General features: G+C 39.2%; 2 protein-coding genes and 4 non-coding genes across 7 annotated transcripts; 5 read left to right on the top strand and 1 right to left on the bottom strand.

Annotated features, from left to right (window-relative positions):
• Positions 1–1,995: 1,995 nt before the first annotated feature.
• ZNF391 (zinc finger protein 391) lies at positions 1,996–10,524 on the top strand. Its single transcript, XM_089918478.1, has one exon. It carries the CDS (start codon positions 4,053–4,055, stop codon positions 5,127–5,129), a length of 1,077 nt encoding a protein of 358 aa, XP_089774604.1. The 5' UTR covers positions 1,996–4,052; the 3' UTR covers positions 5,130–10,524.
• Positions 10,525–13,438: 2,914 nt separating this feature from the next.
• Positions 13,439–31,618, bottom strand: ZNF184 (zinc finger protein 184). 2 transcript variants are annotated; one of them, XM_022562123.2, is made up of 6 exons: positions 31,323–31,618; positions 30,637–30,780; positions 23,549–23,616; positions 20,011–20,137; positions 19,557–19,652; positions 13,439–15,884 (listed from the first exon to the last, which is right to left on the bottom strand). In XM_022562123.2, exons 2-6 carry the CDS (start codon positions 30,641–30,643, stop codon positions 13,924–13,926), a joined length of 2,259 nt encoding a protein of 752 aa, XP_022417831.1. In that variant the 5' UTR covers positions 30,644–30,780; positions 31,323–31,618; the 3' UTR covers positions 13,439–13,923. The 2 variants fall into 2 exon arrangements, with proteins under 2 accessions (XP_022417831.1, XP_030616076.1); XM_030760216.2 differs by having other exon boundaries at positions 31,075–31,618.
• Positions 31,619–36,547: 4,929 nt separating this feature from the next.
• Positions 36,548–36,629, top strand: TRNAS-AGA (transfer RNA serine (anticodon AGA)). Its single transcript has one exon. It is a non-coding gene; the product is annotated as a tRNA-Ser (tRNA).
• A 10,111-nt stretch (positions 36,630–46,740) lies between these two features.
• TRNAS-AGA (transfer RNA serine (anticodon AGA)) lies at positions 46,741–46,822 on the top strand. The gene has a single exon. It is a non-coding gene; the product is annotated as a tRNA-Ser (tRNA).
• Positions 46,823–50,592: 3,770 nt separating this feature from the next.
• Positions 50,593–50,674, top strand: TRNAS-AGA (transfer RNA serine (anticodon AGA)). Its single transcript has one exon. It is a non-coding gene; the product is annotated as a tRNA-Ser (tRNA).
• A 712-nt stretch (positions 50,675–51,386) lies between these two features.
• Positions 51,387–51,458, top strand: TRNAD-GUC (transfer RNA aspartic acid (anticodon GUC)). The gene has a single exon. It is a non-coding gene; the product is annotated as a tRNA-Asp (tRNA).
• Positions 51,459–53,139: the final 1,681 nt, after the last annotated feature.

The raw sequence follows: 53,139 nt of genomic DNA on the forward strand, positions 1-53,139 counted from the left end.
GTGTTTTTTCCCTGCTTGTTGAGAAGAAGTAAGTATGATGTAGTGTAGTGAGTTTGAGTCCAGGATTTATCACTTGGCCTTGGGCCAAATTACTTATCCTTTCTGTATCTCAAATTCTTCATTTGTATTGTGGAAATAATAATAGTAACCCTCTCATTGTTGTGAGACAAAAATGAGTCCGTATTCATAAAATGCTTAGAATAGGCAGACCCAAGAGAAAAGACCAAAAACGGGCCTTTCCAGAGGCTGCACCTCCAACTCACGTTCCTTTCACAGTTGGGTTCTTTTTTTTTTAATGTAGAAACTTTCCCCAATGTGGTTTCTGTGTGTCTGTCATAGGTGTCACATATACAAACACATAATGCATAATACAGTTACACATGTCATGAGCTTATTTGAAATGCAAAAACAACTACATCTTGGGACTCTTGTACTGCACACTATATACACATTAAATTATAATTATCTTATATCAAATTGGCATATTTTACCAATCATCAAGGTATTAATAAGTATGAGAGTAAACTCTCAACTTCAAATTGGCCCTCTCCTTTGAACTCTGTCCTAGTTCTCTCTCTGTTCAGGAGATCCTGCCTACTTTTAGATGTCCTATGTTTTAATGGTTCTAGTGAGTCAGTTTATAAAGATCTTCACATTTCAGATCTTCCTGGTTTCCCTTTGTCTCCAAAAACCTGAACAAAATCTCTTCTCAACAATATCTCTTCTCCAAGATGGAATGTAATATGTAATAATGTAATAATATTCCACTATGTACAAAATTCCCACTGCTCCTATGTCACCTTTATGGCAGTCTGGGTGTTCTCAGATCTTCAAGGACTTCTGTTGGGGACAAGGACTTTTGCTTTAAGGCTTTAGAGGCTTTGCAATTTACCGCCTGGGACAGTCATTATTTATCTATTGTGTAACTGTTAATACTTTAGTTCTATTGCACTAGAGAAGTAATTTTCTACCTTTCAAACCTACCATCCCCTTTACTATCTTGAAATAAAATTTATAGATAATATTAACTACCTATAGATATAATTTCCAGAATATCATTACGTTACCTTAACTGTAATATAAAGGAGAAAGAAAAGGAAAGTAATTTATAATAGAATAATAGTTTTTCAGCATGTAAATGATTGGATGAAATAGACACTTGTACCTATTCATAGAATCATGTGAATACAACAGCTACAAATGCAGACGGATATGTGAATGTCGTATTTGTGAATCTAATATCATGAGTGGCTTGATTTTCCTAAAATGGCGAACAATTCCGAATATCATTCAAAGAAAAAGAAGTATATTTCCTTGATTTTCCAATACATAGCAAAGTTGTGCAAAATACTTTGTATTTATTTGTAAAGTAGTTCCAGTCTCAGGTAACCATTAACAACTCTTTTGAAAGTCTGGCAGGATAAGGGACATTCTTTGTTTTACAGGAATCCCTGGCCCTCACTAAATTCTAATAGCCCCATCCAATCAACATGACAACCAAAACCAAAACCAAAACCAAAACCAAACCAAAACAAAACAAAACAAAAAAACCACACACACAAACCCTCACAAATTCCCAAAACTCTCCCTAGGAGGTGATATTGCTGCCTTGAGGATTACTGTAATAGAGGAGAGAAGTAACAGTGAACTGCCAACAGAATAATGATGGAGTAGCTTAAGGATCTGGGCTGCAAGAATGTAGGCCAGCCAACCTAAGCAGTAAGACAAATGCCTACTAAGGAATGTTAGCGCCAAAAAGTATGCAACTTGATTTTATTGCAAGGTTCTAAATAAATTAGAAATTCTGACTTCTCAGTCAACCTAGTGGTAGAGTTTTGCATTCCCTGCTTTCAGTTGAAAGGCATGTTCTTGGCAAAGCTGGACACAGACAGCATCGTCATGTTGCTCTTGAGGTTCTCCATGGATGGCTTCTTCGGGAACATCCTCCAGGATTCATTTCCACATGTGGGAGGTTCCCAGTCTCTGAGAAAGGCAAGACTTGTGAAACCAGATCAACTCTTAACCTAGTGGATCTTAAATTGTGCTGTGAGCAGAAACATTAGGGGAACTATTATACAATTTGTTGCCTACTGTCATGCCCAAGGGCTCTTGAGTGAATTTACAAGAAAATGGGTTAAAGAAAAAACTTCAGTGGGGAAACATAGAGTCCAGAGAAGGGCTGGAAGAGTAGGCACAGATTCCCATATCCTCCCCATTTTACCAACAGAAAGGTTGCCAGAGCCAGGATGCTCTGCTATGCACGAGTTTAGGTCAGTATTCTAGGAGAGGGCCTTGCTGCTCTTCCTTATTATAAGGCAAATGTTAGAACAACCTTGTGAGTGGGGAGATAAACAGACTGCTTGGTACAGTCTGAATGTGGGGTGCCAGCTTTTTAAAGGAATCGTCTGGGAAAGCTAGCTGCCTAATACCTGGAAACCTTGAGATCCTTGGGAAGTGTTGGCCCTTCCAGCAGAAGGAAGAAGTCACCTGTCCTAAGGGAAGCTGAGTTTATGTTTTAGACCCTCTGGCTCTGAGAAGAATGTTTGGTAGAAAGGCTGGTCCCAGTGAACACATTTTTCAGGCAACCTATAGAGTGTTTCTAAGGTTCATTTTGGACAATTCAACTTGTCGAGTCATACGAACTTAATAAATGCAAATGCCTGGGCCTCATAGTACTTAACTAGGTCTGAAGTCATGCCCAGTATCTACAGTAACAAGTTCCATAAGTGATTCTGATGGGTATGTGTATAACCTTTCTTTTGGAACCAGTTTTAGCCCAGAACTTTCAGATACCCATTTTCTCCAGCCCCTCCTGCCACAGCCTCTAAAAATGCACACTATGGTTTTTGTTTGTTTGTTTGGGGTTTTTTTTTTGGCTGCACCGTGTGGCTTGTGGCATCTTAGTTCCCCGACCAGGGATTTAACCTAGGCCCTCGGCAGTGAAATCGTGGAGTCCTAACCACTGGACCGCCAGGGAATTCCCACACACTATCTTTTCTATAGATCAAAGCATTAATGTTGAGCTCTCAATAGCCCTGTGTCTCCAGCACCAATAGCCTTGTGTTAAATCATTTACAACCAGCAGGGATCCCAGCATGTGAATTGGACATGATCACCCAGTTGGAGAAAGAACAACTGTAGACACTGGATCTTCAGGGAGCTGAAGAGGGGAGTGACCAAAAATATCTGTCTAGGTGAGTAGTATCATGAAAAGGCCACTAATTTGAAATTTCGGAGACGTGAGTTCTAGTCTAAGCTCTTGCAATTTGCTGGGTGACTTAAGTTACTCTGTTTTCTATCTGTCAAATAAGCAAGGTGGCCTTGATGAACTCTAAGTTAAGATCTGTTATGATGAGCTCTGTTAATCCTCTGAAGTCTGTGGTTGTAGACTTGTTTAGAAGAGTACCTAAACTAGCTGGAAGAAGGGTTGGGGGATCAAAGGGAGATCAAATGGGGATAGCAGGGTAATAGTTAGCATTTCTGAAATTCTGTTTTCTCTCTTTGCCAAGAAAGTGGTTGCATCCAAGCTTGATAGAGTCTTCCTCACTTTTTGCATTTTGGCAGGGTGGTGGTGGTTATGTTTTCTACATTTGAGAGTCTTTACTTTTCTCATCCCTTTCCTGTCTCTCATTTACCATAACTAATTGGCTACAATAGCTAATAGCTCATTTTACTTTCTAATCCCCTGTTCTCTGCTCATCAATTGGTATATCTGCTTATGTCCATTTTGGGGGCTCAGCATTTAACCAAGCCCCTACCTGTATTTCTTGATGTCTCTGTGCATCCACTGTGAAAACTCTGTTATCACTTCTGGCCTTGTTCACTTCTCTTTCATTGTCCCTTTTAAGTTTCTGCCCATATAAAGTTGCTAGTGTGCATGAATTGCAAATTAGTTGTCTTTTTTCCCTGTTGGTTTATTTTCCTTGCTCTCCACACTAGACACAGGTGATATTTGCACTTTAAATGTCTTTCAGATAGGGATATTTGAACTGAACCAAAGCATCAACACCAATCAGGCTATTTCTGAAGAACTAGAGTTTCCAGGGTCAGCAATGGAAAGTCTCCGAAGGAATACTGCCCAACGTCCTATGAATGAGGAAGCCTGTAAAAATGAGGGCCAGTTATCAAGGCAGACAAAATGTCCTCCACAGAAGAAATCTTCTTTTGAGAAAACAGCAATCAGAAAAGTGTCAATGACCCTCAAGGAAATTTTCACTAGGGAGAGAGGCCCTGAATCCAGTGAATTTAGTCTAAGCTCAAAGCTTAATACACGGCAGAAAATTCCAAAGGGAGCTATGTCCCCCATATCTAGGAAAAACTCCAAAGATAATTCAGGCTTAATTAAACACCAAAAACTCTTTCTGCAAAGAAAACCTTGTAAATGCAATGAATGTGGTAAAGCCTTTAATTACCAATCAGACCTTATTGTCCACAGTAGAATTCATGGTGGAGAAAAGCCTTTTGTATGCAATGAATGTGGTAAAACTTTTAGCCGAAGTACACACCTTATTGAACATCAAAGAACTCACACCGGAGAGAAACCTTATGAATGCAGTGAATGTGGAAAAGCTTTTAGCCGGAGTACACACCTTAGTCTACATCAGAGGATCCATACTGGAGAAAAACCATATGAATGTAATGAATGTGGAAAAGCCTTTAGCCGAAGCACTAACCTTAGTCAGCATCAGCGAACTCATACTCAAGAGAAACCTTACAAATGTAATGAATGTGGGAAAGCCTTCAGCGACCATTCAACCATAATTCAGCATCAACGAATACACACTGGAGAGAATCCCTATGAATGCAGTGAATGTGGAAAAGCTTTCAGTTGGATCTCATCTCTTATTGAACATCAGAGAACACACACTGGGGAGAACCCCTATGAGTGCAGTGATTGTGGGAAGGTATTCAGTCGGAGCTCATCCCTTGTTGAACATCAGAGAATACACACTGGAGAAAAGCCCCACGAGTGTAGAGAGTGTGGAAAGGGTTTCAGTCGGAGCTCCTCCCTTATTATTCACCAGAGAACTCATACCGGAGAGAAGCCTTACAAGTGTAATAACTGTGGAAAAGCCTTCAGTCAGAGTTCATCTCTCATCAGACATCAGCAACTTCACACTAAAGAGTAATATCTGTGCTTTCCTTAATGTTAGCACAAGAGCACACAGCATAACCTCCCACAGCTGAAAAGAAACATATATACTTGTTTGAATTTTCCTTCCTACTAGCTAGGGCTAAGCCAGTTTCAAGCTAGCCTTCCTTCCTTTTTGTAAACTAAATGCTCAAATGAGTGATCAATCCAACAAGGGGATGAATTTTAAAACCTAACATATTCACTCTAATATTCTGGAGGGCTCCAATCTTAGAATATACAGCTACCTAACACCTTGAAGTTCCTCACCTTATCTATTCCATGGAGCTTGGATCCCTGAACAACCAGTGAACCCTCTCTTTCCCAACCACATCAGCTCCTTCACTTAAAAGAGGAAATCCCATGTGTGTGTATTTTCATGCTTGCTGGCTCCAGTGGCAGAAGAGAAGGAGCTGGCTTCAGATTAGGATAAAAAATTCCCACCAGTTTGGGGATAAAAAATTCAGTCTCGAATTATATGGACAAATTTTTCTCTTCCTTCCTCCCTTACCTTTTTTGCTATAGCATAGTTTCCTCAAAGTATAGCCCGTAGTTCTAATGTGCCTAACTAATCCCAGTGTTATTTTATCTTATCCTTACCAAGAAGGTCCTAAAAATCTTAGTTCCTCCATTATCTTTTAAAAAATTGCTGTCCTATTTTAAAAACTTTTCTTTTGTTTACAGACTTCATGAAACATATACCATCTGGTTCTGACTCTCACCACCCTTGTTAAGTTGATCTGTCAAAGACAAACTTAGTGCCTTTTTCTCAGTCCTCTTCCTACTTGACATTTGCAGAATTGGTACTTTTGGCCACTCCTATGCCTTAAAACGTGAGCTTCTGGGATCCATTATTCTGTGCTGATCCACACTTTTCCTACCTCCCAGCACTTCTCTGATTAACAATGATCAGCTCTGTGACTTGGGCAAGAGTTGGACCAGAATAATTTCATTTTATTGGCTTACAGTACTTCATGTTATTCAATTAGATTGTAAGCTTCTTGAAAACAGAAATCTTGTTTTAGATCCCTATAAAACATCACACAGTGCTGAGCAGTCACTAAATGCCCCAAAATTATTGCTTGCTGATTCCTCTTTATCTATCCTGGGTAATCAGTCTGCTAGGATTTATTTGAAATGTCTTGATAGTTGATTTCTTTCTCTCTACTCCTACTGCTGCTGCCAAGTCCTCAGTAGTTTGGGCCTAGATTACCAGAGTAAACACATTGTTGCTGCTCTTGTCTCCCTGTCTTTATATAGCTGCCTGACTAAACTACCACTTGGTTCAGAAAGAATCCACAGTTTCCCATTGTCCCAAGGAAAAAGTTCAAAGTACTTTAACTTGAAGACCTTGCACAGTTGGATCTATTTACTTATTTTCCTTTACTCCCCAGTACAACTGGGCAGCCCTGTCCTTTGTCTCTACGACACCCTTTCTCTTCACACTTGGCTCCGCTTCACACTATTCCGTGGCACCCTTTTACATACCCTGCTTTCCTCCCTGTATCTCCAGAAATCTATCCATACTTTATAAAAGGCCCTGGTCAGGTCCTGCCTCCTCTGTGATAATTTCAGCACCCCCCCCCTTAGAAGTCCTTTACAGTGATGGTTTACCTTATTCTCCCGTATTACATACTTTCTTATTCTGTTTTCTGGTTCTGTCAGGTGCTTTTTTCCATGAACTTTTTCGAAGTTAGAAATTGTCTTAAATCTCTTAGTAGCCCCATCTAATACATAGTACAATGCAGGCCTGGATTGTAGTTTTAATCTAAATCAGGAGGGTTTAATTTAATAATGCAGTCACTTTACTCTTTTGAATGGTGAGATTACCTCATAAATATTTTTGTCCTTTTTGTCCTACCTTGAATTATATACATTAAGCCTTGGGACTGACTCCTTCAGAGCTCCTGGGATGCTGGCCTCTTGGCTTTCCACTTCATGAGACTGTTTTAAGGAGTATGTGGGCTTATTCATATAAAGTGATGAAAACAGTGCCTGACATATAGTAAGTGTTCAATAAATGCTAATTGTTATGATTCTATTCCTTCATATCTGCCTGTAGTCTTTCATTTCATCCCTAAAGTGTCTGTAACTCCACAGAATGGAAAACTAGGATCACAGTCAAATAAGTAAGAAGATATTTCTTCTGCCATCACAGACAATTGTCATCTATTTATTATAACTCTATTGTGTGTCAAAAATGACTCAAGGCGGCTTACAAGATATGATAAAATACAAAACTGAAAAAATACAAATCGGTATTAAAGAAGAAAATGCCTAGAAGATCAAGATCATGACAAATTATGGTATGCCAGATAGTTATTCAGGTATGAAAGTGAGATGGTCATTTGCTTACATTGTATTTGGAAGGGGAGAAAATGTCCATTCTTCAAGGAAAGCCTAATAGAGTTAAGATGAATTTCTCCACTGGCCTTCATGTAATTATACAATGTGCTTGATAACAAAAAATTAAAATTAAATTATGTGTTCTCTACCACACCTAGCATATAGTATGTTTTCCAGTGAATAAATATTTAGTTCATAGTAGAAGTCTCAGAAAGGCAAATATAGAGATTCTTCTTGGGGTGGAGTGGGGTTAGAAGGAGCAGAGGGTAGAGATAATCAAGTAATTACTGGGTGCCAGAAGAAAAGCTCTTTTTGAGTCTCTTAACTTACCACATTATGGGATGAAGAAACTGAAATTTACACATGTTAAATAGCTTACCCAAGGATCAGGATTTGACCCCACTACTGGATCTCTTAAGCTGGGCCCTGGCAAGATCTGGGAAAGAAAGAACTGTGTAAGTAAAGGTATAGAGGTAGGAAAATGCTCTGTTTGTTCCAATAGATGAACTGGACTGTCTGTGGCAGGGAGTTCAGTGAAATAAAAATAAGAAAGTTTATTTGGAATTGGATAACTAGACAGTGGCTGCCCTGAGTACTAGCTTGTGTGTGGATTTAATCATTTAGGCAATGAGGGAATTACAGGAGGTTTTTGATCATGGTAATACAAATTTCGTTTCGGGGAGAAGATTAATTTGGTAGAGGAGACAAGGTGGTTTGGAAATGAGAGAGACAGCATGCAGAAACTAGGTGAGAAGCTGAAGTATTAGAATAGTGGTATTATGGAACAGAGCAGTGGTCAGATGAGGAGACAGTATAAAGTAAGGATCCTATGAAACTGGTGACTAGATACGGGCAAGGAAGAAGAGAGACCAGCACTTCCTTAATTGCTGTTGTTAACTTTCCTGTAAGCTACCTAGGGTATGGAGGGAGGAATTTCTGATACACACTCAGCAGTTAGCCATGAATACAAAACATTAAAAAGCTGAACGCCTGATATGATTAACTTGCATCTTTAAAGTCGATTTGGAACCAAACACTTTTGGGATTTCTGGTGGGGAAATTGGGTCAGAAGATAAGAGCGATCTGGAGTGGGGAGCTTTATTCTAAGGAGAAACAGAGGGTTTTCCAATGCAGCCAAAAGCACTGTGACTCGGCTCACACTGAACAATGTCTTCAAAATAATCTCCGTCCTTGCACGGAGCCCACATCTAGGCGCTCAGCGTGGGCCCTCTTCTGCGAGCCCTGCAGGTGGCTCCAGCGGAGGCCAGCTGCCGTCCCTGTCCTTGCACGTCCGGACGCCTAGGCCATTCCTCGGGAACCCGGGTAGGGAAGGAGGCGCGTGAGTGCGAAGACCACCGCGGGGGTAAGAGCCTCAGAGCTCTGCGCTTTGGCTGTGCTCCCGGAATTTTATGGTAACCATTGTGTGCTCCAGTTCCCCTCATCAAGGCTGCGATGGCCACTCCTAGAACCACCGGATGGGGTCCCGCGACCACCCCAGACGCCATCTTCCCGCTTCCCCGGGGGCGCTCTGAAGCAAGATCGGCCAAAGAGCTGATCCTACATCTGAGAACTACAATTCCCAGAAACCTCGGAGACTCGCAGTCGTCACAGCGCCCAGACTCCATTTCCCAGAAGTCTTACGACCAATTCCCATCCTCACTGAAAACCTTATGTGACGTCATCGACTTTCTGCTGAAGATTCTAAAGGCTGTCGGGGTGGGCGGTGCCACGCAACGTGATGTGGCGATACCACTGGGCCTCGTTTCTGGATGGTCTCCTAGCCTGAATCTCTGTCACTTCTTTTTCTAAAAAATTGATAAACCAGAGTGAAGCTTCCACCCTTTTCCGTTAGATTTTATTCATTTAACATGTGTTTTCCGTGCCTACTATGTATTAATCCGCTTTTCTGATTTGTGGGCTGTGAGATTGAAGATGAGTCACTTTCTTCGCTAAATATTAATTCAGCTCCGTTAAAGAGGCTACGATCCTTCCTCAACATTCTCCCTGCCGCCCAACCCCTCACCCTGACACACACACACACAGGCACACACGCTGAAAAGCATAAAGGGATGAAAAGCAAAAAATAAACACTGGTCCCATCACTCAGATAATCCCTGGACATATTAGTAAATGTTCTTTCAGACTTTTTTTCTTCTTCTTAGATCTGTGTATCTGCATATGCTAGATATGGAGATGGATTGTGTGTACACGTTTATACATAACAAAAAGTTATAGTTTATACGTAACAAAGGATTTACTATATACATTCATCTTGAAATTTCCCCATGTTAATATTTTCCAAAATAATTTTTAGTGGTACTGTCAAAGAACTAATCCTGTCCCTGTATAAGCATTTCTTTTCAGGCTTCCTAAACACCAGTGATTTTATTTAGAACCCCTAACAAATGCTTCAGTCTGCTGTTGTCAAAACAACTTTAAAAATTACTGTTAATTTTATTAGTTGTGATAATGATATTATGGTTATGTTTAAAAGGAAGAAAAAGTCCTACTGGCTAAAAGATACATACTGACGAGACAAATGATGTCTGGGTCTAACTTTAAAGTATTCCAGGAATAAATAAAAGGGGAGTCAGGGAGGGATTGCTAAACAAGACTGGCAAATGTTGATTATTGTTTAATCTTGGTGAAGAATACACTGAAGTTCACTTTTCTATTTTGTGTCTATTTGAAATTTTCTGTAATAAGTTTTTTTTTTTTTTAATGTATACCAGCATTCCTCTTGGAGCAGTGTGGCCAGCTAATTCCTTCCAACCTCATGTTCAAGTCATCCTTTGACCACTGCCCAAATGAAGAATTTTCACTTCCATTGTCATCTCTGTGATGCTGACTGATTCCTTTTCCTGGGACCCATCTTCTGACTAGTTTTTTCACAGTACCTCTGAAACTAAAGTAAGTCTCAACTCTTTACAGAGCACTCCTTTTACCGTCATGCTCTCCTGCATCTTAGTCTCCTCCTGATCTCCTATGTACATGACTTTGGCATCTGGCTTATAGTTTTCTGCTGTATTTCACGTCTCATTTCATTCTGAGTGACATCATGACAGAGTAACTGCTCAGTAAACATTTGTTGAATCAATTAATGTCCACGTGGATGAATCATCCAGCAAACATTCTGCCTTTTATCTGGAACCCTGGGGTCTTGGCAGGCAGGAATCCCCGCGCTTGTGGGTAATGCAGCATCTGCTGCCCGTGCTTTTCCTCTCCCACCGGTGAATCTTATCCTTCCCTTTTTAATTCCTGTTCCAGAAGTCCTCCTCCGCCTCTGCTTTTACAAGGTGCCTGCCATCTGCTCCCCACGCACAACCTTCTGTCCTTCACACTTTCCACGCCCACCACTTAGCTTCTATCCATCCCAACATTGTCAGAGACACCATTTCTTTCTCCTTTAGGACTTTGCTCTCACACTCTTTCCACTTTTCAATCTCTCCTTTTCTAGTGACTCATTTCCTTATCACTTTAAACAAGTCTAGTATGTCTCTCCTATTTAAAAACATCCTCATTAAATTCACATACTGCTTTAGCCACCAAGCTAATTCTCCCCTAGAACTTCCAGAAGGAGTGTGAACCAGCCAACACCTTGAGTTTGGCCTAGTGAAACTGATTTCAGACTTCTGGACTCCAGAACTGTGAAAAGAAATCTGTTGTTTTAAGGCACCAAGTTTGTGGTAATTCATTATAGCAGCCATAGGAAATGAATACATTCTTCTTTTGCTCTTGCTCTTTCAGGCTCAGGGGTGGTAATGTTTTCCTGCAATTGTTAGATGCTAGTGTTCCACTGTCCTTTGCTGGTTCCCTCTCTTGGCTAAATTTTCTTCAATTAAACTGCTTGAGTATGGCCTTTAGTTTCTGCCTGGGACTCTGCCTAGAGGTGGAGTGAAGAAAAATATGGACCAAATAAGAAGTGGCCCCTGAAAATACTGTCCTTCACCAATAGACCCACTCCTTGTTTCCTGGTCTTCTTGGGCAATGCTGGGCCATTAGCCTCCCAGAACTGTGGTTCCAGATTTCTCCTGGCCCCAAAGTAATCTGCTCAGAACTACATTGCTCAGAGGCCTCAGTAATGATACATATTTTGGACCTGGACCTTGAGCCTTCATGCTTTCTCAGTAGTCCAAGATCGAGATGAATGACCCTGTGCAAGGGTGAGTTCATCCATGGCCCAGGCACCTGTCTGAGCCCAACTGAGGCAGAGGTGTGTCCAAGACAGGGTCTAGAATACAGGTTCCATCACACTGTGAGGTCATTCATATCAGTCCCCCTTTCCCTCCCCTCTCCACACCATCCTCTTGAGATGTAAACAAATCCAGAGAGAGGTAAACTTCTTTGACTTTCCTCTTGTCATATTGTTAGGGGAACCACTGACCGAAACCGCTCGTGCTGGCCAGGCCCTATAGTAACCACTTGCATGAGTTATCTTAAAACAGGAGGTCCTGGTAAGGAACTCGGAACTAATAAGCAACCTCCAGATAGTGATCACACATTCTCGGTGCTCTGCATTTGATCTGACGGTATCTATGAATAGATCGAATTAATGGAACAAAGCAGGATCTTCCATGGTTAATGACAAATTCCCAAATAAATTCTGTTCCCTCATATAGGAATCATAGTGGCAAAAGGACAAGAGTCTTTTTGTCTATTTCAGGCTGACTCTGGTGTTCTCTATTTTGGGATCTCCTTTGAAACAGGAGGACCCTTCACCTGGATACAGAAACTTCTTTTCCTTATACTGTAGGAGTGGCTCAGATTCCAACCAAAGCATATCCTATAACCTGAGATCCATTCCTCTCTGCTAGTGTCCACCTCTCTGCTATGGGATAAATAAAATTCCTACATAATGGAAGCCTTGAGAAATTAAAAAATACCAAGATGACATTTCTTCATAGATATTTCAAAACTACGACAGAAAAAAGTCCTGAGATTTAAATGGCTACTTTATCTCCTGAACTCTGTTCTTCACTGTCTGGCATCTTCTTTAAGGAGGTGACAAAATTCTGATGCAGGTCACTGGCATTTATATAAGCAAAAATGACTGAATTTTTTTTTTCACTTGAAGAAACCTGCAGCACGCACTCCCCCACACCTCCTTTGTGGGAAGAGTCTTGAACTCCTTTTATATAAATAATGATCAACTTCTGTGCTACCTCCTGTTCTCAGAGCTCCTACTCTCAAGGCCAGGCTAGGAAATTGTCAGTTACTCTTAAAAGAGCAGACCTGATAATTAGACTGTATCTAGAGAAAATATAAGGGCCCATCTCTTTATGGCTAGACCCATATTTATTTCTGGCTCAAATGTTATCTTGACCAGGGTTGCCACAAATGGCCATGCAGGCTGTGGGCTGCCCATCTTCAGAAGTGTCACTCACACTGTCATCTGCTTGTGATATCAGGTGGCCAAGGAAAAGCAAGTAAAATGACCATTATTTTATACAGCCGTTTAATTTCTGTACTTTGGTAAGGAAACAAATTTGGCCTTACCTCTCAAAGTTCATGAGAAACCAATTTATAAAACAAGGTAACAGTCCAAATTACATTATGTGTACATCCCCTTCAGTACATTATGTGTACTGAAGAGCTAATCTGTGAGCTTCTAGGAGGAGTCACAAGAAGCTACGAAGTAAATGAGTACTGAAATCTAATCCAGTTGTTCTTTCCAGGGTACACATTAGGAGTTTAAAAAAAGACACTGAAGCCAGGATCCCACTCCCTAGGCCAATCAGTCACTGGGGGTGGGGTCTTGGCAACAGAATTTTATAAAGTTCCTTAAGTGATTCCACTATGTAACTGGGGTTAAATAACACAGGTTTAAGCTGTAGTAGAGGATCTATGTAGTTGTGATAAACTTCTAGAATGTTAAAACATACTAGGAGAGAAAATAGTAGGAAGGTTTAATACTTTTACTGACTTAAGCCATTATATATTACTGAATTATTAATTTGAGGGTACTTTACAATTCTTTTTATTAGGAATTGGTTACTTAAAGAACTTAAATGTGTTAGAACAGGAGCATGATAGATCTCCAGTCTAGTTACTGAAACATAAATGCTTTCTATTGGCAAAACATGCATAAATACATACATTCTAGATGCAACATAGCAAAATGTTGATGTACAATAATCCTATTCAAGAATATATTGTGAATATACAAAACCGAATATAAAACTCCAAACGACCTTTGAAATGACCTACTCCAAATCCCTCATTTCACAGAGGAAACGGAAGCTTAAAATGGCTGAATTTGCCAATGTCACAAAGTTGCTTAACAACGTAATTGGCTTACTTCAGCCCAATGTACTTTCCATTCCACAGCATGACGGTGAAAAATAAAAATATTTTTGGCAGTTTCTCAATCCACCCTGATTCTTCTGTACTTAAAAGGACAAACTAGAGTAAATGCATCCCCTATGTTTATGATGTTCCTAGAAGAGTCATATGCCAGGGTGCAGTCTCTGATGTTTGTTGAGAGCAGAACGATATCTGAAGGCTTTTCCACAATCATTACATCCAAAGGGCTTCTCTCCTGAATGAATTCTCTGATGCTGAATGAGGTAAGTGCTCTGGCTGAAAGTCTTCCTGCATTCATTACAGTTGTAAGGCTTCTCTCCAGTATGAGTATTCTGATGTTCAGTCAGATGAGTGCTCCGGCTAAAGGATTTGTCACATTCATTACATTTATAGGGTTTCTCTCCAGTGTGAATTCGTTGATGCTGAGCCAGATGGGAGCTCTGGCTAAAGGCCTTTTCACACTTATTACACTGGTAGGGTTTTTCTTCTGTGTGAGTTTTTTGATGTTGAGCCAGAGATGAACAATGTCGAAAGGCTTTGCCACACTTGGCACACTCATACGGCTTTGCTCCTGTGTGAATTCTCTTATGTTGTGTAAGGTGTATGTTCTGGTTGAAGGCTCGCCCACATTCATTACACTTGTAAGGTCTTTCTCCAGTATGTATTTTCCTATGCTGAATAAGGGATGAGCCATAACTGAAGGTTTTCCCACATTCGTGACACTGATAGGGTTTCTCACCAGTATGAATTCTTTCATGTTTAGCAAGAGATGAACTCCGAATAAAGGCTTTCCCACATTCCTTACATTCATAAGCTTTCTCTTGGGTATGAGTCTTCTGATGTTGATTAAGGTTTGAGAGATAACTGAAAGCCTTTCCACACTCATTGCATTCAAAGGGCTTTTCTCTGGTGTGAATTCTCCGATGCTGAGTAAGGGATGAGCAATAACTGAAGGCCTTTCCACATTCATTGCATTTGTAAGGTTTTTCTCCAGTATGAATTTTTAGATGTTGAGCAAGGGATGACCAGTAACTAAAGGATTTCCCACATTCAGCACAATCATAAGGTTTCTCCCCAGTATGTGTTTTCTGATGTTGAGTGAGGTTTGAGTGCTGACTGAAGGCTTTCCCACATTCATTGCATTCATATGGTTTTTCACCAGTATGAATCATATGATGACGTATAAATGTTGAGGGTCCATTGAAAGCCTTCCCACATTCATTACATTTATATGTTTTCTCTCCAGTATGAATTTTTTGATGTTGAGTAAGGTGTGTGCTCCTGGTAAAGGTTTTATCACATTCGTCACATTTAAAAGGTTTTTCTCCTGTATGAATTTTCTGATGTTCCATAAAGTGGCCTCTCTGGCTAAAGGCTTTTCCACACTCATTACAAGTATATGGTTTCTCACCAGTGTGAATCCTCTGATGCTGAACAAGATGGGTCCTCTGACTAAAGGCTTTCCCACATTCATCACACTTATAGGGTTTCTCTCCAGTGTGAATTCTTTGATGTTGAGTAAGAGAAGGACCCTCAATGAAGCCTTTTCCACACTGATCACATTTATATGGTTTATCTCCAGTATGAATTCTTTGATGGTTTATAAGGTTTTCACTCCGGCTGAAGGCTTTTTCACATTCATTACATTTGTAGGGTTTCTCTCCAGTATGTGTTCTCTGATGGCGAATAAGAGCTGAACAATAACTAAAAGCTTTCCCACATTCATTGCACTTACAAGATTTCTCTTTTTTAACCGGCTTTAAATTCTGTTTGACGCTTGTTTTGGTAGAGGTCTCTTCTGGAGATACTTCTTTTTGTGTTAAAAGGTCTGAATTCACATTGATGCTTTTTTCAAAGTCATTATTTACATGGTCTCTCTTCAAAGTAGGTACTGTCTTGTCAGTTATTTTTATTTCCCTTGGCAGGGCCTGTTCATTTGCCTGTTGCCTCTCTGGACTGCCTTCAGATTTCCCAGTTTCTAAGACATTGGAACCCCAAGGATCATCCCTTTTGTGCTTTTCTACTATTGCCTCTGGAGATGGCTCTTCTTCAGAAATGTCCAGCTCTGAGACTGATATGCTATTTTCTGGTCTTGTCTCCCAGTCTGAAAGAGAAAATGTCAGTATTCTCTGAATTGAGGGAAAAAAAACAAACACAACAACAAAAGTGTTATTGTGGGAATGACCTAATGAAACTAAAAATAAAGCCCTCAGCAAATTCTGAGGATTTTCAAACACAGCCCTATTATTTGGGGAGAAATTTGGAAAGAGCTAAGGAGAACGAGAAATAAAATATGAGAGTAGCAAGAAAATGTCTAATTCAACTTCATAGATAATCTCTAAGAACCAGTAAGGGAACTCCATTTAAGTTGATAGTAAATTTAGAAAGTGACCACAGAGATAGATAAGAGGAGACAGAGATGGACTGAATCTAAAGGAGGCAGTCTGAACTGGGATTCCTTGCCAGTGAACAGCAACAAAAAGTCTAAGAACCATGATTTCAAGACAGGATAAACACAAGACATGACTATGGCTCCATGATTTTTAGCCTAGAAAACGGACAAAATAGTCATATCACTGCTAGAAATGAGAAAGTTGTAAACAGTAGAGGAAGTAATTTAGGTGGAGGAAGATACCGAGTTCAACACTAGGCATTTTGAGAATTAGGAAGAGAAATGGAAGACTAGACTATAATGGTGTTTGTGGGGGTGGAAGATGCCAAAAGTAGCAGGATAACTAAAATGTTCAAATATAGGACAGAAAATATCAGCTCAAAAGAAGGAAAAGAACAGCTAAAGCCATAAGAATGTATGTGAAAAAAAAGCAGCAATGGAGGAAGATCCTTGAGGATGTTTAGGGTAATGGGACGAATAAAATATACTAATGAAAGAAAGCAGTTTTTCAGCAAGCAAACAAAAGAATATAAGAAACACAGAAGCAAAGTTGTTAAAAAGAAAACGAGAACCAGAAAAGTATATAATCAGGACATAGAGTTACAGTACTCTACTGTCTACTCTGGGATAGTTTGTCTTTTGCCAAGACAAGAAAGATGACAGGGTAGTCAACGCTGGCAGATTCAGTAAAGAAAAAAAGGCTGTGTTTAAAACAGCATTTCTTGGACTTCCCTGGTGGCGCAGTGGTTAAGAATCCGCCTGCCAATGCAGGGGACACGGGTTCTAGCCCTGGTCTGGGAAGATCCCACATGCCGTGAAGCAACTAAGCCCATGAACCACAGCTACTGAGCCCACGTGCCACAACTACTGAGCCTGTGCTCTAGAGCCCATGAGCCACAACTACTGAGCCCGTGTGCCACAACTACTGAAGCCCACGTGCCTAGAGCCTGTGCTCCACAACAAGAGAAGCCATCTCAATGAGAAGCCTGTGCACCACAACGAAGAGTAGCACCCACTCGCCGCAACTAGAGAAAGCCCGCGTGCAGCAGTGGAGACCCAACGCAGCCAACTTAATAAATTAATTAATTAAAAATAAAATAAAATAAAACAGCGTTTCTTTGGTTCCACTGGTAACAGGAAGGTACAGCAGACCCCCAGAAAACCCTGAATCTCCTGTGCTGCCAGCCCAGTCACTGTCACCACCATTATCACTGCAAACATAAGAAGCAAGGCAGGGACCTAGAGCTGCCTACCATCCTCTCCATACCTGGTACCATGGGAAATGGTACAGCATGCATCAGCATGCAGAAGTGCAGGCAGCCTCACAACAGCAGTGCTTCTCCAGCAGGGACAAGACGATTAATGTAACACAAGTTTTGGGGAACAGCCAATCAGTATAAGAAATGGATATGTTTTCATCAACAAAAATGACAGTAAGGATATACTTGTACAGCAGATAGCCATAAAAAATAGCTCCTGGGAAGTACTTCACAGGGAAAAGGATATGGAGACCATGGAGTCGGATGCTGTTAAAGGCAAAAAGAGTGTGGGAGTGACTGATCTCTAGCTCAAGTTGGAGTTCCAGTTGAAAGCAATAAACATGCAACAGACTGTGACCAATATCATACACATTGTCATACTGTCCACGTATTAACCAAAAGAGTTACCAGAATATCAGAGGTGGGGTAATGAATGAAGGATTGGAGAAAATTCCAGAAGGCCAGACTGAACAGCACCATTCCTACTGCAGGAAGCAATTCTCACTACCATATGCAAAGTCGAAGGGCACTGACCACAATATTCAGACACCCATGTGCATGGAGAGATAATAGAAGGTGCTGACATCCTGGTTGTAAAAGAACAACATAGACCAGTAAGACAGAATATATATCAGAATACAATCACAATTCTGCAGGGGCCAAGTCACCAAGACAGCCTAAAGAAGAGGATAGGAAAATGACGCAGACAAGGCCCAGGGCCAGTGGCCACCTCAGTGTAACTTTCCAAAAGTTAACAAACTATAAGCACAAGTTAATAAAGTTCTTATTTTTTAAAAATTAGTTTTCTAAATTGTGTTCCATGAAACCATCTTTTTTTTTTTGGACACACCGCACAGCACGTGGGATCTTAGTTCCCTGACCAGGGATCAAATCCACACCCCCCTGCATTGGAAGGGAGTAGTTTTAACCACTGGACTGCAAGGGCAGTCCCATGAAACCATCTTTTAAAAGAAAGATTTTAAAGGTGCAATATTAAAAATAACCGGAATCACGGTTAGGAGGATGGGGGAGAGAAATGTTACATTCTATGCACTCTGTTGGAAATTCATAATTCCCAACTACAAATTAAAAAAAAAAATTTCTGAGTGGTCCTCCAGTAAGAAACCTGCTAAATTTTAGCTAATCCAGTACTTGCTAAATTTGAACATGGCATGCATTGTTTCTCCCCATAAAAAGGACCCCCTACTCCTACCTCATTAAATCTGGAGATATATTCCTTACCTAGAGTGACTAAGTTTGTACATTTTTTCAGGGTCAGATCTTTGAAGAAGTCTCTCTGTGCAGTTTGGGAATTGATGGTTTACAAGAAAGTTATTCAAAATTTCAAGGGCAGTCCAATAAGTGATAGGGTCAGAAGCTACACAGTGAGATTAAGACAGGAACAGGTGATGAAGAAATGACGGCTACAGGTATGGAACTCACTTTTGCACAGTTTGGTTGGGAAAGCAAGAAGGCAGACTGGATGGTGGCCAGAAAGATTAACAGTGTTGAGTGGAAGTATTTGGAATTTAGGTTACCTATTTCTGTTTGAAGGTACTGGGGGTGGAGGCTGTAGATCCAAAAAGAAAACTGTAAGGGTGAAAAGTGGGGTAATAATTATGAGACCAGGGCCCCAAAGGAGGTTGGGAAGGGAGGAATCCAGATTCCATGTCAAGAAGTTGCCTTTAGAATAAAGCAAGGATAATAACTCCTTTGAAAGGAGTACAAAAATAGAATACATGTTGAGACATTTACTGTTTTGACAAAGCATAAGAGAGTCCAGGGCTTCCCTGGTGGTGCAGTGGTTGAGAGTCCGCCTGCTGATGCAGGGGACACGGGTTCGTGTCCCGGTCCGGGAGGATCCCACATGCCGCGGAGTGTCTGGGCCCGTGAGCCATGGCCGCTGGGCCTGCGCGTCCGGAACCTGTGCTCCACAACGGGAGAGGCCACAACAGTGAGAGGCCCGTGTACCGCAAAAAAAAAAAAAAGAGAGTCCAGATGCCTTCCCATTCTCCCACAGGAGCCACTTTAAAGAGAAGTACATCTACATTTCAGACGTAAAATCCTCTCATCAGGCTGGTGGTTAGTGTCAATAACACTCATATGCCGGGTATCCATTACTTACCTCCAAGGGCACCTACTGGAATGCTGGGCTCCACAATCCATGGCTCTGTCCCTTGCTCTAACTGGGAAATCACATCAGGTTTGGAAACTTGGAGTCCTGCTCATAGGGGTAAAAAAAGTTACCTGTCTGCACTGAGAGAAAAGTGCTGTGTCAGAGTTCAGTCTCATCACTTTGTCTTTAGAGGAAAGGATACATGGACAAATCAGATGGAGTAAAGCATATAAAGCACATATAGCTTCCATGTTATACATTCCCAGATGTGGTATAACTTGGGAACTGATCTGGGTTCAGAAAAATTATTAGTTTGTCCTTCTAGTTGCTAGAGAGTAGAAACCTTTTCAAAACCTTGCAAAGTTTAGGAATCTTTGGTTCCTTAATGGCAAAACTCACCTAAGCACAAGAGCACCCTCCTCCTACACACCCCCAGATATTAACGCAGAGAAGTCATCCTTACCTATAGAGACCAGATGTGTATAATTTTCCAATGTCACATCCCTGAATAAATCTCTCTGTACAGGATCCAGCTGTTTCCATTCTTCCTGGGTAAAGTCCACTATCACATCCTTGAAGGTCACTGATTCCTGAAATACCAAACATATTTCTGCTTAGCCATAAAGGATTTACCTCAGAAAGGGGTAAAGTTAGCAATACTGACAGAAGCAAGGCAAGCTCTGGGCTATCTGAAAAATGATTTTGATATTTCCTCCTTCGTAAAATGAATATAAAAACAAAACCTGACTCATAGGATTATTGCAAGAATTAAATAAGCAATGTTCAATATTAAATGCTTAATTTAAGGTCTAGAATATAACAAGTGCTCAGTCAATGTTGGCCACTGTTGTTGTTATTGGTCTTCATGATCATCATCACCATGATCTCCGTGTTCCAAGATATATCGAGTATTAACAGTATACCTATTAACATCAATAATATGTTTTACTACCTGGAAGTGCAAAAACAAAAATGTTTTTGAAAGAATTTGAGGAGGAGACTTACCCTACCACATTTCAAAATATACTAAGTAATATACCAAAATATACCAAAAGAAAAGATAAATTAGAACAGAGTGGTCTAGTATGGAATAAAACTCAATGAGAAACCCAAAATATAGCCATGTTTATAAGAACTAAATGCGATTAAGCAACTTTCAAATTAGTTTTAAAAAGCGGGATTATTCACTAAATGGTGCCATAACAAATGACTGTCTATTTGAGAAAAGAAATTAAGGTGAGTTCCCTACTTCACAGCATACACAAAAATATCTGCTGGATTAGAGACTGAATTTTAAAGAAAAAGCAAAAATAAAATAGAATGAAAGACAGAAAAATAGTTTTATAAGCTTGATATGTGGAAGGCAAAAATTGTAAGACAGAGAGACTGACACATAAAACCACATAAAAATGTAAAACTTCTGTAGAAAACCATAAATAAAATGCAATATTCTGAGTTGCTACAACTAATTAGCAGAAAAGATGAACAACCTACAACAATAACCAAAAAAGGCTGACAACCCAAACAGGCAATTCACCCAAACCATTGTTAACAAACCATGAAAAGATGCTCCACTCCAAGAAAAACATAATAAAACAATGAGATACCAGATTAGTGAACACTGCTTAAAGTGCTCATGTGTATTACGGTGGGAACAGGGCCCTAATGCAATCTATCAGGGGGCACTCTGCCAGGATCTATCAAAACTTTAAATACATATATCATTCAATCCAGATTTATAGCTTGTAGGAATTCATTCTTTAGAAACACCTCAGGGTGCAAAGACATATGTAAAAATTTCCTTGCAACATTGTGAGGGGGAAAAAAAAGCAAACTTAAATGTCTATTAATAGGATAGTGGTTAAAGAATTCATGGTACATCCATACTAAAGCAGCTTATGTAGACATTTTAAAAATAAAGTGTCTCTATATGTACTGATTAGGAAATATATATCATATTAAAAATAGCATACATGGTATTACCCCATTTTTATTTTTATGAATAGGAAAGTTTGTATGTAAATGCAGAGAAAAAGCTAAAAGAATACACTACCGAATATTATCAGTGCGACTGTTTAGTGGGACTCTTGAGGCAATGCAGGGGAACTTCCTACTTTTTCTTTATTTATTATGTATTTGAAACTGGGCAAGTGAGTTAATTTTGTTTCAAAATAGATAAATAAATTATTGGGACTTCTACTTCTAACCACGACAGAGCTACTGGACTAGCTCTCCCAGAGTAAACAACTGTAAAACTCAACAATATAACTGAAACAAGTGCTTTCGTATTTTTGAACAGCAGACAGAACTGTGATCCCTGAGAGAAGGGAGACAATCACATGAGCCCCACAGACCCTTCAGTTTCCTGCCTGGAGGCAGAAACTGAGCAAGACACAGTGGTTTCACTGAACTAAGGAAACAAAGGTGGCAGCTCAGGACTACAGAGGCAGGGAATTTGCAGTGTAGATACTAGAGAGAAGGGAGATACAAAGAGGAGGAGCTCCAAAACTCTGGTGTAAATACTATCTCCACAGGCCATGTCAAGTTACCAATGTGACATAACTGAACCCAGAGTTAAGAAGACATACACACAATCAGTTCCCACAAACAGTTCCAGCGCGCTTTAGGAGCAGCACAAGTTTAGCCTGTGAGGAAAGAGTCAAAGCAGCAAGTCCGGCTTGCCCAATCCTTGCTAATCTCCAGGGACACTTGGATCCATGTTTCTGAACCTTAAACAAGCTCTGAAAACTAATGTTTATATAGTCACCGATTGACGATGTTATTGTGTGCCTGGAGCACTGGGACAGGATGTACCAGACTGTCAGCATTGTTTAAAGTATACATGAAGATTTACGATGCACATGTGGTGCCTAGTTTGAGGTCTGCACCATGGCTGGTCAACAGCAAGTACACGCTGATGTATGTGATCAGCTCCCTTTAAGAACTCTGGACTGTGAGACTCAAGAAGGCTTCCCTGGGTAGAGACATTTCTCTGTCTCTATGGACAACAGCTCTAGAGAAAGTACATCTGTGTGATCATCACACAAGGAGGACTTGGAAGCCTGCACCTGATTTCTTTGGATTCTTATAAATATCTTTTTCCTTCTGATGCGTTTTGTATCCTTTGTTGTAATGATCCCTATCCCTGAGTTATGCTGCTGGGTTGGGTGGGTCATCCTAGCAAATCACTGAACTAAAGTGTAGTCACAGACCCCATGACACAGTCCTAGAATAAGGCTACACTAGGTCAGCCCTAACAAAGCTTACAGTTCAAAACCAAACCTCAAAAGGATCAAGCTGTGGCCAAGATGGAATTAACAAGGACTGAATTTACCCTCCTGCATTAAAATAACCAACAAATTCCAGACAAAACATATGAAACAACAGTTTCCAAGGCACTGAATCTCAGATAACAAAGAACAGTGATCCCCAAGAATCAGTAAACAAATGAAGTTAGCCCTACAACTGCTCCAGCTTACTACCTTGAGAGTGTCCAGGCAGGGGTGCAGGGAAGGGGAACCCAGAAGCGACCCAGCAGACTCCTTGAACTGAAGAGGTAATGCTGAGAGTTTGGGGAAGTCAAGGTGACTAGAGTTCACACAGAGTACTGTAGGGAAGAGAGCTACAGAGGAAAGAAGCAAGAACTGCAGAAACTCTCCTAACCCCTCCAGACCACATACATTTTTGTTGAGTCTCTGTTTTCCATGGTACTCATTTCACCTTTTTAATATTTAGCAGTTATTTGGTCTATTCAGGTAAAGTATCAAGTTTTGTACTTCTTCTGCTCTCTCATCAGTGGCACATGGCAAGACGTAAGCAAGAAGTTAAGTGGTGAATATATTAGTTAAGCTGGAGAGGCAGAGCTAAGAAAAAAGTGGTTGGCAGATGGGAGCCCAGAATGAACTGCCAACATTGGTTTTCAGCTAAACATAACCCACAGCAAAAGAATACACAATCCCACTCTAACGACTGAAATGACATTTGAGGAAATCCCAACTTACCTGAAAACTAGCTGATGGGAGTGAAGTATGTCCCCCTTGGAGAAGGGCAGACTCTGGAGAAGACAGATCTAGGGGAGGAAAAAGAAACCACAATGAATCCTGTCCAAGTTAGCTGTTCCCAGCAATCCACAAAACCCACTTATTTTTCTATATGAAAACAGCAGGAACTATTTCTGCCATTTGAGAAGCCATTTCCTTCTAAAAATCCAAAAAAAAAACCAACGTAACTGCTGACTAGGACCCTCATACTCTCATGGGTAGGCTTAGGAATTAAAGCATTACTTTAAGATTCACAGCTTTGCCCCTAGATACTTACAGTCACATGGATCATACAACTCAATCTACATTCCTCATTAAGTGAGGCAAAATATTTCTGCTGCCTTCTCTGCTACATATAAAATATGAATTAATAATCAGATTACTTTCCAAAAGTCTTCCCATGCCCTTTGAAACGTTGCTATTAGTATAAATTACATATCACACCGACATATACTTATCTATATTACCTACCTACCACAGTGTCTAAACTTAAATACACATGGTCAATACTAACTACTGGCAAGAATACAGAGAGATTAGAACTTTTGTACATTGCTGTGGAAGTAAACATTTACCAATCATTTAGAAAAACTGTTTGGCAGTATATACCAAAGCTATACGTACACCTGCCCTATGACTCAGCAATCCCACTCCTGCGCATATATCCAGAGAAATGAGGGGTTATGTCCACCAAAAGACTTGTACAAGACTGTTCATAGCAGGTTTATTTATAATATGCCCAGATTAGAAACAATCCAAATGTCTTTCAGCAGAATGGATAAACTGTGATATAGTCATACAATAGAATATTATCCCACAGTGTAAAAGAATGAGCTCTTGCTTTACCTAACAACACGGATGTATCTCATAAACAATACTGAGCAAAATAAGCCAAACACAAAAGAATGCATACTGGGACTTTCCTGGTGGCGCAGTGGTTAAGAATCCGCCTGCCAATGCAGGGGAGATGGGTTCGAGCCCTGGTCCTGGAAGATCCTACATGCCGCCGAGCAACTAAGCCCGTGGGCTACAACTACTGAGCCTGTGTTCTAGAGCCCACACGCCACAACTACTGATGCCCATGCGCCGCAACAAGAGAAGCCACCGCAATGAGAAGCCCGCGCACCTCAACAAAGGGTAGCCTCTGCTCGCCACAACTAAAGAAAGCCCATGCACAGTGATGAAGACCCAACGAGCCAAAAATAAATAAATAAATAAATAAATATTTTAAGAAAAGAATGCATACTGTATGAGTACATTTACAGGCATGCCTCGTTTTATTGTGCTTCACTTTATTTGCACTTCACAGATACCATGTTTTTTTTTTACAAATTGAAGGCTTGTGGCAACCCTATGTCGAGCAAGGCTATCAGCACCATTTTTCCAACAGCATTTGCTCACTTCATGTCTCTGTGTCACATTTCGGTAATTCTCGCAATATTTCAAACTTTTTATTATTACTATATTTGTAATGGTGATCTATGATCAGTAATTTTTGATGCTACCACTATAAACTGCTGAAGGCTCAGAAGATGTTTAGCATTTTTTAGCAATAACATATAGTTTTAGATTAAGGTATATACTTTTTTTTTTACACTTAGTACTATTGCACAATTAATAGACTACAGAATAGTGTAAACATAACTTTTATATGCGCTGGGAAACCAAGAAATTCATGAGATTCAGTTTATTTCAATATCTGATTTACTGCAGTGGTTGGAACTGAACCCACAATATCTCTGAGGTGTGCCTGTATATTAAGTACAAAAACTTAGACTAGTGGTTACCTCTGGAGGGTTACTGACTGAGCAAGCACACAAGAGAGACCTCTGGGGCATTAGAAACATTCCATATCTTAGTGTGGGTAGTGGTTACACTGGCATATAATATATAAAAATTAATCAACTGGTACGCTTAAGATCTGTGCACTTAATGTAGTAACTTACACATCAATAAACAAAACAGAAACAAACTTTGCTCTTAGGGAAGTCTATTCAGAGTAATGGTTGACGGGAAAGTCCGATTCTCAGAAAGTAGAGGAAGCAATAAAAGGAACTATTATTCCAGACTTAATTTGACCAGTAATGGAAAACTGTCTTGTAAAAGAAATCTTGAGAAGAAAATGAAGATGTTAGTTGGAGGAAAGTTGAGGAAATGTTGTACATAGGCAGATATGTACCCAAGACTTTAGGAAAATAGAATAAAGAGAAATGTCTTAGGTAAGATGATTTTGATTCCAAGTAACAGAAACCAACAAAACCAACAACAGTAACAGCTATAGAAACCAACTAAGTGCCTGGCAATAGTAAATGCTTAGTAAGTGTTACAAATATTACCATGACTATAAGGGACAGAGGCTCATGAAAGTTAATCCTAACTATACAATCGTGAAAAATCCCAAAAAGAAAAAAAAGACAAAGCCTTAAAATGAAACCATTTGGGCTGATTTAATTCTGAGGAAGTTAGAATTAAAAAGAATATTTATGAAAGATATAAGGGACAAAGAGCTGAGAAGGGGAGAAGTGATGTCATCAACATGGTGGAATAAGAATTTTCTACCATCTTCCCCACAAAAAACACTGATTTAGACAATCATCCATGGTTGAGAGTGTCTTTGTGGAAGTCCAGGAGTCTAGCACAGAAGTTCCAGCACACCACTGGAACAACAACAAAAAAAAATCCAAGATGGATGCATTGAAGAGGGTAAGAGGAACAGTTTCATTTTACCAGCATCACCCCCAAGGAGGTACAGCTCAGTGCCAAGGCGGCCTTCTTGGCCTGTGATTTCTCTCATGGGAAAAAGTGAAAGCATGTGAGTGCCCAGGTTCCCCAGCAGTATGGGACACCACCAAAGATACCCACTTCTTTCTCACCTCATCCAGAATACTGAGGTGTCCTAAGAGAATGAGGGGAAGAGAGCAGCTGGGAGAACAGCAGTCACGGCACTTGGAGGGTATATCAAAGCAACATGGATCCTACTAACCACTTCACAGACTCAATCAGGAAGCCTGACAAAGAGCCACTGGGGATGCTTCACTTGTGGATCCTCCCAACTGCAATGCTCCATGCACCTCCCCTATACACCCTCCCCACAACCTATGGCCAGCTCTCTTTACACACCCTAATGGTGGCAAGAGGAGCTTTTATAGATAGCTATGAACACACACAGAAAGCCAGCCTGACCTCTGCATGATTTGGAGAAAGCTACCAAAAGCATCTGAGCATTAGCACCACCAAGGAAAAGCAAAGGTGAAGCTGTTAGCACCCAGCCTGGCTTTGCAGGATTAAGAGAAGGTATACAATCTTAAGAATCCCCCTCAAGAGGGAACAAAAAGCATGGAGCAGATGTATGCATAGAAGATCTAAGAAAGCCTCAGAATCCCTAACAGAATTGCTGATGGAGGATATTTCTCTCCCAAAGCCAATCAGTAAAGACAGGAGGAGGTGATTTCATCAGTGGTGTTTCTATACACTAAAAAGGAAATATCTGCAAAAGAAATAAAGAAAATAATCCCATTTAGAACAGCATCAAAAACAATAAAAGACTTAGAAATAACTTTCACCAAGGAGATGAAAGATCTGTGGAATGAAAACTATAAGTCATTGATGAAAGAATTTGAAGAAGGCACAAATAAATGGAAAGACATCCTGTGTTCATGGATGAGAAGAATTTCTATTGTTAAACTGTCCATACTACTCAAAGTCATCTATAGATTAAATGTAATCCCTATCAAAATTCCAATGGCATTTTTCACAGAAATAGAAAAAAAATTCTAAAATTTGTATGGAATCGAAAAAGACCCCTAAAAGCCAAAGCAATCCTGACAAAGAAAAACAAAGCTGGAGGCATCAAACTACATTATAAAGCTACAGCAATCAAAACAATATGGTACTGTCATAAAATAGACACAAATACCAATGGAACAGAATTGAGAGCCCAGAAATAAAGTCTCCTATATATGATCAACTAATATTTGACAAGGGACCAAAAATACTTAATGGGGAAAGGACAGTCTCTTCAACAAATGGTGGTGGGAAAACTGGATAATCACATACAAAAGAAGGAAACAGAATCCCTATCTTACACCAATCATGAAAATTAACTTGAAATGGATTAAAGATTTAAACAAGACCTAAAACTGTAAAACTTCTAGAAAACAGGAGGAAAAAGCTACTTGACATCGGTCTTGGCAATGATCTTTTCAATATGACACCAAAAAAACACAAGCAACAAAAGGAAAAAGCAACAAATGGGACTACATCAAACGAAAAACCTTCTTCACAGCTAAAGAAAGCATCAACAGAATGAAAAGATAAGCTATGGAATGGGAGAAAATATTTGCAAATCATATATCTGATAAGAGGTTAATATCCAAAGTGTATAAGGAACTCATACAACTCAACGGCATAAAAACAAATAATTCAGTTTAAAAATGGGCAGAGAACCTGAATAGATATTTTTCCAAGGAAGACATACAAATGGCCAGTGTATATGAAAAGGTCCTTGATATCACTAATCATCAGGGAAATGCAAATCAAAACCACAATGAGATATCACCTCAGACCTGTTAGAATGAATATTACCAAAAAGACAAGAGATAAGTGTTGGTGAGCATGTGGAGAAAAAGGAACCTTTGTCCACTGTTGGTGGGAATGTAAATTGGTATAGCCACTATGGAAATATAAATATATACCACATTTTCTTTATCCATTCATCCACTGATGGACACTTAGGTTGCTTTCATGTCTTGGCTCTTGTAAATAATGCTGCAATGAACATGGAGGTGCAGATATCTGAGATAGTGATTTCACTTCCCTGGGATACATACCCAGAAGTGGGATTGCTGAATCATATGGTAGTTCTAGTTTTGATTTCTTAAGGAATCTCCATATTGTTTTTTATAGTGGGTAAACCAATTTACATTCCCACAAACAGTGGGAAAGTACACACACATACACATATATAATGCAATATTATTCAGTCATAAAACGGAAGGAAATCCTGTCATTTGGGATAACATGGATGGACTCTGAAGGCATTATGCTAAGTGAAATAAGAAAGAGGAAGACAAATACTGCATGATCTCATATGTGGAATCTAAAAGGTCCGAACACAGAAACAAAGAGTAGAATGAGGGTTTTCAGGGGCTGGAGGGTGGGGGAAATGGGGAGATTTTGGATAAAGGATACAAACTTTAATTTACAAATAAGTTCTGGAGATCTAATGTACAGTATGGTAATTATTGTTAACAATACGGTATTATACACTTGCAAGTTGCTAAGAGAATAAATCTTAAACATTCTCATCACACACACACCCCACCAAATATGTGTGGTGACCAATGTGGTTAACTAATTTTATTATGGTAATCATTTTGCAATATATAGGTGGGTCAAATCATAACACTGGACAACTTAAACTTACACAATGTCAGGGTCAATTATATCTCAATAAAGCTGGCAAAAACTTCTCAGCAAAATTTTGTAGCTTTCAGTGTAGAGATCTTGCATATTTTTGTTGGTTTATATTCTTGTTTCATATTTTGGATGCTAATATAAATGGAATTATTATTTTTATTACAATTTCCAATTGTTCATTGGTGATAGAATGAAACAGTTGATTTTTTCATCAAACTTTTTGTTTTGAGATAATTGTATATACACATGCAGTTGTGAGAAATAAAACAGAGATTCTTTGTATCTTTAGAAAAAAAGAGCTGAGGATGAATATAAGGTATAGCTCAAACCTAAATAAATAATGTTAAGATTTCTAATGATATTAAACAAATCCGAGAAAAAGGACTGTATGATAGCAGCTAGGTTAAACCAAACCTGACTGCATAGCCATACCTACAGAATGTAAAGACAATGACAATGCAGAAAGAAGTCTACAGTGACATATCACAGGGCTCTGTCCTTACCCTGACCTGCTGAATGACATATAGGAAGAAAGAGAGGGAATATTCATTAAATATGCTAGTGACATAAAGTTGGAAAGAACAGTTAAAACACTGAATAACCAAGTTAATATTAATTATTAATTATTCTGACAAGCTGGAACACTTGGCCAAAAAATGTGAACAATCATAATAAATGTGAAGTCCTGACATTAAGGATAAAAAACAAGTCTATTATACAAGGATGACATAAATCTAGTTCACGGCAGTTTATGTAAAAAAGATCTAGGACTAACAGCATAATATCGCTGATTTTAAAAAGCAAATACAATCTGATACTAAACAGCAGAAATATCCAAATCAAAAGAAATAGTACGTCACACTTTAAGGTATTTTTCAAAGTACATCTAAATGACTGTTTAGTTTTAGGCAATGCATTTTAAGAAGCATGCCATCATGCAGTAGAGTTTTTAGAGAAGAGGTCTAGATATATCGCATAGAGACCCATCAAAGGAACTGAGGCTATTTTGCTTTGAGAAGAAAAAGAATCTGTGAGTAGGAGTTGTAACAGCTGAATTCACATATCTGAAGGGCAGCAATGTTAAAGAGAGAGCAGTCTCTTGCTTTTGGGGACTAAGAACTAAGATCAACACAGAAGTTACAGGGAAAGGCAATTCTGCCTCATATAAGGAACTAAAAAAAGAAAACACCAACAAGGGAATAGTCTGCACCCAAAATGGAGCTTAATGCCACAATTGTTCAGGCATAGGCTTAACAGATGGTCATCCGCCAAGGATATTTCAGAACTGATTCTTACATTGAAGAGATGATTACCAAGATTTTTTCTGACTGTAAGATTATCATTCTAATTTTTAATAAATAGAAATCATGTGAGGGTCACAGACGTTCTGAATCATTACTCCTTTTCATTCCCCAATCCCAAAGCCAAGCAGAATTAACTCTTCCTCCAAGTCTCTCCCTATAATGTAAATAAGAATCTCTCCCTATGATGTAATTGTTTCTTTTCTCGATCGTCATATATATAAGGTTCCCTCCTTCCACTTCTTCCAGCTCTGTCAAGTATTTAATCTTCATGTCATGGCTGTTCTTTCGCCCCCATTATCCCACTCTCTCCCAAGTTGTCCCCACTACCTTCCATCTCAGGTGCTCATCCCGTTCCTCTTGAAATCTGCACACCAGGGTTTCCCAAGCAGCGTCCCTCCAGTGGGGTCCTCTCTCTGGAGCCCAGATGTCCGGCACGAGTCTGTGCCCTTACACACAGTGAAGCTGGCTGCCCTAAAAGACACAAGATGGGGTCAGCGGCAACCGTCACAAAATTACACCTCAAGAGTTTTGCACAGTGGCCAAGAGGTCCTTGGAAAAGAGAAGTGCCCGGAGAGAACAGTAAAGAGGCATGTGGCACTCCCGCTGAACAAAAACAGAATGGAGATCGAGTACGCAGGTTCGGCCCCAGATTCCAAAAATCCCTGGCGCCTACCCTAGAATCTGGGCAGAGGCGCCCACCTACTCGGACGGTTACCTCGGTGCACACTTGTGGGTTCACACCCCCGCGGGCTCAAGAAGACACACCTGTTGCGGAGCGGAAAAGCTGGAAGGTGGACAAACAGGGCGGGGCTCGGCTCGCGTCCTTCCTCCTAGGCCGGAACAAAAGAACAAAGCCCTCCCAGGGATCGGGGCGGAATAGTCCCACACTAAAGGAGGAGAGGGGAGCCCCCTTCGAGGACTCCCCAGCTCCCTCTCGCAGAGGCCGCTTCAAGCGGAGAGAGAGAGGGGTGACGTCACGCGGCCAGAGGGGCTGGCGGTTGCCATAGTGATACCTGGGCTTCCCTCCCGCTAGAGCGATTTTCGCACTCTGATCCCGGGTCCAGAAGCTCTGGGACAATCACCAAACCTAGTGAAGGGAGCCGAAGCAGCTGGACTTTCCCCCTCGCCAAGCTCTTTTCATGCCTACAGCCGGCTTCAACGGCCACTTCCGCTGGTGGGAGAAGAGAACACCCACCCCCCACCCGCTCGCTAGCGTTAAACCGCGCCCCGCGGACACATAGGACTACGATTCCCAGAGTGCTCCACGACGCTAAACTCCATTTCCCAGAAGAAAGCCAACGTATGAAATCCAGTGGAGCGGGGACGAGTGTTCTCCCCGCTAGTCGTTTGTTCGTACACGTCTCAGGTAAAAGTATGCGTTAGAGCAGTGACTCTCAAGCGTGTGTCACCGGACTGATTTTAAGAATACACATTTACACACACATATATAATTTAAAAACACAAACAAGCGTTTGCGCTTATGCATTGTTTCACAATGCATAACTTGCCTTTATTACCTGTCCTGCATTGTATTTAGTGTTCTATCCCTTTGTTTAAAAAATTCTGGTCGTGACCCATTATATTGACGCTCAACCACGACTCAAATGGAGCCCAACGCCAGTCTGTCGGTGTGTTCTTGGGAGAAAAGAATCCAACAGAAGTAGGTAGGTTTCTGTATTTTTAAATGTGTGGCCCAAGCACTTTACTGTGCTTCAGTGCATCTCCATATTTGTATAGTGGGGCTAAGGTCAAGTCACTCAGCCTGTTGACTGACAAAACACTAAACTTGGAAATCAGGAAGACATGGCCTAAGTGAAACAGGAATGAAAGCTGTGAGAGAACAGTCTGAAATAAAAACACTATATGAAAAGGGATTAAAACACATGCAAGCATTTAAAATGCAGGAACATAACTAAAATCGTACTGGAGAAGAACTGAATAGATGCTATGGAAAAGTGAATCAGTTATGTATAGGATATTCTTTTAAAGCTGCGTGGTTCAAAAGAAAAAGGTGAATGAAATAGAAGAAAGTGATAGATAGATATAAAGGACAGAGGATGGAAAGCCAACATGTGGATGATTGCCCATCAGGAAGGAGAGACCACATGAAATCAGCTATCATTTAACACTTTCTATGTGCCAGACAGTGTTCTAAGTGCTTTACACCTGACTTATTTAATTCTTAAAACAATCTAATGAAGTTGTTCATTATTATTCTTTCTTTACTACAAAGGAAACTAAGGCACAGATGAGTTGAGTAACCTGCCCAAGGTGACATAACCAATAAATGGGGAAGCTAAGACTTGAATGTAGTACTTTGGTCCCAAGCTCCCACTTTTAATCTTTAACACTAGAATCCCTAGTAAAGAGATGAACAACTTCCTCAGTTTAAGAAAGAATGCATCTCTCATTCACTGCTAGTGGGAGTGCAAGATGTCCTAGTTTAGAGGACAGTTTGGCAGGACAGTCCTTAGTTTCGAAACTAAGCACACTCCTACAATATGATCCAGCAGTTGTACTCCTTGGTATTTACCTAAATGAGTTGAAAACTCATGCGCACATGAAAACCTAATTGCCGAAACTTGGAAGCAACCAAGATGTTCTTCAGTAGGCGAATGGCTAAACTGCGGTACATCTGTACAATGTAATATTATTCAGCAATGAAAAGAAATGAACAATCAAGCTACCAAAAAACTCCACAAAGGAACATTAAATGCAAATTGCTGAGTGAAAGAAGCTAATGTGAAAAGGCTACATACTGTACAATTCGAACTATATAACATTCTGGAAAAGTCAAAACTATGGAGACAGCAAAGATCAGTGGTTGCTAGGGGTTTGGGGAAGGGAAGGAGGGATGAATGGTTGTAGCACAGGGGATTTTTAGGGCAGTGAAATTATTTTGTATGATATTGTAATGGTGACTCTATGTCATTATACATTTGTCAAACCCCATAGAATGTCAGATACACAGAGTGAACCCTTAATATAAACTATGGTGTTTAGTCAATAATAATTTATCAATATTTGCTCATCAGTTGTAACAAATGCACCGTACTAATGCAAGAATGTTAATAGGGAAAACTAGGGGGAGGGGCAGTGGTGAGAGCATATGGACTTTTTCTGTAAACCTAAAACTTTTTAAAAAGTGTATTAATTTTAAAAATATGTAAATGTTAAAGGTGCTTCTCTTAAGGTCTCAGCAGGAAATGAGGGATGTGTAGTTAGAAACTGGAAGAAAACTCATTCTTGTTGTAAAGTGGCAGAACTTGGCTGAATTGTGTTCTACAGTTGGGTTGGGTACAGCATCCTGGTTGCTGTGTGCTATTTATAGCAAAATATGTGAGGAGAGAGACAAATTGAGAAAAGAACTGTTAAGCAAAAGGAGCCATTGTTTGATCGTTTGGAAAATTTTCAGCTACACCTTATACAAACGAGGCTTTCGATACAAATTGAAATACATATGTATTGAAAAAACGTATATATGTAAAATTTCTGTCCTCAGTGACTTCTCTTTGTAGTTTTAGCAACTGGGTGTACACATAAAAAAAGTAAGCAACCATAGCAAGCAGCATATAGATACTCCCTTAGTGTATATGCAAAATATTGAGTACCTACTATGTGCCGAACACTAATAAGAAACACTCTCTGCATATAAGGTATAATCTAGTGAATAAAAGTCAAAGTTTCTTGAGTTTTTACTTGGCTCCTAGCTCTAGGTACTTTACTTGAATCAACTCATTTAATTAACTCAGGTTACCAAATAGAGAACAGAAAAGGATGGAAATTCACAGAAAACGCATAGGTTAATAATTTAAGATACAACCCTACCTTAATAATGTATCTTTTTGCACAATGGCCATAATTTTGGTAATAACCAGATTTTTTTACTCAAAAAATACATAATGAATATCTTAGTATGTCATCAATAAATATTCATGCGTTGAATGCCTTTTAATGGCAGCAAAAGTATTGCATCATATTGATGAATAATTTTTTAAAAGAAAAATATTTACCACAGCTTAACAGATACACACAAAAAACATATGAAAGCGAACCATCCAATGCATTTACACAAAGCAAACACACCCATGTACCCAGCACCCAATTTGAGAACCAAAATCATTATCAGAATCTCAGAAACTCCTTCCAAGGGTAGTGGGACCTCCCAGTCACTACCTACCAAGGGTAATCATTACGCTGATTTCTGCTGTACAAGGAACATTAATTTCACCTGTTTTTGAACTTTCAAAAGTTGGAATGGACTATAATATGTGTTTTTTGTCTGGCTTTTTCCACTCAATATTAGTTAGTGAGATTTAGTCCATGTGGTTGTGTGTACTTGTAATTCATTCACTCTCGTGGTGTGGTATTACATTGGGAAAACCTCTCAATATGTCTTTTCTACTGTAGATGGACATTTGTGTTGTTTCCAGTTTCGGCCTAAAATAATAACTAGACTACTTTGTGTTTCTTACAACTCAACCCTGGCTCTTCCTTTACTGAGATCTATTCTGATATGTTTAAACTTTTTTTCAGTGCAGTAAAAGTTGCAGCTGTGTCCAGTCCTTGTTCCCTGTTACCCTAAAACAAACTCCTGTTGATAAATAATTTTGGTTCAAATGCATCACTAATTACTTTCTGTTTTGCATATATATATATATTTAATTTTATTTATTTTTATTTTTGGCTGCCTTGAGTCTTTGTTTCTGCGCGCGGGCTTTTCTCTAGTTGCGGTGAGCGGGGGGCCACTCTTCGTTGCGGTTCTCGGGCTTCTCATTGGGTGGCCTCTGTTGCTGCAGAAGAGCACGGGCTCCAGGCTGCGTAGGCTTCAATAGTTGTGGCACTCAGGCTCAGTAGTTGTGGCTCACAGGCTCCAGAGCGCAGGACCAGTAGTTGTGGCGCATGGGCCCAGTTCCTCCGCGGCATGTGGGATCTGCCCGGAACAGGGCTCGAACCCGTGTCCCCTGCACTAGCAGGCAGAGTCCCAACCACTGCGCCACCAGGGAAGCCCCTGCACATATTTTTTTTAAGCACAAGGTTTTCTTTGGTATGTAACTTCAGGCAAAACTAGCGTTCCAAATGACTTCAGGAAAAAAATATATATATATGCTTGATAAAAATCTATACATCAAATAAAGTGATATGTATAAATTATGGACAGCAATCTTTTATAGCATAATTTCTATCAAAACTGCTTCATGCCTATCCTGTCAGAGCAGGTCGTCTCCCATAAAACCACTGGACATCTTACATCTCTCTCTCTTCGTCTCACTCTCTTCCCTACCTCTCCTTCTCCCTCTCCCTTCTCGTCCCTCTTCCTCACTTCTCTGTTTAGGCAACGTGGTTTCTCTGTTTGTGATCGTCTTCCTCTTTTCTTAAATCATTAGTAAATAATACCAAGAAGTATACAAAAGCCAATTACAGTAATGTTTGCACTGGACAGGCTCAGGAAAACACGTGACCCGCAGTTTTGACTCAGATGGAAAAGTAAGAAGGGGGAAAGGAAACATATTTGCATTGGTTAGATTTCGAGAACATGAACTCCTGTCTTGGCCAAAAATCAAACTAGGATCTTCCTTTTAGAAGGTAGCCAGGTTCCAGGGGCGACAGGAACTCACGAACCATCTATAAATTTTGTTCTTAACGTGACGAGAGCGTGGAAACACACTGTGAAATGCAAAGCACGGTGCAAACACAATGGGATTGATGTTCCCTTAGGATTGATGTGGGCTCGCCACTTGGGGACACCAGAGCAAGGGGATGCAAGGAGGCTTTTCTGCATCATTTCCCTCGCCCTTTACTCAGGACGCAAGTCATCGAACTAAGTTCCTCTCTGAAAGCCACTAGCCACTAGCTCTTCAAGGAGCTTCAGTGCCTGAAAGTTCCAAACAAAAGCTACACGTATCAGGCCTAAAACTAGGATGACAGTCTGATTCCACTTCGTTGGGAGGTTAGTTTGGTTCCAGGTGAGGACATTACAGAGGCCTCAAGTTGTCTGGAAAACCTATTGCTGATGCGGTGAGGACACCCCGTTTTAGGGCTCTCGACTCCCACAGTTACCCAGCGAGGTTGACCTCCATGCCAAACTTGCACTTCACCTGAGGGTTTCTATCCAATTTGCAGAGTGCGTTTTCTTGCACTCCAGCTCATTTTTATCCTTCCTTCCCTTTTTGCCCTTACCTTACATCAGCCAGTGAAATTTCTATTTAAGGATTTAACAGCACGTGTCATTACTCGTGTAGTCGTGGCCGAGTGGTTAAGGCGATGGACTAGAAATCCATTGGGGTTTCCCCGCGCAGGTTCGAATCCTGCCGACTACGTTAGCTTTAGCGAGCAGAATACGAGGCTTATTACCTGACTACATAGGTTTGCAGGCAACCTCTTTTTCCTTTGCCTCTGTGCACTTCCTGCCTTGGAAACTTGAAACTATTTCTGGAGTCAACGGATGCCCCTGGTAGGGTTTAGCAGCTACCTCCGTGTTCAGTAGATTCAGATCATGGCTGTGAGTATAGATAGGAACCGGTGCACTGGTTCCTTTTTGTCTTTTACCGTAAGGTTGTCACAAAGCGCCATCGCCGGCCGCCCCTCTGTGCTGCCTGTTCTGGGAAGTGAGGGACGGACTGGAGTGGACTCAAGGCTAGACTTCGACAGATTCGGCTCGGACGCTGAATCGCATAATGCATGCTTGATAGCAGGAAGCGTAGCCTGCACAGTGACGTAATAAAGACAACAGTGAGCAACTGTATGGAGATTCCTCCAGAGTAGCATACTGTGTTTTCCACATTAGTGCGGTAGTGTATATCTCTACCTGTCATGCTGGAGACCATAGTTCAACTACGCTACACGTTGGCCATTGTCTCTCTTCTAGTTAACCACCAAGGACTGGGGTTCAGGAAGTAACATGAAGAGAGGATGGCCTCTCCACAAATACCAAGTGATACAGCCGGTTTGGTGACAAGTGAAGATTACATCTTGATGTGATGTAAATATATACTATTATGTGTACATATGTACTTTAAAATACATGCATATATACACATTTAAGAGTATATATTTTAAAAGCATATATATGTGTGTGTGTACTTTTCTCTCATGTATATGACAGAGAGAAAAGGAAAAGAAAATGCAGTAATTTGCTAAATATGCTAACATTTGGCGACTGGGATAGCCAGGAATTCTCTGTATTCTTGTAACTTTTCTGTCACTCTGAAATTATTTCAAAATTAAATTATTTTAAAATAAAAAGTTAAAAAAAAGACTAATAAAACTATAAATGAAAAATATATTCATTGACATTTAAAAGCACAGATATGCAATTTGAACCGTAGATATAAAAGAGATAAGAAGTAAATTAATGAATAAGAGTTGAGAATTGATGAAGGAATGGGATGCAAACTGCTACAGTGAGCAAGAAAATTCATAACCATGAGAAGAGCTAAATAGAGAGTGCATGCCTAAAACAGTATTGTTCAATGATGACTATATTTTGGGATATGAAAATAAGATGGTACTATAATTCAAAACAGCAGTAACATGTATGATGGGAAGGTGTGGCCATAATCCAAATTATTCTATGTTCCTTTATAATAATGAATAAGTTCAGAATTAGATGTTCACTCAAAACATGATACATACTTTGGACCAACTGCTGAATGGATGAGTCTTAAAATCAGTATTTTTGTGGACCATGTTCAAAGCCAAACAGCTTTTCTTTTTAATGAAGGAACATCCTTCCAAAATATAAGAATAAATTTGAAATTTTAATTTAGAATTAATTTTTAACATTTTATCAAATTTAGTCGAATTTAAAAGTTAATATTATTATGCAGCACTGCCAGACACTAGATTATTTCTTCAGTAATTCTATTGCACAGTTGAGTGATCAAAGTCCATTCCTTTTCAACTAACATTGAATCTCACTTGTCTCTATTAATTCTTTTCATCATAGACAAAATATTCTTTTTTATTTTTTACAGAGGAAAAAATGATTGATCATAGATAAGAACTATAAGGGCATGGATGAGCAATCAACACAGGCAGTGCTTGAAGGACCACATCCTTGAGAGAAGGGAAACACATGATATGAGTTGCACAAGAGCTTGCCCTCGAGGGACATGTTCTATTTTGCAGCATTTTAGAATAGACTCCAAGTGGAAAGAAGCAGTTGCCCTGGACTGAGGAGACACTCGTCAGTGTTTGGCTACCAAAATCCATAGGAGCTGAGGGTCAAAATTCAGATGATGAGGGAACCACAGAGAAGGAGCTCAAATTTCCATGTATAAATTCTCCTTACAGCATCGGCTAATTCCTAAATTGCACACACACAGGAAGATGTTCCAAAACTCTGTAGGAAAGAGCAGCTGGAAGGCTAATGATCTGTAGAGATTCAGCAGCTGCTTAGTTCTGGAGAACTAAGTTCATACCTCTCCCAGTTGGAGGGAACCCGATAAACACTATCAGCCATCATTTGAGACTGCAGAAGCATACCTCTTAAGCAGTAAGTAACAAACCCAGCTGTAAGGACCAAACAAGAAGAGCAAGGGCTATGTCTTCAGAGTAAAGAAAAACTAAATAGACCGACCATAACAAAGGCTCGATCTTTGTATATTGCAGAAAGACTACCAGAAAACTCTGAATGTTTGGAAAGAAAGCAATACATGTCTATATAATCCATGGATCAATGAAGAAAACACAATAGAAGTTTTAAAATACTTTGAGCTGAATGATAATGAAAGTATGATACATCATAATTTGTCTAATGTAGCTAAAGCTATTTTTAGAAGGAAATTTTTGTCTTTAGTTGCAAGTATTAGAGCAAGGAAAAGGTTGGAAATCAGTGATCTAACTCAAGAAGCTATAAAAAACTGGGAACTTAAATGCAAAAAGTAGAAGGAACTATTAAAATAAGTGCAGAAATCAGTAAATGGAAAGCAGACATACATCAGAGAAAATCAACAAAGTAAAAGGTTGGTTCTTTGAAAAAATTGATGAAATAGATAAATCCCAAACAAGAATAACTAATTAAAAAAAAGAGTAAGTTAAAACACAAAATACCACAACAGGAAGGAAATAGCTGATATTCATATATATCCTAGATATATTTTATTTGTTTAATTTTTTAGATATATTTTAAAAACAAGAATGGTATCATAAACATCTTTATGTCAATATACATGAAGCAGTTAATAAAATGGATGCATTCTTTGAAAAATACAGTATATCACAAGGGACACAGAAAGCAATAGGAAATCTGAATTGTCTTATGCCTATTAAAAAATTAAATCCATAATTTAAAAAGTCACTCCTATAAACCTCCAGGCCTAGGTAGAATCTCTTGTGAATTCTTCTATACAAATAAGAGATAAATAATATCAATCTTACAGAAACGCTTTCAGAGAATAGAAAATATTCTATATCTTGATCATGGTGATTATTACACAAGTATATGCATAAGTAAAAATTCATCAAACTGTATAATTAAGATTTATGGTCTCTTCAGTATGCAAATTACACCTAAATTTAGAAAATGAGAAAAATTAAAGCAAAGTAAGGATGGTTTAACTCAAACAAAAGTAAGGAGAATTCCTCACTTGCAGCTGTGCATTACAAGACATAATAAAAGGTATTCTTGGGTTAAAGAAAAATAAAAGATTTGAAAATTGGAATTAATAGGTGAATTAACATAGTAGCTGGTTTCATGGTCAGTATACGACATATCAAGTGTGTTAATACGTACCAACAACAAACAATTGGAAATTAAAAATTTAAAGTTTCCATTTCAATAGCATCAAAAACAACAACTGTTTAAGAGTAAATCTAATAAAAGTAAATTTAATAAAATAAAAATATAAGTAAAAATCAATCCAAAGAGAAGAAGTAAAATAATATAAATACTTTCAATCTAAAAGGGGTTAAGAAAGCAGAAATTAGAGAACAAGAACATACTGGCAAAATTAAAAGAAGAGCAAGATGGTAGACATAAACTTCACTAAATAAATATTATCTTGAATGTAAGTAGACTATTTCAATTAAAAAACGAAGATTGTCATACTGCAAAAAATTTACCCTGAACTACATGTTCTTTATATGGCACACAGTTTAATATATTTGTTTAAAAAAAAGAGGATTAAAGTAAAAGAATGTACAAGACATATCAGAACAAGTAACCAAAAAAGGCACACCAGAACCATTTTAGTGATAATAATGTGGTATTTGTAGACTCTCGAGAAAGTAGCATTACTAGAAATAATGAGGCTATTTCATAACCTCCAGGGTCAATTTAGTAAAAGGATATAACAATTTTATATGCACATAATAACTGTTTCAAAGTATAGAAAACAAAAGATTGGCAGAGCTAAATGGAGAAATACAAAAATCCATAATCATAGTTGAATATTTTAACACTGCTATAGAAATAACTACTGCAACAAACAGACAAAAGTTTAGTCAGAAAATGTTAAGCAATAGGATTAATACTATACCCAAGTGAAGAATATCTCTGTTTTTGAGGTATACATGAAACATTTAACAAAATCACCAAATGGTAAGCATAATGCAGGTGTCAACAAATTTCAGAAGATTGAGATCACACAGAATATGTTCTCTGAGCACAGTACAACTAAATAAAAATCAATATCAATAGCATAGATAAATAGAAAATTCCTAAATGTTGCAATATTAAGTAATACAGTGCTAAATAAACCCATGGGTCAAATAAGTTTTTTAAAACTATAAAATATTTTTAACTGAATGATAATGAAAATAAGACATATCACAACTTGTGACATGAAGCCAAAACAGTGCTTAAAGTCGAATATTTAGCTCCAGATTCATATACTAAAAAGAGGGAAAATTGAAATTTAATGATCTAAGCTTTCATCTCAAGAACCTAGGTTAAAAATATAGCTAGGTTTTAGAGTTTAAAAAATTAAACTCTAAAAGTTAGAAGGAAAGAAATAATAAGAGCTGTAATCACTGAAAAAGAAAGGAAAAATAGACAAAGCAAAAATTCGCTTGTTAGTAAAATTGCTACCCCAAATTGATTTTTTTTTAAAGAAACAAAGAAAAAATTACAAGGATAAAAAGAGGACAACATTAAAGATCTTACTGATATCAAATTAGAGTCAGAGGATAAAATGAGTAGTTTTGGGGAATAACTTTGACAATAGAAGATAAATTACAGGTTTCTATATAAACACAACTTACCAAAGCAGACACAAGAAGAAATGAAAAGTTTAAATAGTCTGAAGTTCATTAAATAACTTAAAAATCATAATTACCTTCTATATTAGTTTACTATGGTTGCCATGACAGAATACCACAGATCAAGTGGCTTAAGCAACAGAAATTAATTTTCTCACAGTTCTGGAGGCTGGAAGTCCAAGATCAAGGTGTCCACAGGTTTGGTTTCTCCTGAGGCCTCTTCCCTTGGCTTGCAGATAGTGACCTTCTCTCTGTATCCTCACCTGGTCTTTCCTCTGTGCTTGCTTATCCCTGGCATCTCTTTGTGTGCCCAAATTTCCTCTTCTTATAAGGATACTAGTCAGGTTAAATTAGTGCCCATTTTAACAGCCTCATTTTAACTTAAAAACTTGATTCCCAACTCTTTTTATGAGGCTGGCAAAATCTTCATACTAAAATCTGACAAGGATGTTACTAGAGAGGAAAGTGCAGGTCAAACTTTGTGTTAAACATTCTAGATGCAAAACCATTAAACAAAATAATAGCCATCAGATCCAGTAATATATAGAGAGAAGAGTCAAAGTGAAAAGGTAATGCTTGTTTTAGTAATATGAAATATGTTTTATATATAAAAATCAATCACTTTAAATTTATTACAAAATGTAAGAGAAGAAACAAAAGATCATATTAGTAGATACAGGAAAAACATTTGAAAAAATTCAATGCCAATCATTAAAAATTTCCAGCAGTCTATGAATAGAAAGGAGATTTCTTAATCCCATGATGCATATATACAAAATCCTACATCTATCATCCTAATTATGGTAAATATTTGACACTTTCTCCCAGTTACTGGGACCAGGACAATCAGGACCACTATCGCCACTGCTATTCAACATTGTATTGGGGGTCTTAGGCCATGAAATAAAATAAGACAAAGAATTAAAAGATATTAAGATTGGAAATGAAGAAATAGGACTGTTATCATTTGCAGATGATATCATTAAGTGCTCGGAAAATCCCCCCAGATATACAAACTATTAGAATTAATGAGTAAAAATAGCAAATTTACTAGATACAAAACCCCATATTCAAATATATATTATATTCATATATACTGGCAAAAATAGACAACTGTTTTGTCATTTACAATAGCAAGAAAACTACCAATATCCTAATAATAAATACAATAATAAATGTAATAAAAATGTGCAAGAGTGCTATATTAAAAACTCCAAATCACTGTGCAGAGAATTTTTAGTAATATCTAAATAAATGAAAAGATACATCATATTCATTGATTGAAAGGCTCAGATTCAATGTATTTGAAATAAAATGCTCAAAGAGTACTTCTGATAGAATTGACAAACTCTCTCTAAAATATATGTGCAGGTGGAAAGGACCTAGAATAGTAAAGGAAATCTTGCAAAGGAAGAACAAATCTGGAGGAATTTTACCACCACATAACAAGACTTATTCTAAAGCTATGGTGATTAATAAAATATACTATTGACGTAATGATAAAGAAAGAGATCATTGGAACAAAATAGATATGCTGATACAAAACCACATACATATAACAAAGTGTCACTGCAACTCAAAGGGGAAAATGATAGATTTTTCAAAAGATGGTGCTGGGTCAACTGGATATACAAAGGAAAACAATGTGGACATTGGCCTCTTCTGTAAACTATTCCCTAAATCAATTCAAGATGAATTAACACCCTAAATGTGCAAGGTAAAATAATAAAATTTACAGAGGAAAACAGGAGACTATCTTCATGAACTTTGGGTTGCCAAGGATTCCCTGTATAATAAGCACAAAAACAATAACCATAAAAGATAGGTTAAATTATACTTTTTTAAACTTAAGAATTTCAGTACATCCAAAGACACCATTAACAATGTGAAAAGGCACAGAGTGGGAGATGTTTTTAATAAGTACATCTGACAAAAGATTTATGTCTAGACTGTATACAGAACTCCTTAAAATCAGTAAGAAAAAAGACAATAGGTAATAAATCAGATGGTGGGAATCTGGGTAGTATCTCTTCTGATGATGGCTGATAAGAGCTGGTCACTGTGGGGGTCCTCTTTCAAGAACAGTGTCAATCAGCTCCCTCTCAGCACAATACTGACACATTATTTTTAATTCTCTGGGAAGAACCTCCATTTTTGACAGAACATTTCCGCTTCAGTGTCTGTACAGGGTATAGTAGATGGCCAGTAATCATCTATTTCCATCTCTCCCAAGAGAACCTTCCTGTACTACAGAGGCTAGAAGGTTAACACTACATTTTCCTAGCTCCCTTGCAGCTAGGTGTGATTTAAGCTTTTTCTGGGAGTTTTCTAAGGTGGAAATAAGGCACCTTCTAATTCAGTTGTTTTGTGCTAACAAGCATTGTTATGGAAAAATTGGGATTTCCTGCAGAGGAACACAGGTGAGGGGTGTCAGTTGTTTTGCTAATTCACATCTAGGAGCATGGCACACTCCAGAACATGGAATTCTCAAAGTGTGGTCCCCACACCAACACCAGCAGCAACATTTGGCACCTTGCCTAGAAATGTAAGTTGCTTTCTGACTGTTCTGTGTTTGTCTATTTGTTACCCATTAACCACAGGTCCAAATTAACCACCAGAGTTGTTTACATTTCCTGCTACCACCTCATTTATCTAGCTCTTACATGTCAAGCCAATATTTCTCCTGCCCTAAGTAAGCCCAGGGCCAGGTACCAGATAACTAGGGACAGGCCCTATGACCCCCAAACTCCCCGGATTATTAAAATGATCTAATCCTAAACTGTTTACTCTGACTTGCCTTTCCTTTCCTATGGAAATCCCAGTAAAGTCTGTAACTTGTGCCTTCCTCTTGCTCTTTTCTGCCTCCTGACCAACACCAGGTACTTCCCCCTGGGGCCCTGAGTAGTTTCTAGAGAATTGTTTCTAGGGAAACTGTGAGTAACATCAAACCTCTCTTTGGTGGCATTGGCCTCTCCCTGTCTTCTCTCACTCACCTTTGTAAATTAAGACCTGGCTGACTTGCTTTCTGTCATGATAGATAGCTTTCATACTAAATTTTGAGAGCAACTTTCCTAGAGAGAACACTGCTGTTGCAGAAGCCTACAGATATCTGCACTACAGTTCAGGCAATAGACCCCTGAAATCAACGATTTCAGCAGCAGCATTTTGATTTCCTATTTTCTTCATTGTAGACAATGGCAACCTCTCTGGGAGACTATTACTTCAGGGTTGTTTTGGGAATTTCTGCAGGGGTGAATTAGAGCTGGCACCTCCCTTCATCCCTCTGTGCCAAAAATTTTGTAAGCTTCTGTGTTCTTATTAATTCCCCCTTTTGCTTAAAATAGCTTGAGAGTCTTTGTTTCTTAAGTAATTTTTTGACATATAACACAATATTAATGTGGAAAAGTATATAAACCATAATTTACGGCTCAAGAAATTTCCACAAAGTAAACACACCTATGTAGACAGCACCCAGAATGAGAAACAGAACCATTCCCAGCATCTCCAACAGCCCCTCTCATGGCCTTTCTCTGCTTTCAACAATCACCTTTCTGATTTCTAACACCAAAGATTTGTTTTGCCTGGTTTGAACTATATATAAATAAAATCATGAGCTATGTATGCCTTTATGTCTGGCATCACTCCAATAATATGTTGTGAGATTCTCCCAATTTGTGTGCAGTTGAAATCATTTATTCTCATTGCTCTACTATTCCTTTGTATAAAAAGCAATTATTTATCTTTTCTATTGCTGATGGACTTTGGATTGTTTCCAGTTTGGGACTAAAATGGGTAGAACGATTTTGTTTCATGAAGCTGAACTCAGATTCACTTCTTTTATCTGAATCGATTCTGCCAGGCTATCTTTCTTTTTTTTTTCAATCCATACATGTTAATGGAGAGAAAAATAAACAAGATTGAAACTTACAAGGATCTCTGTTTATTTTATTGTAAGTGAAAAAAATGATTAAATTCAGTTCATCTTGATTGCAGTCAATTTTTTTGAGGGGGGAGGATCAGATTTTTTTAAAGCATGAAACGTTCTGTCATTTCTTCAGTGTTTAACTCCCTTCAAACTAGAGTCCCAAAGGAATTTACCTACAATGTTATAGGCTTGTTAAAAATGTGTAGACCAAATAAAAGGGCTGTGATATGACTAAATATGGCAACATCTGTATCACAACTTATATTTTACTTTAAATTTGCAATTAGTTATGTTATAACTTGCCATGAGTTTTGAAGAATGTTTATGGGATTTTCATTTTGAAAGGAAAGACAGTTCAAATAATAGGCTGCTTAGCTAAATATGGAATCTGGCTTCTCTACCCAAAACTCGGCTTAATACTCAGAGCAGACTCCCTTCCTTCCATTAAACCATGAGGTTTCTTAGAGTTGATTTTATTTCGGTGGAAAACAATCTCTCCTCATCCCCTGAGCCGCTGCACTCTTCTCTTCACCACTCTGCTCCCTCCGCCTCTTCTGTTTGGACCGCTTGACAGATTTCCTCTGTCTTCGGTTTCTCCTCCTCCCCTTCTTTGTCTTCCCCCTTGTCCTCGTCCGCCTTCTTCTAAAAATTAGATTAAGACCTCCTAAGCAGGCTAGACAAAAATCAGTTTCAGGACTTGGGAAAACATTGTGACTGAGAAACTAAGGTCGAAATATAAGGAGAAAAACAAAAAAAAACCCACAACAACCTGTTGCGTTGGTTAACTTTAGAAAGAAATGGCCCCTGCGCGGGCCAAAAATCAAACCAGATTATGAGCCTAAAGCCTTAGCAATATCGTGACGAGGGAATACCAAGGCAGCTTTCCACGTCATTTTTCGCGCGGTCCACCTGGGACACAAATCAGCGGAAGCAATTTTCTGCCTGGAACCCACTTGGCACAGCGGCCTTCATCCCGGAGCAGACCCTTGGAAGTCCGAACATCCCGGACTAGAAAACGGTTAGGTCCTGACTCTCCCTCGATACGGGCTAGGTTTGGTGCCAGTGCATGGGGATTGCAGACGCTCCCCAGAGGCTGCGCCCCGGAGTGTTATTTGAAGTTTGCTGGTAACGCTAATGCCCACGCGGTGAGGGCTCTATCTCATTCCGGTGTTCTGATTCCAGGGGATGTCCGAGGTTGGCCTCTCTTCCTAATTCTCGTTTCACCTCAGCGTTTCCACTCAGCTCACCAAGGAGTGTTTGTACGTGCCACGTGATTCCTGTCACTCCACCTTCGCTCTGCAGATGTAGTTGTGGCCGAGTGGTTAAGGCGATGGACTAGAAATCCATTGGGGTCTCCCCGCGCAGGTTCGAATCCTGCCGACTACGGTAAGCTTTTTTTCCTCCCTGAATTTATACTTAACCTCTTAAACTGATCAGTTTGACAATTTGAAGTTACCCAGAAGGGAACTCGCTAACCGTTTCTCACCACAATAACGCAGGCTTCTAGACTAAACTTGTCCCGTTCCGGCCCGGACATCACTCAAAACGCACGGAGCTCCTGTCCTGCGATGATTACAACAACAACCCCAAGCCTTTCTTTGAGCGAAATGCTCAAACCCCCACCTCAGATTTTCTTGTCCACGGAATTACGCCCTATTTGAGAGAACACACACAAAATATATCTCGCTTAGAAAAGTACACTTCATGAAATCCTGACTCACTGCTCCGTTTGCAGGGAGTCGAATCTGAGATATTCCATTTATGATTCTAGTAAGAATCGTCACACCAGCAAGCAAACCAACATTATCTCGCTAGATGACCCAGCCCAGGAGCCTGTGTTACAGGTGAAACAAGAGGTACTCTTCACTAGGTGCTTTTTTTTTTTAGTATAGTGGTGTGTGCGCTGGTTTGTTACCTGCAATACAGGGGCTCGGTTCCCAGACAGGATATTTAAGTGATCTTTCTGAATTTTGTGGCTCTGACAACCTATTCTTGTTCTTCCACTCAAATGTTAAGTTTCTTCTTTTAACTTATTCTTTTCAAGACAACTAAATGTAATGAAAAAGAAGCGAGCAGAATAAATCACGTGATGAGTAACACAAAAGGAAACTCATAACTTGACAGGGGAGAAACTTGTCAGATACCCCCTTAATCAGTTGATCATAGTTAGTATTTCAAGTATTAGGACATTCAACATCATGTGCCTCTCTATATGATGAAATGCAGAGGACACAACCTGACTAGTGTGGTATTCGTGTTGAAAAGGCATTATCTGACTTTAACTCTCAGAAAACAACAGACGAATTCAAAGTGAGGGGGCATTCTACAAAATATCTGACCTGATTTTTCAAAATGTCAATGAAATGAAAAACAAAGCAAGATTGAGGAACTCGATCCAGATTAAAGGACTAAAGAGACATGTTAGCTGAATAGAATGTATTTTTCTTAAAATAAAGGATTCACACTATTGGCAAAACATTAACAAGGTGTGTAGATTACATGAGTTTCAACCCTGATTTTATAATTATTCCATGGTTAGGAAGGAGAAGGTCCATGTTTTAAGAAAATACATAATGAAGTATTTAAGGTAAAGGGACACCTTGTCTAAAATTCACTCAATAGTTAAGAAAAAAGTTATACATATGTAAATCTGTCTATATCTATCAAGAAAAGTAAAGCACATATGATAAATTGTTAACATTTGGGGAATCTAGGTAAAGGGTTTATGAAAAATCTCTGTACAACCCTTGCAATTTTTTCATAAATTTGAAATTATATCAAAATAAGTTAGAAAAGGAAAAGAAACAGAACAATAATAAAAATACACTCATGTAAATTAAACCCCAAATACAGTTTGAACATTAGGTGTAACATAGGTGATGAGGAAACTATTAAATATAATATTAGACCTGATGGAAGAATAGTATGCAAAATTCTATAGCAAGCAAGGCAATAAACATTATTTTTAATGATGACTGATATTTAAGATATAGGTACAAGATGGAAGTATTACACAGTAGTATTATGCATGGTTGGAGTGTGTGAATATAATAAAATAATTTTGGGGTCTAATGGTTTTGTATCAGGTGAAAATGAAAAGTGCATTTACATCAGCTTTTCTGTGACATCACCATCAAAGTTCATAATTAAGAAACACCTGTCTAGACTATAAAAATAAACCTGAAAATTTAATCAACATTTTAATTTAACTATTAATTATTACCATTATGTTATTTAAATGTTAGTATTTATTACAAACTATTAGGTATAAAATAAGCTACAAAGCTATATCATACAACATGGGGAGTATAGCCAATATTTTATTATAAGTGGGGTATAACATTTAAAAATTGTGAATCACTCTATTGTATGCCTGTAACCTATATAATATTGTACAGCATCTATACTTCAATTTAAAAAATTAAAATTTAAAAACAAAACAAAATGTTAGTGGTTAAAATATTAAAACGTGATACTGTGTAACAGAGTTATTCACTAAATTATTTCTTCAGTCACTCTACTTCACATTTGAAGTAATATGTAGATGCCCAATTTCAGCTAAGCTTAACTATTATTTGTCTGTGTTTCTTCTTTTCATTATAGACCATATACAAAATGTATGTGTGTATAACAAGTGGAAATTAAAATTCAAATATTCCATTTGCAGCAAAAATGTAAAAGTCTAGGAATAAAGCTAACAGAAGATGTGCAAGAAATCTATATTAAAAACTACAAAATATTGCTGTGGGAATTAAATGGAGGAAAGTACTATGTTTATTTTTCTGGAAGACACAATCTTGTCAAAATGACAACTATTGCCAAATTGATCAACAGATTCCATGAAATCCCAATCAGCCTCCAAATATGTATTTTATGGACGTTAACTCAGTTTCAAAAACACATTTGGAAATGTAGAGCAAATTAAAAAACAAGAAAATATTGAAGATAGCAAAATTGGAGGAATTACACAAATATATATCAAGACATATGTAATTACTTATAAATCTACAGTAACTAAAACGGTAAGCTATTGGTTATTATATATAAGTAAGTACAAAAACGTTATCTTCATCTCTGTATCAACTTGGCCAGGTTGAACTACATTCCCCAGAATTCCTTTTCCTGTGTGTTTCTGGTTGGATAGTCCTCAAGAGATATTCTTGTAGGAAATTTGGAGGGAGAAAGTCAAGCCGAAGCCATTCTGTAGCTCACATTAACTCATCTGCTGACTTGTCATGTGGCAACATTTGGGCCTGCAGCTGCCTCACCTTCCCCTGGATCCTCCTTCACCCTCCTCCTTTCCTGGACCAAATGTGTGTGTTTACCTCCAAATGAAGGGCTCTGGCTGCTGCTCGACACCTGCACCACCAAGGTCAGGGGCAACCAGAGCTGACACAGGTATCAATCCATTGCATGGGGCTCATCTTCCCTTCTTGACAACATTCTCTGTGGATTTCGAGCTTCAGCAATATAGAGACTATTTTACCAATCCCTACAAACCTCATACATATATGAAATGTATATATCCATCCCAGTGGTTCTGCTTGTCTTATTGAACCCTGACTGAAATTTTTACTTTCATATTTTTGCTATTACAAACAATGCTGCAGTGGACATTGTAATCATGTAAATCACCAGCTGTTTCTGCCCTGTTTCCCAGTAGGTCAAAGTGATGATTTCACACAAGCTATCTAATCTCCCACTCTCTCTTCAGTGTGCTTATGAGTATCCAGGACTATTGGAAGACGAGCTGTTCAAAGGCAAGTGTTCAGTGGGGGTTGGAAGTTAGGATCTGACTCCACCTCGGAGTAAGCAAAGTTTGGTTCTAGTTGCAGACCCTCCAGAGCCCAAGGTCAGACCACAGCCTGGTCTCCAGGGCCGGCAGGCATTCGCTCAGAGTTTACTGAATTGACTTGTTTGCTTGAAACACCTATGATCATGCGGTGAGGACTCTCACACAAGCGCTCTCGATCGCGTAGGAGGCATGAGAGGTTGGACTTAAATTAAAAAAAAAAAAATCAAACCCTTATTTTACCTGAAGGCTTGTATTCAACTCTCAAAACCTACTTTCTTGTATGCTGAGTAATGGTCACCTTGGTTTCCATTCTTTCTTGTCTATAATTTAAAAAAAAAACAAAAAATGATGGGGACGTTGTGTAGTCGTGGCCGAGTGGTTAAGGCGATGGACTAGAAATCCATTGGGGTCTCCCCGCGCAGGTTCGAATCCTGCCGACTACGGCAGTCACTTTTTCCAAGTGAAAGTAGTTGGGAATTGCTCCGCCGAGAGAAAATTGAAACGAAACCACAGCTTTGCAAGATCTTGACTAAACTTATTGTGTTCTTTGCCCAGGCCCAAACTCCACGGCTATGGGGAACGGAAGTTATTATTATTTCATTACTTTTTATTAAAATTAAAGGTGTCTTAATAAGTAGAGCCCTAATCATGTTCCCGCCAGCGGAGCCTCCGCACAGTTCTCTGGAGCACCTCGAGTTTCCCTGCCCTCCAAACCCCCTGGAAGCCTATATTTTCAAGACAACTCTTTGTAGTTTTTCTTCTGCAATGGAAAGGAGCCCTGTTTCCTGGCCCAGTCTTCGGTCAGTTAGCAGGGAGATTCCGGGGAATCAATGGTTCAACTGCTTTGCTCTCCTGGATTCGCTGTTAGCAAATCTAGTACGACAAATCGTCAATGAAACCGACGCCATCACTGTCAAAAGAGCAGGCTGTCCTGCCTGGCCTGCAGTTTCAGCTCCGGGGCGGAGGTGGGTGGAGCAAGAGGGCTGAGAGAAGGGCTGGAGCGACACTTGGTTGGTCGCGGACGAGTCCGAGGGAGTTCAGGCTCAAATTTGCCAAAGGTAATCTATAGTAGAACACAAAATCTGCCGGCTAAAAGAACACGAACACTAGTACTTACATTTATTATGTATCTTTAAGAGGCGAAGATTAGCTTTCTCCTCGTTAGTATAGTGGTAAGTATCCCCGCCTGTCACGCGGGAGACCGGGGTTCGATTCCCCGACGGGGAGTTGGTGTCGTTTTGTATCTCGTCACGTATTTTAGAATTCCCAACAATCGTGTTGTCACTGCTTAGAATCGAATATTACACACCTTCTTTCTTTAACATGAAAGATGCAGAACTCACTCTGGTTAGCGATCTTGAGCAGGTGACCTCAGATTCTGCGGAAGTTGCTGCGGCTTCTTCTAAATTCTGGAGTGTGTTCGGCGATGGCCACTACTGGGCTCTGGGACTGGGAACTGAACTACACGGGGACCCTTCTGCCAGTTCTTCTCAACTACAGCACCCTCCCCCGTTTCCGTCACTTCTAGTCCCGGCTGCTCTAATCAGAAAACATTTCAGCCCAAGTATCAAAGCTACTTTAAGGCCCAGAGGGAAATCTAGGTTTAAGTGACACAGGACTGAGAATGCTCATCGAGAGTTAATGAGATTATGGTTGTCTGGCACCTGCCTTCTATTTAAATGCAGAAAGAACTTCTGAGGCCAAATGCCAAGATCAAAAATCCCATGTTCAAGACCTCCGTCCTCCTAGACATCAAACTCTGGAATGATGATACCGACCTGGCACAACTGGGGGCCATGTGTGCTCCATCCAGCTGAACTGGCTGGCCTAGGCAACTCGAAATTGGTGCCCCTGGATGCATATAAAAGGTGTGGAGGAAGATGACAAAAAGTGATGACAGACTTGCGGGAAGAGGAGATTCCCAAGTTCCAGGGACATGTGAGGAGTGTCAACATTGCTGCTTTCAACAAGATCTGAAGCTCCAAGTAATGTGTTTGTGACTGTACATCAGACTTTACGAATTAAAGCTTTCTGAAGGGGGGCGGGGAACACAGGAATGGATAAATAAACTGATGGAACAGAAGAATGCATCCTAAACAGACCCATTTATACAGTCACTTGATTTAAAACAAAGGCCACCCTGCAGTGCACTAGGGAGAGACCGTTCTTTTCAATAAATTGAAATTCAATAAATTGGTGGCTCAATTGGATATTATGGAAATAAATGAATCACGACGTACACAAACTCTGATGAAATGTATATTTAAACATGAAATAATGCTTCTGAAAGATAACTTAGGATAATATCTTCATGACTTTGGAGTATGCAAGAATTTGTAAAACAGAGCACAAAGAACAGTCACCACAAAAGATATATTTATATATTAGACTTCAGCATTGGAAACTACTGTCCACCAGTAAACAAGTACAAGACAAATCTTAGAGAAGGTATTTGTATTACATATGCCTAACAGAAGACTGTGTCTAGAATATAGATTCAGATATAGATGCATTGTTATGACTTTGTTAAATTAACAGTTGTTAAGTAGAGCACAGGATGCCAGATGGTGAGTCAGTCAAGTTTCAACAACAGACTACAGAGAAATTGAAATAGAAAAGTTTATTATTCACAGGTCCTGGAGGAAGTAGTACACTGCATACTTCAAGGGGCCACATGGGGGAGGTCAAGGCAGAGTATAGACAAGACAGAGCGATAGGACCTGGGGCACATGTTTTTATTAGGGTCCATGGGTGGAGTTCTTTGGGGTTCCCAGACTAAGGCGGGATTGATCAATTCAAACCAAAAGAGAGAGTAAGTTCTTTTGGTAAATTCCAAAGGGGTCTAATCTAAGGGGTACACAAGGGAATGGTCCTGTGCAGGGATGACAGTTGATCACAAGGGCTGTTG

Source organism: Delphinapterus leucas, chromosome 10, assembly GCF_059928025.1.
Source record: "Delphinapterus leucas isolate spDelLeu-1000000601 "Yukka" chromosome 10, BTC_Dleu_Yukka2, whole genome shotgun sequence".
Classification (NCBI taxonomy): domain Eukaryota; kingdom Metazoa; phylum Chordata; class Mammalia; order Artiodactyla; family Monodontidae; genus Delphinapterus; species Delphinapterus leucas.

What these genes read in the sequence shown, in the direction of transcription:
- ZNF391 (XM_089918478.1), top strand. Translation starts at nt 4,053, where the DNA reads ATGGAAAGTCTCCGAAGGAATACTGCCCAACGTCCTATGAATGAGGAA.
- ZNF184 (XM_022562123.2), bottom strand. An exon ending in TCCCATCAGCTAGTTTTCAG is followed by an intron (nt 20,138 to 23,548) that starts GTAAGTTGGGAT and finishes TTGGTATTTCAG; the next exon opens with GAATCAGTGACCTTCAAGGA. An exon ending in TCCAGTAGGTGCCCTTGGAG is followed by an intron (nt 15,885 to 19,556) that starts GTAAGTAATGGA and finishes TTTCTCTTTCAG; the next exon opens with ACTGGGAGACAAGACCAGAA.